We start from the raw sequence: 72089 nt of genomic DNA, 5'->3' as shown, positions 1-72089 counted from the left end.
GCAGTGTTCCAACTGCAGCCGGAAGGGCCATACTGTCCGATTTTGCAGGGCCCCTCCCAAACCTATCTCACAAGTTCCCGGTTCGGGAGTGACCCAAACTTGTTATGGCTGCGGTGAAGCTGGTCATTTCAAGAAAAACTGTCCGAAGGCTGGGAATGCTGGAGGAACTGGAAGACTACTCGCTATTGGTCACAATGAAGTAGTGGCGGATCCCACAGTAGTCACGGGTACGTTTCTTCTCAACAACTCTTATGCATGTGTCTTATTCGATAGTGGTGCATAAAGAAGCTTCATAAACCATAACTTTAAACACTTACTCAAATAATCCCCGCAACCACTAAAAGAAACATTCGTCGTAGAAATGGCTAACGGGAAGACCGAAAGCTCTAACGAATTCTACATAGGTTGCACCCTCACGTTAGACGATCACTCATTTCCAATTGACCTTATACCAGTCTCAATCAAGAATTTCGATGTCATTGTTGGTATGGACTAGTTGAGTCTTCATCGCGCCGATATCCTATGCTTTGACAAAGCCATTCACCTGAATCTCCCGAATCACAAAACTCTATTGATCTATAGAGACAAACCCGGTACGAGCCTTCGTATCATCTCCAGTATTCAGGCCCAGAAATACTTGCGTAAGGAATATCGCGCCTTTCTTACTCACGTTGTCGACACAAGCCAGAAAGCAAAAAATCCAAAAGACATCCCCGTTGTATGCGATTTCCCTGACGTCTTCCCAGAGGATCTTCCAGGTCTACCTCCCAAACGTCAGGTTGAGTTCAGAATCGACCTAGTCCCAGGAGCTACCCCAGTAGCTAAGTCACCCTATCGTTTAGCGCCCGCCGAGATGAAAGAACTATTCGGTCAACTTAACGAGCTGCTCAGCAAGGGCTTTATAAGGACGAGCTTCTCACCTTGGGGAGATCCAGTCTTATCCGTAAAGAAGAAAGACGGATCGTTCCGTATGTGCATCGATTATAGGGAACTCAACAAACTCACGGTTAAAAATCGCTACCCTCTCCCTCGTATCGACGACTTATTCGACCAACTACAAGGGGCGAGTTATTTTTCCAAGATCGATCTTAGGTCCGGGTACCACCAGTTACGGGTGCTTGAGGAGGATGTTCCGAAGACAGCTTTCCGAACCCGTTACGGGCACTTCGAGTTTGTGGTGATGCCCTTTGGACTGACTAACGCTCCCGCAGTGTTCATGGACTTGGTGAATAGGGTGTGTCGTCCATACTTGGATCAATTCGTCATCGTCTTTATTGACGATATACTCGTCTACTCTCGGAGCAAGGAAGAACACAAGGATCATCTACGACGAGTCCTTGAAACACTACGATCAGAGAAGTTATATGCGAAGTTCTCTAAGTGCGAGTTTTGGATCCGAAGAGTTGAATTCTTAGGACACGTGGTTAGTGAAGAAGGAATCTACGTGGATCCCTCCAAAATTAAATCTATTGAGAACTGTTCAGCACCGAAGACGCCTACAGAAATTCGTCAATTTCTAGGACTCGCTGGCTACTACCGCAGATTCATCCAAAACTTCTCTCGGATTGCGATACCTCTCACCATGTTAACACAGAAGGGCGTAACATTCTATTGGGAAGAGAAGCAGGAGAAGGCATTCCAGACACTGAAGCGAGCCCTATGCACCGCACCAGTATTATCTCTTCCCGATGGAACAGAAGATTTTGTTGTATACTGCGATGCATCGAATTAGGGGCTCGGTTGTGTCTTGATGCAGCGAGGCAAGGTCATCGCCTATGCCTCAAGACAGTTAAAGAAGCATAAGGTAAACTACACTACTCACAACCTCAAGTTAGGAGCAGTCATCTTCGCACTAAAAATCTGGAGACATTACTTGTACGACACGAAGAGCATAGTGTACACTGATCATAAAAGCCTCCAACACATATTGAATCAGAAAGAGCTCAACATGAGACAACGCCGGTGGGTCGAACTACTCAACGACTACGACTGTGAAATTCGTTACCACCCGGGAAAAGCCAACGTGGTAGCCGACGCCCTAAGTAGAAAAGAGTATTATGGTCGAAGAACCAAGTTGTTAACAATGACTATCCATTCACACCTATCCGCACAGATTAAGGAGGCTCAGCTTGAAGCCTTAAAGCCTGAGAATGTGACAGGAGAATCCCTGCGCGGAATGGATAAGAGTTTGGTGGTCAAGGGTGACGGAGCCTACTATCTCATGGACCGAATCTGGACTCCACGCCACAGAGGTTTCAGAGATTTGGTCATGAAGGAAGCACACAACACTCGATTCTCCGTCCACCCAGGTTCGAATAAGATGTATCTGGATCTCAAAAAGATATACTGGTGGCCTATCATGATGGCAGAGATTGCTACCTTCGTGAGTAAGTGCCTTACTTGCGCGAAGGTCAAGGTCGAATACCAGAAGCCATCAGGTCTCCTCCAACAACCGGAAATACCAGAATGGAAGTGGGAGTGGATCACAATGGACTTCATAACCAAGCTGCCCAAGACAATGGGTGGGTTGGATACCATTTGGGTCATCATCGACAGATTGACCAAGTCTGCACATTTCCTACCCGTCAAGGAAACGGACAAGATGGAGAAACTCACAAGAACATATATTAAGGAAATAGTACGGCTGCATGGCGTCCCTATATCTATTATCTCAGATAGAGATAGTAGGTTTACCTCGAGATTTTGGCAATCACTACAAAAGGAACTAGGGACGAGGCTGGATATGAGTACAGCCCACCATCCGCAGACTGACGGGCAAAGTGAGAGGACGATCCAAACCTTAGAAGATATGCTGCGAGCTTGTGTGATCGACTTCGGTAAATCGTGGGATACACATTTACCTCTTGTGGAGTTTTCCTACAACAATAGTTATCATATGAGCATTAAGGAAACTCTATTCGAAGCCCTCTACGGCCAGAAGTGCAGATCCCCTCTATGCTGGGCTGAGGTGGGTGACACTCAGTTAGCTAAAGGACGAGTTCCTGATAGCGCTCTCACTAGTCCGGAGATCATTCGAGAAACGACCGAGAAGATTGTTCAGATTCGGGAACGATTAAAAGCCACTAGGGATCGACAGAAAAGCTACGCAGACAAACGAAGAAGACCCTTGGAATTCCAGGTGGGAGATCGAGTCCTTTTGAAGGTCTCTCCCTGGAAGGGCACGGTACGCTTCGGAAAGCGTTGAAAGCTGAACCCAAGGTACATAGGGCCTTTTGAGATTCTCGCTAGAATCAGCCCTGTAGCCTACAAACTCAACCTGCCCCACGAGCTAAGTAACATTTATCGTACCTTCCACGTCTCAAACTTGAAGAAATTCCTGTCCGATGAGACCCTAGTAATTCCACTTGACGAGATCGAGGTCAACGAGAGCCTCAACTTCGTGGAAGAGCCTCCGGAGATTATGGATGGAGAAGTAAAATGAACGAAGCAAAGCCGCATCCCAATTATGAAGGTTCGGTGGAACGCCAGGCGGGGACCGGAATTCACTTGGGAACGCGAGGATCAAATGAAACTCAAATATCCCCATCTCTTCGCTTAGTAGTTCTGTAATAACTTATCTGATTGAACTCTAAATTTCGGGACGAAATTCCCCTAACGGGGGGACGATGTGACAACCCAACGTTAAATCCGTCATAAAATTTCATTTCCGCTAACGGAATATGTCATTTATAAAAATTCCGTAATTTGGAGTCGTAAAATAAATGAATATTTAGTTATTTATTTATATTTCACGTGATTATCAATTTAGTAAAAATAAATATAACTCGTTAATGTTAGTTCCATTTAACGAAATAAAGTTATATTATTTTTCAACCACTTAACCCGGATAAAAAGTTTAAACCCCGTTAAACTTTAGCATCGGGTAGTCGTGTACCGGGTTCGATACCCGAGGCATATATAAGGAAGGTGAACACCTCTTTGAACTCTTTTACCACTCAAACACACTCTCTCTCTCACTACTTTCTCTCTCTAGACTCGTTTTCGGCTCCAAAACCGCAATTTCCGGCTCCTAAACGTAAGATCTTCAACCCTAACTTGTTCTAAACATTCATTATTGTTGTTATAGCTTAAAAATATCATGAAAAGGACATGGAAAAGGAGTTTACGGCCTAAGAACCTCCTTAGGCCGTAAACACCCAAAAAGTGGCCTAAAGTCCCAAATTTCATTCTTTTAAGCTTGGATACTAGTTACGGATTTTACCTAGGAGTGTTTGAGCATCAAAACCATAACTTTTAGGGCATTAAAGAGGGTTTACGGCCCAAGCACATGCTTAGGCCGTACACACCCTTTTTCCATGCAAAAAGGCCCCAAACACACTTCCAAATCATTTTAGGCTTAAGATATGATTTAAGGAAATTCCAATCCGAGTTTTGGACATTAAAACAACATGAATTGAGGGGTAGTTTAGAGTTTACGGCCCAAGCATAAGCTAGGACCGTAAACTCCCCCAAACCTCACCAAATGAGGGTTTAAACCCCCTAATTAGCCCTAGACCTTCACTAGAAAATTTATGGGATTGATTTAAGGACTTTAACATCAAAATTGGGGAGTGAACAAGAGTTCACGGCCAAGCCATGAGGCTTACGACCATAAACTACCAATGAGTGGCCTTTGGGCCATAAACTCCAAGGGAGTAAGCTCTTGAACCCCCCTTAGTACCCCTTTTGGTCTTGTACAATCCCTAGAACCACTGCTAATCCCTAAGACCTCGAATCAATTTAGAATATTTAGAAGTCTTTAAATAAAAGTATAAGTGGCTAATTTCTTGTAAAACATATATATCATATGTTAATAGGGACTTAAAAGGTGTACAAGCCCTAAATTGACACCAAACGCGCAACCGACACTTTTACCCGATTTACTCGATTTCAGGTGAGTTAATACCCCTTAATGAACGTTTCTAATGTTTTCATATGTTTAGGGGGGGGGGGGATACAAGTCAAATATACATTTTTATGGAAATCAGTCACATGTGATTTACTATCCGTAGTTCAAATCGCATGTGATTTATCACTATGCTTTATAAAAGAACTTTACGCTTTCAAAACTACTTTGGAAAAATAAACTATTTTCTAAATGCTTTCTTTGGTCAGGATTTTTATTAAATTACTTTTCTTATAAAATGTATCTGCACTAATATATTTATATAAGTAAGACTTGAAGGACTTAGGACCGATAGCTCGCCTTATTTCCTGTTCTTGTTTGATGTGGGCTTAGGGTATTTGTTATCCGTCCGACTGTCGTTGATTTCTTAGTTATATATCATGTATATCGGTGTTACATACGAGCATTTTCATCTCATTCGATGCCTATGTTACTTAATTGCCAAGAACCATACACACTAAGTTAACTATAATAGGTATAGTTAAGGCCACTACTACTCGTTACTGCTACTACTAAACATACTATAATTCATACTATTATAAAACGATACACGAATAAGAGAACACACTATGAACTACATAAAAGACTACTACACTAAATTACAAGAGAAAGCACTAATCCGGAAGATAAAACACTAACCCTCTACAAGATACTCTGCGCGCTACATACTGTGACCAGAGCTTTCCGGATGGAAGGCGACGCTACATGTATAGATCTATACGGGGCAGACACTATTATATGCCGACTGTTAACTTCAGTCCGAGCTGAGCAGGCCCAGGGATGGCACTACTTCACTACACTATGTATGACCGGGAAGGTCATGGGATCCTCTATTATTCACACTATTGGTCATATAAAAGGAATACACTATATCCACACTAAAATGCTAAGACTAACGTCTAAGTTAATATCCCGAAGTAAATAAGTATCTATTACTAATGGGAGTTTGCACCACTATTACTGACAGCAGGCATAACTTTTCTTATTTACACCACGTACTGGAGATTTACTAATACACTTTTACAACAAACAGTTTTCAATGATGAAACTTACATGCAACTTAAAGGTTTTCACTTACGATGTACTTTCTGGAAAATATAGGATTTTCTAGGATTTTTCTACTACTTATAATGTAAAATGCAGCTTTTCACACTATATGTTCTAATACATTTTATACAAAATCCGCACTAAACTTTTATGAACTCACCAGCATTATGCTGATACTTGTTTTCAAAATAACTTGTATTCTCAGGTCAAAGATAGACAGGTACAGGTGTAGCATCTTGGAGAAGATGGAGCATACAAGATCCATCTCTTATTTTTGTATTACTTTTGGTGTCTATTGAAACTTTACAGAACACACTTGTAATTAAACTCACTATGTAATGAAATGGTTGTATGTTTCTTGTTTTTACTATTATGCAATTGTGATGATACTATACATGACGTCCTCCACCTCGAAACGTATTCCGCCATTATCGGTTTTGGGGTGTGACAGTTACGGTATGCTTGCAGCATCGTGTTGCTTCGGGGTAGACCAGTGAACAGTTCTGGTGCAGGTGAGGGATTAGGCTCGGGTTCAGGAGCCGAGCAACTCGGCGAGCAGATGCGAGAGTTATTTCAACTGAAATTACACGCAATATATTGGACCAGACTCCTTTGATCTTCGATACAGTCAAGGAGGGGATATTGGAGCTTTTGGATAGCCGCCTTGAGGCCTTCTGGGCCGAGATCGTTACGGGGTAGTTACGGGCTCCTCTGGGGCCCAATGTTTATGGATCACTAGGATCCCTCGGAAGGTAGGTTACCATTATTAGATCTAGTTATCAGGGATCGGCAGTGGGTCACGCACCTTGCCTCCAAGAGAGTCCACTATGGGATTGGATCGTTGTGGAGATTTCGCGAGCCGTACTTAAGGAGTTACCCGACATTATTGAGCGTGTTACTGCTACGTTAACCGCTAGGTTTCAAGGTCAGACAGCGACTATGCATACCGTTGATGGGGTAGTCAGAGTAACTCGAGAGCAAGAGATTGGGTTAGATGTGAAGCTAGGAAAGAGGAAGCAGGAACATGGCGGTTCCACAAAGGACGAAGGTGTACAAAAATATGTTCGTAGTAGGTCTAAGTGCGGTAGGTACGGGTGGAAGGGTCACAAGCATCAAGAATGCTCGTTGGAGGAAGAGTTGTGCCATCGTTGTCATCAGTCTAGACACATCAAAGCGAATTGCGCCCCATATAGGGGTTAAGTCAGCTCCGGTTTCATTGCAGATACTCCAGCAGGGAGGGGTAGTTTGGGCTCCAGCGCCCATGGTTCCGCAGGAAGTCAAGATCAAGCCACAATAGATCGCTGGTATGTATTTCAAATTCAGCTTTTGTTCTTGAATTTATTGTTATGGTACTGCATCGATATTGGTAAGGTTATTTCAGAATTTTGTGGCCAGCTTGTGATTGAGTTATATGCCATCTGCATACTATGGATGTTAGTGTAGTAGTTCAAAGATGTTCCCTTTAGAGCAGGTTCTCAAGATGCAGTCACTGTAGCAAGTGTGTGACTAGGGCTCGAGCGGTGTTCTGCTAGTCTTTCAGAGTGGTTCAAATTCGGTATTGGTTAGTTTTGGAGCACTAGCAATAGTAAGTATTGGTTGACATCCGAACGATTGTTGGATGATAGGAAGGATTGGGAATACTTTCCTCAAGCTGTGAGCTGTAATAAATTAGCGGGATCAAAGTGGGGGAGAACTACTCGAGTGGTCAGAAGTAGAAGTAAGTGCGTGATTGGTTTAGGTTTTGCATCATTGTTGAGAAGGAAAACAGCCCAAGTAGTTGTTTGGATGGAGGAGCACTTGAGCGGGGAGTTGGGGAAAACTTCCCGAAGTTGAGTTCGTGTATGCACAATTAGCTGATGACTGGTTGGGAAACCAGGCTAGAGATATTTCCATCAAAACGGGAGATAGTCAAGTAGTCGTCTTGATTGAGGATTGGATGAGATGGGAGTTCAAAAAACATTCTAACATTTGGTTTACGCTTTTCCTTGGCTTTGGGAAGCAGGTTTCAGGAACCAAGTTAGATCCCCAGTTAAGACTCAAGTGCAATTGAGTGTTAGGTCGAGTCTGTGTTCGACATAGTTTGGAAGTGTTGTAAGTCTGCAGGTGTAGCCATAGCATTCACTAGCAGCCAAAAAGTGTTAAAGTGTTGTAAGTCTGCGGGTGTAGCCGTAGCGTTCACTAGCAGGCAGACAGTGTTAGAGTGTTGTAAGTCTGCGGGTATAGCTGTAGCATTCACTAGCAGCCAGATAGTGTGGAAGTGTTGTAAGTATGCGGGTGTAGCCGTAGCATTCACTAGCAGCCAGATAGTGTTGAAGTGTTGTAAGTCTGCGGGTGTAGCCGTAGCATTCACAAGCAGCCAGATAGTGTTAGAGTGTTGTAAGTCTACGGATGTAGCTGTAGCATTCACCAAGTTTTCAGATAGCATTAGAGTGTTGTAAACCTGCGATGGTTGGCATGGATTTCACTAGGTTGAGAGGTAGTATGGTAGTTATGGCATATCATGAGGAGAATAGTAGTACCCACCAGTTCGGGTGCAGCAGTGAGAGTGTGGCAAATCCACAGATTGGTTAAAGATTTCTCCAGAGGAATTAGACTTGTTTGAGCCAGTGATGAGACCGTGGGATCACCACTACAGTTATGAGATCAAGGAAGCAATGGTTCGTTTGAGATATAAGGCTACCATTGGTCACGTAGCAGTCACTTTTAGCTTTTGAATTTGTTAATGTCAGGACTCGATGTATGGAATCGATCAGTAGATCACCAAGTCATTAGAGCCACGGTGGCAAGAGACCTTGTGGCAATTGTTGATAAAAAGGATTATGTTTGGAAGTCGTGTGGGGCGACTGTGAGATTACTCTTGACTCAACAACCGGACGGGGCGTCCGCATTCCAGATAGTCTGGAACCAGGAGGTCCTGGTGGACCTTAGGGAAGCAGCCATGTAGCAATGTGTTGTTCAGGCAGTTTAGTGTTTCAGACAATTTAGTGTTTCAAGTAATTCTGTGTTGCGGGTAGTTTCAGAGTATCAGACAATATTGGTGTCTTTGGATTTCTGGTACAGGCGAAGCAACTAAATGATTTAGAAGTGACTTGTTGCTTATAATGGGATTAAATTATCTCAGAGTAGTTGATTTGAACCTGTTGCATAGCTCTCATATGAGTCTAACCGTTACGGGGATAAATCTTCTACTCGAAGGATTATCTGAGTCTTCTGTCAAGTACAAGTACTCTGCAGCTATTTATGGAAATGGATTTTGTTTCTAATGATAGCATTGAGATAATCAACAATGGGGAATGTGCATTGGTCAGTTACTTGATGAGGTTTTGGTAAGGTAGTTAGGGCATATGCGGTCCGTAAGGAAGATAGACCATTATGGAACTCAGACCTTGGGAAGGATATGGTATTATCGGGTTTGTGGATGTATAATTCAGGATGTCTGGTATATCGGGGATAGTAACGAATGATTTCGAGGACGAAATCTAACTTAAGTGGGGGAGAGTTATAATGCCCTGTTCTGATTTGACTCCTAGTCTGAGGTTGTGGCCCGAAAGCCGGTCATCATAAGTATTATGGCTTTTGAAAAGGGTAAGATCTAGGCCATTTTGCGTGCGAGTGATGTATTAGAAGCGATCCGGATGTTCGGTTTGTGCTTTACAGCCTAGGGGTATTTCGGTAAAGTGTTAGTTTGGGATTTTGTGGAAAATGGGCATTTTTTAAAGGTCTTGAGGAAGATATGAGTTGATAGAAGTGTAGGTCTTCTCGTTACCTTTTCATGGATATAAGGATCATCGAAAACGGATTTATAACGAAGAAGTTATGGCCTTCGGAAGTTTAGTAGTTTCAGGCTTAGCCGAGTACGTTGGGCGTACACAAAGAGTATGTTGGGCGTACTTTGGAGTACGTTGGGCGTACTGACCAGGATAGTAGCGAATGTTCCTCAGAGTATGCTGGGCGTACCATATGTACGTTGGGCATACGCCAATCATTCCTAAACCCTATTTTAGGGTATTGGACCCTATTTAAGGTCCTTATCTTATAACCTAACCCTAATATCTTCAGTCTCCACCCTCTAAGCCCTAGAAATCGACCCTTAACCCTTATTTGAGTGATTTTTGGAGCTTGGATGTCCATTAGAGGAGTATTTTGGTGTTTTTGAAGAAGAAGGTGTTTAGAGAAGAAGCAAGCACTACTAGAAAAACAGTCTTTTACGACGCTAATTGCACATCGTAAAAGGCTCAGACGACGCGCAAATGCACGTCAACGAAGGCCCTGTCATTAAGAGAGACGACACGCATTTACGACGCTCATTTACGACGCGCAATTACGACGTGTGTTTACGGCACACAATGCGTATCAAGGAAGACCCTGTCATAATGGAAGACGACACGAATTTGCGTGTCATAACCTTATGACGCGCGTGTTAATGACACGCAATGCGTATCAAGAAAGCCCATGTCAAGAAAGGCCATGTCATAAATGAAGATGACACACATTTTTGCGTATCATAATTTTAAATGTTTAAAAAAATATTATTTATAGATTTACTAATTTTCAAATTAAATAATACATTAAAAATCTCATAATACAAAATAAAATACCATAAATAACAAAGATAATTAATTTCACTAATATGTCAAATACAAATAATTATTCCAAAAGTGAGTAAATGTTATAAAAAAATGAACTCATTTATATACAATTGCATCATCTAGCTTACTATGTGCCAACAACTCTCTGTGTGTTTACTTTTGCTTGAGTCTCGTTTCCTCTAAAGCTTATAGCAATGCCAAAATATGATATCTTGAGTTTCGTTTCAAGAACCAAAATCACCTTCAATCACCCAATTAAACTCTAATGTTGGTAGACTGAGAGTTCCAGAATCAAGTTTACATCCATCACCTTCAATCGCCCAATTAAACTCTAGATCTTCTGTTGTTTGAAAGAAATTGGTATTTGTAATCTATGAAAAAAAACACAAAGACCAAGGTTAACATTTGCTATATAGAAAGCACAACTGGAAACATTTTTATTGGAAATAACTAAACAAAAACCTAAATATTAAGCAAAAAAATTATAGTAATCACCATTTAGAGCAGGATGAGGAGTCCGATCAGGCCATATGAGACCATTTAAGAAGAAATTTAAGTCATTTGGTGTATCTCCAAAGTCACCTCCATATGCCTAGTATTTGCTAGCATTTGCATTTTCCTTGAGTAACCCCTGAAACCAGATGCAAATATTTAGAACTACCCTTGCACCGCATTTTGTCGATTGATGACGCTGGAATAGGTGATTGCCAATGAAAAAAAATGTCTTCTTTATTGCTTATTCATCCAACACCAAATGAAGATTATTAAACTCAGTAAAGAAAGGAGATGAAATCAATTTTAGGTGTCAAGCCCAAAATGGAAGGCTAAAGATGAAGCCAAAAAATGAGGTTTTAACCTGGAAAAATGCGATGAAATCAATTTTCTTTTCATCCAAACCAATTTCTAAAGTTTTGAAGATGGATTGAGGCTTCAACCAAGAACTCTAAAAAGGAATGAAATTGAATAGCAAATCAAATAACAATATCCATCTTTTCCTTCTCTCCGTTAACATATGACCTGCATCCACTCTAGAACAACTCTATGCACGCTAAAAAATAATGAGAAACCAGCATATAAACCCAATGAAAAATTTAAAAATAATTTTAGAATTCAATGTAAACCTAAAAATAAAACACAAACTATTCATTTCCTTAACATAAACAAAATAATTCCCCAGCTTCCAAAACCATCCTGTTTATGCACCCTTCAAAAAACCTACATCTTATTTATTTATTTTTTTTCCATATTTTGGCAGAAACCAAAACCCGTTGTGTGGTTTCATCATCAGAAAACATAGCATTATATAAAATAATATGCATTACAACAATATACTTCCCTCTGTTAACTGGGAAAAATAATGATCTATTGGCCCACTCAGCAAGAAAACCTAGTGGTTGCTGCTCGAGCTTCTACAGTCTCCATAAGAGCTTGAGCTTCTTGTCGTTTAACAATGGCTGCCATTTATGACCTCCTTACATCTTCTTGCTTTTCATGCACTTTCATATACGCCTTTGCAGCCTCTTCCAGTGTTTTTTGTTCATTCATCATCAGCATCGTTGTTCAAATATCAAAATCAAGCATTGAACAATTTGTACAAAGGCATCTGTTGGATTATAAATGAATGCTTCTTTTATACTTAAAGGATGTCTGAAGAAGATACTCACCTTTCAAGAAACCAACATGTTTTCCTGCATGAAGTTTGCTCTTCCGTCTTCTAAGTGACCTTTTTTGCGAAGAACAATATTTGTAGCATGTTTTCTAACTCTTTTACGCGGGTAACACTGCCATCAAAGTCGCCATGTTAAAAAATTCCTAAAATTTATATTTTATACATACACATGTTTTTTCAAAATGGTTAATTGCATAAAAGACACATTTTTTACCATTTTTCGGATAAGTCCTAAGAGAAAGTTTTACAATCTAAAAACCAAAAGACTAACCTAACTTTTCGTTTTTGCCTTTTTATCCGATTTACAAGTTTACATCCAGTAAAAAGAAAGATATTAGGTTTTTCTTCCGAAAAAAATGGTCAAATATTGTCTATTATGCAAACCACAAAAACACAACAATTTGATCACTTTTTAGAGGATGGAAATTAGTAAACCAGGTAAAAAGGCAAAACTGAAAAGTTAGGGACACTTTGATTCATCCAAACATAACAATAGAAACACAGAAAACAAAATTACAGGTAAATTTACTAAAATAAATGAGTGTATAGAGAATTATTACATCAAGAAAGCATAGCAAGGAGCCCGCTAATGAGCCTGCAACAGCAAGAAGTGCACAAAACCGGAAGTCAAATATCACCTGTTCAGTAGAAAACACGGAAACAAATGGATGTATTACAAGACTGCAAGAGAATCCATGGTCATTCATGTTCGAAATCTTTTTACGTTTAATATCAATAATCATAAATCTTCTCATCATAAAAACAATCAAAACAAATACTATCAAGAATATTAAATAAACATGTATCTCTCTCACTATTGGATCATTCCCACAAACATCGCTAGTGAAAACTCCTCCTGTGTACTGATGAAACCCATTAATCACCTGAAACGCCACACTCATTGGATGAACAACACCCACTGCATGCTTTAATTCATCCTCAGCACCCTATATACAAACAATCATTTAGTAATCTACACATTCATAAATTCATAACTAATTGTTGTTATCATTATTGGTATTAATATTACCATGGTGATGTTGACTGAATCAATAACTTTAACTGCAACATTTTCTGATTTGTATTTACAGACACCATCTTTTCCGGTGTAAGTATAAGATTCCTCAGTGTCATGTCCACCATTGTATTTGATGTATTCATAAGCTTGTGAAGGCAACCCACCATTGCAACCAAAGTTGTTAAAATCACGAGCACAGTCTACAAGTTGTTGTTTAGAGAGAGAAACTGATTTCCCAAAAGCTTGGGCATATGCAGCTTCAAGACCTCCAGTAGTACTGCATGCATCATCAAATCATAAACCAAGAAACCATTTCGGGTTTTTTTTTTATCTTATGGAGATTTTTTGATGATGATGATGATAATTACCTGAATGTCCAACAAGATCCACAGGATCCTTGGTTCTTGACTGGGCTGACAATTCCTGTTTTCCTCCAATCTTGCTGCAATATATATATATATATATATATATATATATATATATATATATATATATATATATATATATATATATGATAATGAAAATGAATCTTGTTTGTGAAATGAAACATGAAAGATTAGGTAAGATCATATTGTGAGAGGAAGGACAACATCAGTGAGTTTGTGGTTACCCTTTTGGGTAGCAAAACAATTTTGTGTAGCTCCGAGTTTCTGTTTGCTGAATTCTTCAAATGTCATATCAGAAAACTCTGTTTCAAACAACACAAAGTATCAGCTGATAAGATAAGCATTGACACTGGGGCTTTTATAAATTACCTGGAGAGGAAGTGCAGGCCGGGTCAACCCAGGTTTTAGAAAATTGAAAAAAGGCACTTAAAATTAACAAATCAAAGTATATAAATTACCTGGAGAGGAAGTGTAGGCATACGAGTAAGGAGTAGCAGGAGATGCACATTCTGAATAACCATTGACACTGGGGCTTTTATCAGTTAAACTAGAAGGACTAGTAAGCAAAGGTTCAGAGCCAGTGACACCATCAACCATACCATTTCTGGCTGCAGCCTCTTTATCAAGAATATCTTCAGGGTCAACCTTCGTTTTCTCATACTTGGCAAGGCCTTCCCCCCATCCAAGGCGCTGCGTCTTGGGTGGAAGAAATAAGCTGTAATGGATAAAAGAAACAAAAAAAATGAACTGCTAACAGCTTACAGAATCTCATGATAAAATTTCAACGTTAGTGCACATATAGAATAGAAACGGACACACATAGCAACATCAACCAAATATACCTACTTTTGGATTGCTTGCAAGATCTCTCCTCATCACACAGTTATAGAATGGACTTCTCTTTTACACGCTGACATTATATGAATTCGTTATAAAATGGGCAATAGGCGTTACACTAACGGGCATATGGCTTCAAAGTCTGTTTTGATAAAATACAAAGATGATGACCGCGATTTGTTGACTATAACATGTACCTATGAGCTCAGATTAGCTGAATCGATTGCAGATGGCCTTGTGCTTCCAGATAAAGAACCCTATACCTAAAAATTCTACTTATTTGGGGTTTTTAAATTGCATATTGTCGAGGTTACCCATGAGCAGGAACCACCATTGTTAGAAGAAGTATAAGAAGACGAAGTGGAAGAAGAAAAGCCAGTTGAGATCAAGAGTGTTGAAGTAGAAAAGAACGGGTCCCATTCCAATTTTGAAAGTGAACAAAACCTGAAAAGGAATTTTAAAACATACCCGATGATACAGTGTTGAAAGAAGTTAAAATGGAAGATTGATTGTTTGAATTCGCTCAGTTATTCTGAACCCTCGCACGTACTGGGTTGAGAGAAAACGAGAGAAGTGGAAGCTTGAAAGAAAATAAAACCCTAGCATGTGCTAGAGAGAAGGGAGGTTGCGATTGCTTAGGGTTTACAGAGAGAAGGGAGGTAGAGAATGAAGGGAGATCTAGAGGAGAGAGTATCAGAGAGGGGGAGAGTGGATTGCAAGGATGAAAGATAGATAGAAGATAGAAAAAACGAGGCGGGTTTTCAAAATTTTGGGATTTCGTTTACCCCCTTGTCTACTAAAAGCGCGTTTCATTAAAATTATAAAGCGACAGGCACAGACGACGCGTGTTTAACATAATGTGCCCTCCGTGTTTTTTTTCTTGAGACACTAAATCAAGGGCACGCAATAATGCGTGACGTAAATCCTTAAATTTTTTGGAGAGATAACACTATTTTAAGGGCACGTCCTTTTGTGTATCATTAATCAGTGCGTGTCGTAAAAAGCGCGTCATTAAAGGTCTGTTTCCTAGTACTGAAGATATTGAAGAGAGCTTGTAGATCCAGATGTTTTACATAATTTCCAGCCTATTGAAGGTATAAAGTTTTCATCTTGGTGCTTCTACATCATAGATCTAGGTTCTCATGGATTTTGTTCATTTTTGGTTTCAAGAATGGATTTTTATGGTGCAAATCCGTTTCTAGACTTATGGTTGCCACCCATGAAGTTATTTGAGTCCCTTGAGAAGAAAAGTTGCAATCTTTAAGGCCATTTTGCACCCATGCAAGAGATCCATTTCCACGAAGATAATTGCTATTTTTCCAAGTTTGATCTCATTTGGTGGGGTGCAAGCCACCAAGTGATCAACTTTATGGGTTAAGAAAGATTATTGGACTCAGATCTGTAGTTTGGACGTAGTGTCTTAAGGGATTAAGCAGTTTTGAAGAAAGTGACTTAATAGGAGAGTACGTTGGGCGTACAATCCCGTACGCGTAGCGTACAAGCCATTTCAGCAGAACACGCAGCGTTAAGAAGGGTACGCTAAGACAGTGGACCTTATGTTATTGGGCCTCGGGTTGGGCCTAGCCTTGGTCATAGCAGCAGTTAGGCCATGATGGGCCTTTAGGAGTTTGTTTAGGGCCTAAGGACTAGTTGGGCTAGAGAGGAAAGCCCATTTGAGGAGTTGGGCCTACTTTAGAAAATTGGGCCACTTGGGGATTTAATGGGCTTTAATTAGTTTGAAAGGACTAGAAAAGATTGGGTCTTGGCCATGGCCCAAATTAGATCAAAAAGGGTAAAACAATCATTTTTCCGTTAGCAGGATTCTTAGTTTTTGACTAAGTGTTTATGTGGTCATAATAGTCGGGGAGTAGTTGGAGCAACGGTCAGAGTTACCTTACACAAGTTTTCAGCAACCAGATTGAGAGGTGAGTCCTCTTCCAGTAGGAACGGGTCTAAGGCATCAAGGCCGGCCCGTTTAAGTAGTTGTAGTATGTCGGGGTAAGCCCAATGCAGTTTATATGTTTCCGGACTTCGGTCTGATTTTGGGGTAGGTCCCGAGAAGCAGTTAAGTATGCATGATGTCTTTGTGATTCATGCAGGTTATATGATATGTGCTATGTGTTACGGACTTCGGTCCGATGTCGGGGCAAGCCCGATGTGTGTTAGTTTACATGTTATGTGTTATGTGTTCCGAGGTAAGCCCGATGTATGTTAGCTATTATGCCATGTATTATGTGTCCCGGGGAAGCCCGATGTACACCAGTTTATATGTTATATGTTATATGTTCCGGACTTCGGTCCGATGCCGGGGCAAGCTCGATGCAGATTATATGATTATGTTACGTGTTTATGATATATGCTATGTTGTGTATGTGTCAAGGTAAGCCCAATGTCGGGGTGAGCCCGATGCCCGATGCCCGATGCCCAATGCGGTCAGATGCCGAGGTGTGCCCGATGTCGGCCAGGAGTCCGATTTCGGGTAAGCCTATGTCGGGATTCGTCCCGATGTAGTTGGGAGTAGTCCTAGAGATATATTATTTGTGACATTCTATGTGTATGGTATGTGGTAGATTGGGGGAGACTCACTAAGCATCGTGCTTACAATTTTCAGTTTTGGTTTTAGGTACTCAATTTTCAAAAGAGGAGCTCGAGAAGAAATCAGTGCACTCACAATTTGTTTAGCCTGGGATGTTTATACTCTGACATGCATTGTTAGTTGTCTATCACATTTTCATGGTTTTATGTGATGAATATAAATTATGGTTTTATGAACAATTAAAAATGAAATTTTTGTACTGTATTTTTGGGATGTTTCATGATGGGTTCCTATTGGAACCAAAAATCACTCGGGTACCTCGGTACACCATCACAGCGTCTCACGCAAACTTGCCTTTACCACTGATCTTTCACTTACACGACTCGAAATCTCGAAATACTCCTATCTCCCAAATTGAAACATGGAGGAATCGTCAACGACTGAACACACGTTGATGAAAATCCGAAGCTCTACCATCTACTGATCAACACCCAAAGGAACTACTCATACCGACTCTAAAATTGGTCGACAAACAAAATGCTGCCCTCTTCTGGAGTATAGATTACAATCTATACCTATACCTGCAAATCTCAGCTATTGCACCCTAAACTCAGTGACCCCTCCGCCACAAACTCAACATTTGCAAACCCAAAAATTTATAGCCATAATAAATCCTTTGACCAACGGCCACCTGCCGTGGATTCACTTATCCTCCCTTAGGCACATACTTATACATCATCCAGTGTCGTACCTTACTGCATCTACCAATTTCCCAGGTTTCATGTGTCCGCACCGTCGTCCTCCAAACTAGCTCTCTAGCCGCACTAAAACGAATTGATGATCTTTATCAATTAAATACCTAGTTCTCCCCACTCAGGGTTCGAACCATCACCAGTCGGCATACCAACAACTTACTCCATCGACTGTTTCACCAGGTACATCACACTTGACTCTTGGAACGTACCACGAAAATACTCAATGATCTTCCTGAAGGAAACCAAGCAACTCCAAATATCCCGTAACTCAGACAAAATCTTAAAATCCTCCCAGCACGACTGCCTCTAGTCATCTCGAAATCTCAGACCGATACACCACCGGATACCTCAACTGGTCTGAATTAGATCTGACTCTCAATCTCAAAAAAATACATTATCGAACATCTCGTCTCTGATTCCTCGACCAATCTACCCTCATGGGAATCCTCAAAAAGCAAGATAGCTCACTCTCACAGTCGATACACAACGTGGAAAAAAAAGGGCCACCACCCCGATATACTCCTCGTAACCACCTGAAACTGCTGCTAAAGTGTACCTCCCTCAATAAGGCACCTCTGTAACATCCGGGATTCTAGGTATTGTAATTTAAATATTTGTTTGAGATGAGAAGAGGGACTCGACGAGTTGACGCCTAAACTCATCGAGTGGGATCGCGACTGATGACTCAGATTAATGAATGGACTTGACGAGTCAGAGGGTCGACTCGACGAGTCCGCGATGTGGACAGAAACCCTAAATCTTTGGGCCAGTGCCCTATTTAAAGGACCTTATGGCCTTCATTTGCGGCCACACACCCACTTGAAAAACCCTAACGACCCAAAAGCATAGAGAGTGAGGGAAGGAGCTAATTACTTCACTTTTAGTGCAATCTTGCAAGAAGGAAGGAGGAGATTCAATCTAGGTTGATTGAGGAGCTCAGATCTGCTATCACTTCATCAAAAGTTGTTGTTTGAGGTATGAATCCATGCCTATTTTCGTGTATATAATAGATCTCATGAATCTAGGGTTTCTTTACCCCTTCTTTAGTTGGAATATAGGGCATATGGAGTCCCATTGAAGAATAGACTTTATATCTAGACCTTGAGAGGTCCAGAGATTCCCAACCATCCAGCTTTATGCAGTCCCATAAGTTTTTTGAATCTAGGGTTCCATTTTAAGAGTTAATTCATCACATAGATCCGTATGTGCGATGCATGAACATAAAGATGGGACCTTTACGTGACTTTTGAGTGTTAGAAGGCCAGATCTATAAGTTAGAGAAATAGATTTGACCTCAGAGGGTCGTTTGAGCATTGTCATGGAGGAAACTCGTCGAGTCCATGAATGGACTCGATGAGTCGGATCGTGTTGTTCCGCGATTCGTGATCAGTGGTAACCCGTCGAGTGAAAGGTTAACTCAACACGTCGAGTGAGGCCTTAGAAGGATTCAGAGGACACGCATGGACTCGCCGAGTCACCCGAGTGCACTCAACGAGTCTGGTCAAAGTTGGACCATTGATTGGAGTTTAATTTCGTTGACTTTTAGGGTTTGGTCAACATTTGGACATTTGGACCATTGGAGGGGTAAAATGGTATTTTCCCCTTATGAGTGATTATAGGAAAGGATTAGTCTAGCCTATGAGAATCGTTGTTAATTAGAGATAAATTACATTATGTGATTAGGCAGATGCTAGATTAGTATTTCGAGTTCGAGACTTTCCGTGATTACTCGAGGTGAGTCTTCTCACTATACATTACCTAGAGTGGCATCTATGTATAGACCGGAGGGTCTTATGTGTATGTTTATGTTTGAGAATTATGTGCTTTGTTTTATATGTATGCTATGTGTTATATACACCGGACCAGAGGGTCCAAAGACTTATGAGTCCAGAGGGTCCTTGATTAGACCGGACCGGGGGGTCCAACGAGCTACGGGACTGGAGGGTCCCACTGAGACGCATTGACCAGAGGGTCATAATGAGTTGTAGCGTCGGGTGGCTTATGTGTTGTATATGGTATTTGGGGAACTCACTAAGCATTTATGCTTACTGTGTTATGTGATTTGTGTTTCAGGTACTAGCAAGGATCGCAGGAAGGCGCCGACATGATTTGTACACACTAGCAGCGGATTTGTAATTAAGATTCTCGGATATGTTTTACTGTGATAACATTTGATATCCCTGAGTTTTGAGATGATTTATATGTGACATGTTATGTGCGATAAATGAAAAAATGTTTTAAATTTTCACGTCGTTACAACCTCCTTGCTCTCTAGCATCTTAGTCCCACTAATGACCCTCTCATGGTATAGGAAATAACTCGCAGCAAACATACTGCCCAAATACTCTGAGGAAAAGGTTGCAACCCTATGCTACCCGACGGGGTTTACCTCGAAGTCTAAAACTGGAAGCTCGTTATCTCTTTTGCTTCTCCCAGGAAACTGGGATAGCACAATTCTTGTCACAGAAGGTGACATCTCATCTATCGTTTGATTGCTCAACTCAAACCGCGATCCCTCAATAAGCATCATCTCTACTCGTCCTTGAGTCTTGCGACTCCAACTGGCATCTCACCAAAAATCTCTCGGAAACTAACTCGATTTCCCTTTTAAGGTATGTTCCATTGAAACTCATTCAACATGTCCCTTTGGCCCCACACTCTATCATATCTGCTCTCAGACTAATCAATCACAACGGGATAACTGGTAAAATCTGAGGCACTAACTGCCACGAATCATGGTACTCGAATCACGTGATCACCTCCCAATCTGCCACAAATCATGCTACTCGAACCGTGTTATCACCTCTCAGTCTGCTACTTATCATGGTACCCGAACCATGTTATCACCTCTCAATCTGCTACTTATCATCGTACCCGAACCATGTTATCACCTTTCAACCGGCTACTTGTCATGGTACCCGAACCATGTTGTCACCTCTCAATCTGCTACTTAGAAACTATGGAATTCTCCCTGTTTCGAGTACGGTTCTTCTGCTTTAAGTAGTACGGGCTCATACTGCATGCCACATCTACCCATACCTTCCACACAGATTGTCACAGATTTTATAAGTAACTGCTCAACCTTCTCGACCACCAATCCTGTTAAACCTGGTCGCTCCCCAGCGAATACTCTTCTATATCAGCGCATTCGGCTGACTAAGGTCACTCCCTAGGCTCTTCCTAGGTTCTCTCACTTCTCTGCCATCAGCTGCTAAAGAACTCTTTATGACGCCAGCCATCTACCTCCTGAATATCGTCATATTCACTTAGTCGCTGACTCCCATCATCCAAAGTTCCACAAAGCACGAAGAAAGCAACATTCGGGCATCGAAAAAAATATCTTCCAACACGTAAAACCACTCTAGGTTACTACTCCACTTGCTCTACTGACACTAAAAAGGTATCACTGAACTCGAGCAACTCTACCCCACACGGGTATCCGACTATTCTCTCAGTAGGCTCCTCCAATGCTCATCTAGGTATCTCTCCTAGATTACTCCTCTACTAAAAGCTCTCTCTCTAAAAGATTCATGCTCGATACTCTTACTCCGCATGTACTCACAAGCAAATCACAGATAGCAGCAACTCCTAGGATAAGGCATCACAAATCAGGCCACTCTAGTCCTAAAATATGAAATACCTAGCCTACTCTCTAGCATGCATAATATCTCATAACACAAACGTAGGATATTTTGGGAAATCACTGTTCGGGCTCTGGCTAATTGTACACACTGCTCCAACTCTTTTTCTCTTAAACTCTTTCTCATTATAGAAAAATTATCTCTTTTGAAAAATGTTCTCAATTCCCCAGTTTGAGTCCAGACACACCCGGAGGTGCATCTGAATCCCTCAAACCAAGGCTCTGATACCAACTTGTAACACCGTAAATTTCCAAACAATTTTTTTGCATTTTAAAATCATATAAATCTAATAACGCAATTCACAAAATCTCATTTATTTAGTTTACAAAACACATCTCAATAATTATTTGATTAATAATCCAGGATCCTCAAAACATAACTCTTTCTCTGGTGTGTACAATCGAGTTGGTGCCTTCCCGCAATCCTGAGAGAAACCTAAAACACATAACACATAACACGGTAAGTAAGAAGCTTAGTGAGTTCCCCAAAATACCACACATATCCCAGTAGCCTCTCATAGCTATACATAGATAAGACCCCCGGTCAATGTGTCTCAGCGGGACCCTCCGGTCCCAAAACTCGGGTGGACCCTCCGGCCCCAACTTAATAAGCTCATAATAATAATAATACTCAGCATAAATCACAAATACATAATGCAGAATATCACAATACACAGATAAGCACATCAGACATCTTAGTCACACAAAGATACCACTCATGGTAGGTATAGTGAGAAGACTCACCTCGGATGAAGAACAACCCCTAAACACACTGTTGCTACGCCCGACCACTAACTCTGTGCCAAACCCACAATTAACCTAATTAGGAACTAGGTCCAAACTCTCACTCATTAGGTCTACAGATAGTCCACTAACTAGCTCATTAACAACCTAGAACTCATTGGGCCCATCAATGGCCAATAATGAATGGGCTCTCCCGAGGCCCAACTCCCAAATCCAAGTGACAAGCCCAACTCAAGGGCCCAAGGCCTAATATATCATTTCTCCGCTCAAAGTCTCAAATACACATGCCCAAAGATCCAGGCCAAACCCTTAAGGCCCATTATAAAATTCAGCCCAAAAAGCACACAGAGAGGTTACGTGGGGCGTACCTCCCTTGGTACGCTCAGTGTAAACTAGCATGCACGAATCTAATCGGGGACACCAACCAAGTACGCGGGGCGTACTGGAATTACGTTGGGCGTACGCCCAGCCTTGCTTAGCCCATTATCTTGGTCTTAACCCATTAAGACCTTAGCTCATTTCTCATATCTAGACTCCCTAACATATCTTACTCCATAAAGTCAGTGACTTTAAGCCTTTGCATGCCTGATAAGGCCACAAACACACAAAACACCCACACTGTTATCTAAAAAATCTCATAACTCATGCATGGCTTGATTCCAACGCCCAAGATTGGATTTTTATGACACTACGACACCAAATACACTCAAAGGGGGGTTGATCATAGTCTCTGGAGCTCAATATCACATAAAGTCTCCAACTTTTGGGACAAAACCCTAAATTACTCCACTATGATGCACAAAACAAAAGAGTGATAAAGTTTTGAGCTTTATACCTCAAAATACAGCTCCACACTCAGATAAGCTCAAATCTAAAGCCTGGAATCCCATTCCTTCTTCTTCAAGACTCCTTCACTCCAAGAACACACCAAAACCACTCAAGGCTCTCAAATTCACTCACATGCTCCACGAACGAAAGATTAGGGTTTTAGAGGGTTTATAGACTAAGGATGGTGGCCAGGAATGAGACCATCTCATTCTTTATATAGGTACACATCCAAAGTTAGGGTCTCCACTCTGTGCCTAGTATGCCCAACGTACCCTCTGGTACGCCTAGCGTACTAGGTGACTTTGCTTGAAACTCACGCACACGAGTACGCTAAGCGTACACCTATGTACACCAAGCGTACTCAGCTGCCACTTTTCTCAAATAAGGGACTTATCTTACCACACTCATCTAAATTCCATTGCTTCCTTGATATAACCTCGATTCCCATAAACCTCAAACCAACGGAAAGGTGAGGAGATGCCCTAAGCTTCTAGCAACTCGTCGCAACCCCGAGACCTCCTCACGCCCAGTTTGCAGTCCACGAACCCTGATCACAGACGATCCAAAACATGATGTTACACAAGAGAAGAGAAGTTTGATAAACTACATAAGGAGGAGCACCAGAGGGTTGAGAAATCTTATTTTTGATGGGGTTTCAGCATAACAACAATTCCTATGTGCATATGCAACTGTAATGCTTTAGATCTAGGTTTTCTCTAATTGAACATGAAACTTTGAACACAAAAGGAGAAACCTTAGGAGGTGACTATAATTTTCTAATTTAACGATAAACTATGGCAAAGATAAATACCTCAATTGCTATATTGTAATAACAATGATTCCCTTGTAGATCTTGAAGCTTGAGAACTTAGTGTCATAAGTGTAACACCTCTAATGGCTCACAAACACACCAAGCAATAAGGATGATTATGAGAGGAGGAGAGAGGAGGTAAATTTTGGTTTTCTTCTTGGGAAGATTGGCCGAAATATGGATGGTTAGGGACCCTTTATATAGTGCACCAAAGAGTCCATAGGTAAGCTTTATCTGATGAAAATATTAATATTTTTAAACTTGGTAATTATCCATCTCCTTGTTTATCCTTATCAGATAATTCTAGAAATCCTAGAATTCTCTCATTGAAACCGCCCACCCTTCCCCTAGAAAGGCTCTGGACCCTTTTGCTCAGATATTGAACAATTGCACTTTAGTCCCTACGCTTTCAATTAATTCATTTAATCCTAAAATTAATTCCAAATTAATTTCTGATTAAATATTAATTAATAATATGGCTTCTAATTCATATATTATTTCTATAATATATAAATAAATCATTTACTTCGATTTATTCATCAAATTAATAAATTATCCATCTTTCTTAATTAATCATCTTGTCCAGTTGCTAGTGTGAAGGCAACCTAAAAGGACTATGCTACTATTAATTTAAGTACATAGCAAATATAGTTATGGGCTTAGACACGTAATCCAACAGTCTCCCACTTGGATAAGTCTAATAACTACAGTTGCAAGTACGACTTCAAAAATTTACTAGCAAATTGTAGCTCTCAAAGCCGTTGGCGAACTCTACCTAGTCAATTACGTGTCCTAAGATAAGGGATCATATAATCCTCTATTCTGCAAGATATCATGTGGATAAACAACATGGAACAACATCAATCTCATTTTCCAACAGTTTGTTTCCCAATTTCTGATTTTTAATAACAAAGAACTTAATTGAACACATAAATTCAGTCCTGACCTGGACCAACACATATGTCAATACCAAATCATCGAGGGGCCCAATATATCGCTTTTTCCCATTAGGGCAAATGGAACAGATAAACTTTGACTTATATGCTTGTACTATTTACTCATCAAATCATGCATAACAATACATTTTATAACATCAAGTTACTGATGTGTTTACGCATTATCAATGCACAACCAACTTGAAAACAAGAACTCATATAACTTGGTTTAAAGACTATACGATATTATCGTATCAGAATCACTCACGATAAATTCCATGAAGTAATTTCCTGAACGTGGGTTAATCCGATACTTAAATCCCTATTTTAAAAGCACTCGTGAATGTTGCATCAAACCATTGCCATGTCTAAACCCTTAGACAATCTACAACCAAGTCCACGACAGTCTTAATTCACTACTTCCTTCCAAAGTATGATCAATTGTGGATGTTTTGAATAATCTAATTATTCGAGAAGTAAAACATGAAAAAGAAACTCAATGATAAACAATTGACAAAATATAGTAACAATAATCATAAATAAATCTCCATTACTTAATAATCAAATGTCAATTACATTTATTTTTTACAAGTTTCTATATATCTATCTAATTATAAAACAAATATCATCCTTCAGACCAATGCTCCTCGAATGTTGAACGTGCTTAACCCTACTCAGACCCTTTGTCAAGGGATTTGCGGGATTCTCTTCTGATGATACCCTTCTTTACGACGAGGCTTCCTTCTATTAGATTACGTGTCTAAGCCCATAACTATAATTGGTATGTACATGATTTGATAGTATCATGGTCCTTTTCGGTTACCTTTACTCTTGCAACTTGACAGGATGACCTTTGGAGAGAGAGGTTGAATTCATTATTTGGAATAATAAATTGATTTATTAATTTGTTATGAGAATAATATATTAATTAGAAATCATGTTATTTGATTAGTATTTAATCAGAAATTAATTTCAGGATTAAAGAAACTGATCAAAGGAACAAGGGTTGTTTTGCAAATCATTGATAGTTGTGAAACTGGGCTACTGGACACCTTAGATGGGAATGGATGAAAACTATAGGGAGGACCTATAGGTTTTCACCCAAGGCCTCTAGATGAGGAGTCCATGGGTTGCTTAAGTCTTAAGAAGGAAATTACGGTTTCCTCTAGCAAACCGTAGCAGCCCTCAGCTATATAAAGACCTTACCTCCTTAGGGTTTCAGTCTATGCATATTTGCTCCAAACCCTAGCCAAAATTTTGGTGTATTCCCCCCTCTCTCCTCGCATCCTCTTGCAAAGGATATTTGTAAGCCATTAGAGGTGTCACATTTGAGGTAGTTGCTTTCAAGAGTCAAGATCTTCAAGGTGTTCTTGTTATTACTACATAATAAGTAAGGTAAACATCCAAACCCTACTTATATATGATTTTCGATATATATATATATATATATATATATATATATATATATATATATATATATATATATATATATACACACACACTAGATTTTAGGGTTTTGCTTTAGTATTCAAATTTTCATGTTCCACTAGTGAAAAACCTAGATCCAAAGCAATTAGGCTTACATGATCACATAGGATGTAGTTATGCTCAAAACTCGTCAGTGGTATCATAGCCTAGGATGTTTTTAGTTGAATTTGATGCAATTGTGAATTGTCCAAAGGAGGAGGGAACAGACTCTTCAATCTGTTCATAGAACTCGACGAGTTCACTACCTGACTCGGCCAATTGACTTGTCAGATCCCTGAATTTTCGATTTTGATATCTTGGTTTGATTAAGATAATTACCTTAATTCGTTTTTATTGCTTAAAATTCAATTTTATGAAAAGGTAAATGTATATCCTTATCAAAATAAATGATTTGGTCAAATTTTTGGATAAAGACAAAATTATTTTATTAATTTAATTATTTAAAATTTAATCTAGTATTTTTCGAAAAGTTTTAAAAATGCATCCTTTGGTTTTATAATTTAAAAGTTGATTAAATAGTTTAATTTTAAAATCTTAAATTTTAGAACCCTATTATTTTAAAAGTTTAACATACACCGTTATACTATTATAAAATTAAAAGTTTAATATATATATATATATATATATATATATATATATATATATATATATATATATATATATATATAAGTTAGTCTTACCATTAGTAGGTCTCATTCACGAAGCCGGTCTATAAGAGGTGTTTAAGGAAGCGACCTATAAAATGACCGACATTGGGTATCCATTCTTACCCACCGCACTCTTGACTAGTGGAGAGTCGTTAGCCGATCAGGTTTGATAGGACATTAAACTCTCATTAATAATTATAATGATATATATAAAGTAACTAAATGTTTTTATAAAATTCTCAATCTTAGTTACTTTAGGAAAATGTGAATTTGATGCTAATCCGTGAATTTAATTCTAATCCATGAAATTGCACATTACACTTTATAAAAGTTGTTAGTGGAGCGTGTGTATTTAACCGGCACACTAACTTGGACTAACAAAGGGTGCCAATGGGTAGCTTGTAAATTATCATTGATTGATGGAGCGTGTATGGCTAATCGACATATCAATTAGGTGATAAATGACATAGAAGGTACCAATCTAATTTCCATCGTCATTCACACCTTGTTTGTGATCCTCGGTATCCCAGTCACAAATGCAAAGGGCATAATCGAGATTAAACATGTCATTGAACAGATCAATGAATCTCAAAAGATCTAGGAATTTCATCTAAAACCTAATTTATTTAAATTTCGTTTTTCCTGGTGGAACTGGTAAATCGTCATTTACCTACCTTCAAATAATTTACAACTGGATTACGACATCCCTCTCCTGAATGATGAATTATTATGTTGGTTCCTAGCCTGAATATTCCATTTGAGTGTTATATTAAGGATTTCCTATCTAACCAAGACTTTTTCTTCTTCCTTTTTAGATGTCTACCTCAAACAACGCTTCTAGCATTAAACTCCAACAATAAAAACCCGCTAACTCCTACTCTCTCTTGAACATTTGTGCGAGGGTCACATTCGATGGTTCCAATTTCAATGATCTGTAACATCAGAATGGCCTTGCAATTCGAAGACAAGGAGTACGTCCTCGATAAAGAGCTGAACGAGATAGATGAAACTAAAGTTACTCCTAAAGAAATAGCAAAGTATAGGGACCACTCCAAAGATGCTACCATAGTGTCTTGCATTATGGTGGCCAATATGACTCCAGAGCTGCAGCGGTTTTATGAGGACTATTGGCCTTATGAGATGCACAAGGACTTGATGGAGAAGTACCATCAAAGAGCACGTAAAGAGTGGAATGAGATAGTCAGGTCACTCATAACTACCAAGATGAAGGATGGAGAGTCCATCACGACCCACCTACAACGCATGCAGCGCTATGTGGATCGTTTGTTGAAACTGAATGTGAACTTTGATGAAGAGCTGGCTATTGACATAGTCTTGCACTCATTGCCTCCTTGTTATGATCAGTTCAAAATGACTTATCATTTGAGCAAAGAGGAAGTCATGTTGAGCAAACATCAAGGCTTTCTAAGAACCGATGAAGCTGGATTGAAAGGAAGAGGTGTTGAATCTACTCCTACTGCTGTTGCGCCAGTCCTAGATATTGGACTAAAGAAGGGGAAAAAGCGGAAAGCTCCCTCGATGCAAAACTAGAAGGGAAAGTCTTATGAAGGGTCTTCTAGTAGGGGATCCAAAGGAAAAACTAGTTCTGCTCCCCCTACCCCAGATCCAAAAGAAGCAACGTGCTTTTATTGCCAAGACAATAGGAACTGGAAGAGAAGTTGCCCCAAATACTTGCAGGATATTAAGGATGGTAGATCAAGCCTACCTCGGCAGGTCTTTACACTATTTTGTCTAAAAACTCACCGCATTCTAATTTTTGGGTCCTTGATACAGGATGTGGTTTTCACATTTGCTCTGACTTGCAGGGACTAAAAGAAAGTAGGGACGTGGAGCTTAGGAAGATGAACCTAATAATGGGAAATAGGAGATCGTCACATGTTACTAAGATAAGTGTTTATTCTTTAATGCTTAGTACTGGGTTATGTTTAGACTTGAATAATTGTTGCTACTCGTCAGAAATGGCGAGGAATATTATTTATTTTCATGGTTTGTAGAGACATGGTTTCATATATTCTTTTAATAATGAGAATGGATCTATTAATGCTTATTAGAATGGTGTATTTTATTTTGAATCATTTCCTTGTGATTGTGTATATAAAACTGTGATGGTTGTAGACAATTTAGGAAATAGTGTGTTGCAAATTGATTCCTCTACTGGTTTAGACGAAGAATGTTGATGACATTGGACATGTCAACAAGACGTGCATTTCCCAACTCCAAAAGGATGGAGTGTTGGAATCATTTGACCTAAGGCCAGATGATCCATTCAAATCTTGTTTTCTTGAAAAGATGACTAAATCACATCTCACTGGTACTTGTGCAAGAGGTGAAGGACTGTTAGATCTCATACACAAGGATGTGTGTGGGCCCTTCAGATCCACCACAAGGGATGCAAATCAATTCTATGTGACTTTTACTAATGATTATAGTTATGTCTATATCTACTTAATCAAGAATAATTTGGAAACCTTTGAAAAGTTCAACGACTTCAAGCAAGAAGTCGAGAATCAATTGGGCAGGAAGATAATGATAGAGGCGATGAGTATCTTAGTATTAAGTTCCACGACTACCTCAAGTAATGTGGAATTGTTTCAAAAATGACACCTCCTAGGACACCACAACTTAATGGTGTGGCTGAGAGGCGTAATCGAATGTAGTTGGACATGGTTCGTTTCATGATGAGTAGGGATTCGCTACCAATTTCATTTTGGGGGTATGCCTTAGAGACTTTCGCCCATATCCTTAATTTAGTCCCAACTAAGAAGGTTTCCAAAACACCTCATGAGATGTGGACAGGGAAGGTTCCCTCGTTGGCATATATCAAGGTTTGGTGTTGTGAATCTTTCGTTAGACGAGAGACTCTTCACAAGCTTGAACCCCGGAGTGAGTGATGTATTTTCATCGGCTTCCCACATAAGTCCTTTGGATACTTGTTCTATAGACCTAGTGATAATGTGGTCTTCATAGCATGGAGGGGAGTTTTCCGCAAGAGGGAACTCATATGCAAAGAGGACAGTGGGAGTACAATTGATCTTGAAGAAATTCAAGGGTCGAGCAATGAAGGAACCTCTAACACTAGCACTCAACCGGAGGAAGAAATTGTTGTTGAACCTATTGACAAGTCATTACCTCTTAGGCGTTCTAATCGAGTTAGAATGACACCAGAGTTTTATGGTTTCCATATAACTACAGATGGTGACACGTTTATCAGCGATATTACACTTATCAATTAGGATGAGCCTTCTAACTACAAGGAAGACATAGAGGGCACTGAGTCTCCCAAGTGGAAAGTGGCAATGGATTGTAAGATCCAGTCCATGTATGACAATAAATTTTGGAACTTGGTTGACAATGTACCAGGTCGCAAGACAGTTGGGTGCAAATGGATCTTCAAGAAGAAGACCGACATGGATGGGAAGGTACATACGTTCAAGGAACGACTGGTTGTGAAGGGCTTTACTCACACTCTATGGTTGACTATGATGAGACCTTCTCACCAATTTCTAAGATAAAATCTATTAGGGTTATGTTAGCCATAGCTACGTTTCATGATTATGAAATCTGGCAGATGGATGCCAAAACTGCTTTCCTTCATGGGAAGCTGGTTGAAGATGTTTACATGAGTCAGCTAGAGGGTTTTATGGATGCTAAACACACCAATAGAGTGTGTAAGCTGGAAAATTCAATATATGGATTGAAGCAACCTTCTCGCAGATGGAATCTTTGCTTTGATGAGAAAGTCAAAGAGTTTGGTTTCTCTAGGAGTGAAGATGAGTTATGTGTATATGTCAAAGCTAGTGGGAGTATAGGTAGCTTTCTAGAATTGTATGTTGATGACATACTACTCATATGTAACGACGTTCCATATGCTTCTACCATCGTCTCGATCATATATGCTATGACATGTACTCGTCCTGACGTGGCTTTTGCTTTGAGCATGGTTAGTCGATATCAGGGAAATCCGGGTAAGGCTCATTAGATAGCAGTCAAGAATATTCTTAAGTATCTACAAAGGACTAAGGATTGGGTCCTTGTACTTGGTGGTAGTGATGACTTGCAAATTACTGGTTATAGTGACACCATTTTTCAGAAAGATCGAGACAACTTCCGTTCTCAGTATGGTTGGGTGTTTCTCAATGGAGGAGTTTTGACTTGGAAAAGTTCCAAGAAGGATACAGTGGCTGATTCAACATGTGAATCAGAATATATAGCCTCAAGTGAAGCGTCAAAGGAGGCTATATGGTTGAAGAACTTCATTGGAGACCTTCGATTTGTACCAGCCATTAAGGAGCCCATGGAGATTTTCTGCGATAATGAAGGAGCAGTTTCCTTGAACAAAGAACCAAGATATCATAGAAAATCAAGACATATCATTAGAAAATACCACTTCATCAGACATCAGGTAGAAGAAGGACACCTCGTCGTCAAGAGGGTATCATCGGAAGAGAATCCTGCAGAACCCCTCACAAAGGGTCTGAGTAGGATTAAGCATGTTCAGCATGCGACGAGGATTGTTTTGAAAGATGATATTAGTTTTAGTGATTAGATAGACATTTAGAAGCTTGTAACAAAATAAATGTAATCGAAATTTGATGATTAAGTAATGGAGATTTATTTATGAGTAATGTTTACTATCTTGTGTTAATTGTTTATCTTGTTTTTAAACTTTGCATGTTTTACTTCCCGAATAATTGGATTATTCAAACAATCCATAGTCGATCATACTTTGGAAGTAAGTAATGAATTAAGATAGTCGTGAATTGGCTTGTAGATTGTATAAGTGTTTAGACATAGCATATGTTTGCTGCATCGTTCATGAGTACTCCTAAAATGAGGATTTGAGTATTTGATTAAACCCACACTCATAGAATTACTTCATGGAATTTATCATGAGTAATTATGAGACGATAATATCATATAATCTTTAAACGGAGATATATGAGTTTTTGTTTACGAGTGGGTTGTGCATTGATAATGCAAAAATGTAACATCCTATTCCGAATCAGCTCCTAGTCTGGGGATGTGGCCCGAATATCGATCATCATAAGGAATAGGGTTTTTTAAAAGGTAGGTTCTAGCCCCATTCGGGTGCGGGTGATGTATTGGAAGTGATCCAGGTGTTCGATTCGTGTTTTAGAGCCTAGGGGTATTGTTGCGGGAAGCCATAGTACCCACTAGACGGCAAGAGAGTGTGATGATGGAGTGTTCTCCGATAAGTGCATGATGCAGAAGAGTTTTAGGCTTGAGTAGCCCTAGTGTTGAGTTTTTGGAGCCTAGTGGTTCAACCGGGGTGAGACTAGGGTCTCCGTCTCTGTCGGGAGGGTCAGCGAGGCACGCGGGAAAATATGTGCAGCAGACGCAGAGGTTAGAGCTGAGTCGATCTTCGATTGGATTCTATTTTTTTATGAGGAAAAGGGAATTTCGTGACTTGCGTGTCATTGGGTCGTGACAGTGGTCACGGGGAGGAAGTTAGTGAGATGTTTTGGATCATGTTATGTGTGACCTTTGGGGGTTCAGCTGTGGGACCAAAAGCTGACCTGGTGCTCGGTATCGAAGATGAATACAAGAAATGAGCTAGAGTTTACCATGGTGATGTCTACGGGCACTTCAGAGCGAGCGAACGATTTGGATGATCGAGGATATCTTACGGGCATGTGTATTAGATTTCGGGGGGGAATTGTGGCCCGTATTTTCCCTTGGCAGAGTTTTCCTACAACAACAGCCATCATTAGTGCATCAGTATGCCACCCTCTGAGCTGTTGTAGGGAAGGGGATATCGGACCCCATTTGCGGGGGAGAGGTAGAGCAACGTGTGATGGGAAGTACAGAGATCGTGCTTCAGACATCAGAGCAGATACAGCAGGTCAGGCAGAAGTTGTTGACCGCTCAGAGTCGCCAGAAGAGTTATGTAGACAGGCGCCGGTCCAAGCTCGAATTTTTGGTCGGTGACTTTGTACTCCTGAAGGTCTCTCCTTGGATAGTAGTGATTTGATTCAGGAAGAGGGGCAAGTTGGGGCCCCGATATATTGGCCCATTCCGAGTGATCGCGAGGGTAGGCTGGGTAGCCTATCGTTTGGATTTGCCAGCAGAGTTGGGGCAGATTCATGACACTTTTCATGTGTCGCAACTGAGGAAATGTTTAGCCGATGAGTCGGCAGTGGTTCCATTAGAGGATATTCAGGTGGATGCGAGCCTGAATTATGCTGACAGACCAGAGGCAATCAGAGATCGGAAAATCAAGGTTCTGAGGAACAAGGAGATACCCTTGGTTTTGGTTCAGTGGCGGCATCGTAAGGGGTCCGAGATGACTTAGGAGCCGGAGCTTGAGATGCGTGAGCAGCATCCAGAGTTATTTGCAGAGCGAGACTTCGAGGGCGAAGTCTAGTTCTAGTGGGGGAGAATTGTAACAGCCCGGATTCCCAGGTATTATTTATTCTTCTTAATTTTGGTGTTTTATGAGGAGACTCAGCGAGTTGGAGCTCAAACTCGTCGAGTATGATTGCGGTTTGGGAAAGCATTCGCGTCCGGACTCGACGAGTCCATGCTGTTTAATGAAACCCTAAATTTCAGGGTATGAGACCTATTTAAAGGGGCTTATGGCCGTCATTTGCGGCCACCAACCCCAGAGAGAACCCTAAAAGAGTCCTTGAGCGTTTTGTGAGAGAAAAGAGGAAGATCCTTGATTTTTGTGGGTGATTTTGCATATAGAAGAGTATCAAGGCAAGAGGAGACCAAAGAAGGTGCTAATCCAGTGATTCCTGAGTCCAGAGACTTCATTTGAGGTAACCATTCGTTCCTTTCTCAGCCCTTGGTGTAAATCTTAGATTTAGGGCTTCTTTGTGGAATGATTCATGGAGTAATTGGCCTCTTTTTGTGTTGATGCTTTAGATCTGGACCCAAAGAGGTCCAGAGACTCTTTTCCCTCAAGCTTTATGAGTGTTAATGGAGGCCATGAGCCTAGAATAGCATTCTAGAGACCATATCATCAAATAAGGCCTTTGGACCATTGCATGAGCACCAAGATTGTAACTTTACATGATAAATGTGCTTGGAAGGACTGGATCTATGAGTTACTGCAACAGATCTGACCTCAGGAGTGAGTTTGAGTTCATGCATGGCTTAGACTCGCCGAGTCCGAAGAACAGACTCGGCGAGTAGCATGAAGATTGTCCATAACCACTCAGCGAGTGGTCTTATCGAGTTAAGGGTTGACTTAGTGATTCAGGGAGAGTCAGAGAGGGTTGACAGGTGGACTGAGTCAAGCTGGAACTCGCCGAGTAGTTCTTGAGACTCGGCGAGTTGAGTCATGGTGGCGCCGCGATTCATGCCAGGTGGAACTCGTCGAGTCAGGGAAGTACTCGACGTGTCAAGAAAGGATCCCAGGGAGTCATTGAACACGTATAGACTCGCCGAGTCGCTCTAGTGCACTCGCCGAGTCCGGTCAAAGTTGACCGTTGACCGTTGACCAAAGTTGACCAGTGTTGACTTGATAGGGGTAGTCAACCTTAGTTGTGAAAGTGTTAATTAGAGATATATTGTGTTATATGAGGATTATAGCTCGAAGGATCGAGCGCGAGTGATTTTCGGGATTTGCTAGTTATCGAGATACGCGAGGTGAGTCTTCTCACTATACTTTACCTTGAGTAGGTAACCAGAGTTATGTGACAGAGTATTTGTATGCTATGTGTTGTACTTCGTTATTTCTATGTGATTTATGTTGTGCATGTTTACAGAGTTAGAACCGGAAGGTTCACAGAGTTAGAACCAGAGGGTTCATAGAGTAGGGTCCACGGACCCACAGAGTTATAGCCTCGAGTGGCTAATATGTGTTATGTGTGGTATTTTGGGGAACTCACTAAGCTTCGTGCTTACTGTGTTTTGTGTTGTGTGTTTCAGGTTTCTCTCAGGATCACGGGACGGCACCGAATCGATTGTACACACCAGAGAAAGAGTCATGTTTTGAGGATCCTAGTTTATTATGCAAGTGAAAATGGAATTATGTTTTGTAATTCGATTATGAATGAGATTTTAAGCAAAGTGTTTTTAAGAATTAGACGATTATTTTTAAATGAAAAATTGTTTTGAAATTTTCGGTGTTACAATGGGACTCAGATCTGTGGCTTGGACTTATGGATTAAAGCATTAAGTGCTTAATTGCAAAATAGAATTAAGGGGGAAGTAAGTTGGGCGTATAAGCCATTAAGCGAGTATGCGCAGCGTACTGCTGACTACGCCCTGCGTACTCAGTCAGGTTGGACTTTGTATTTTGGGCTTCAGGTTTGGGCCATTTCTTGGGCTAGGTTGTTGTAGGCCTTCGTGGGCTATTTGGAAACAAGGTTTTGGAGTAAGGAAATTTATTGGTCTTGAGGAAAGGCCATTAGAAAGGTCCGGGCCCAATTTGGAAAATTAGGCCATAATTGGGCCTTGATGATTATGAGATATTGGGCCATTGGAATACCAAGAGTTTGGACTAGAATATATTGGATGGGCCTTAAGGTAAGACCATGTAGGGGTCTGGGCCCAATTTGAAAACTTGGGCAATATGTTGGGCTTTGGCCCATTACTTGACTTTTGGGCCTTTGGAGTGTGAGTTGGACCTTGGGCTTGGAACCCAATTATTAATTGAGTATTGTTTGATGTTGACAGTTCGGGAATCTGCCAACCAACAGATGGAGTTTTATCTGCGGGACTTCAGCAGTTCCAGGTTACTTGTCCTCACTATATCAACTGGGTCTAAGGCACCAATGTCGGCGCTTATCGGATTTGTATCCGGGTTTATTTCATGATATGCTTATTGATTTACATCCTAGTAGTTACGATGGTGATATGCTTAGTGACATGGTTAGGTCGGTATCCTGGTATATAGGATGATGCTATGTTAGTGACCTGGTTAGGTCGATATCTTGGTATATAGGATGATGCTATGTTAGTGACCGGTTAGTTCTATATCTTGGCAAATAGGATGCTGCTATGAGTAGTGATCTGTTAGATCGGTTTGACTGTTATGTATATATTTATATATATATATATATATATATATATATATATATATATATATATATATATATATGCTAGCCTATGATATTTATGTGCACATGTTTGATTGATTGGGGGTTGGCTTGAGGCGATCCTGCTTTTTTTTGAAGGCCAACATACTCGGCGAGCGGTCCCAATAGGTTGTAGGCCCTGCGAGGCGGTCCAGTCATGCCGAAGGCTCGGGAGCGGTCCAGATAGGTTGTAGGACCTGGGAGGCGGTCCAATCAGGCTAAAGGCTCATTATGCATGTTGTTATGTGTTAGTTATATGATATGTTTATGGTATTATGAGATTGGTATCTTGGGGGTAACTCACTAAGCCTTCGAACTTATAGTTTCAGTTTATTGTTTCAGGATCAACAGATAATCGCGGGAAGGCGAAGGCGTGAACGTACACTTCCTCGATTGATAATCCCAATTTCTATGAACTCTGATGTTTCAACTATTTTGAAATCAAATTGTATTAACTGAATGGTTTTAAATGATTTAAAAAGTTTTAATTTGGCTCGAATTTTATGGATGTTACAAGCTGGTATCAAAGCCTTGGTTTGAGCGAATTGGAGGAACATTCGTGTGAATCCAGTCTCAAACTAAGGAAAAATATTTTCAAAATAATTTTAAATGGTTTTCAAAATAAGTAAAATAGGATGTGAAGGGTACGATCAGCCGAAGCCAGTGAGTAGACCCCAAAATACCATACAGTTATTTGATATTGTGATATGTTAGAACAGCATGCTAGTACTAGGCTAGGGATCTTCAGGAATTGCATGATAGAATTGCCTGATTACATGTTTCCTGCTAGCCTAGGGTTTTCTTTATATGAGATTGATATCATTACTATATTTGCTTGTGTATGTATGACGACCGTACATAATTAAGATCTTATAGCCTGAGAATGTTTGATTTGGTCTTATGTTCTGTTCTTGTTGATTAGGGACTTAGGGTAGGATCAGAAATTCGAAAGTCTATTGGGTCCAACGTTATGTATGCCTAGCATACACTAGTGCTACATGGTTGGTGGAAGTTTCATGGATGGGTGGGTTTTGTGAGGCCGGGAGGCCAGTTACGAGATATTTAGCATTCCTCTAGGAGTGAGGATTAAGCACTCGCTATGATTATGTATATTTTTAGGGCGTTATGATGATACTTGAGACAAATATGGGTAGGTGTGGAAGGTAGTATTGGCCCGTACTACTGAAAGGACAGGACCTCTACGCATAGCAGGGAAGTCATAACCCCTGGGGTTGGGTTGGGAGTTGGTCCCCTGTCATTATATGGATTATCAGAGATCTTTCTGTTGTTTTACCAGAATGGTGATTACAAGACGTCTTGAGACCAGATCTAGGTTAGGATCGGGAGCTGGCAACTATGATAGGCAGCATTTTCAGAAGACCGTGTCAGTGAGATCATCTGGGAGGAGATGCTCGGGGTTGTCAGGGGATAGTTTCCGGAGACGTTTGGGTCTATTAAGACCACCATGGTGTAGTATTTCATCGAGCATTATACAACCATTACTGAGACGATTGTTGCGGTAGCTATAGCAGCTGTAACGGCAGAATGAGGAGGAGTTGGTCGAAGTTTCCAGTACCAAGACTTGTTACTGGGACATATTCTGATGAGCCGAGGGTTGCAGTTATGTGGGATCAAGGAGATGTTTTGTACTCATTATATTCTGCGGATTGAGCGGGAGAGGCTAGTACATGATTTTCTGGATGTGAGGCTTTGGGGGTTTTACTTGAGGCTGGAATGTGAGTCGCGGGGACTCCGGAAAGGAGTGATGATTATGTTCAGTTGGGGTTTTGGCAGCTGGAAGTGGAATGGTTAATTGATGGATTGGGCTTTCATTTTATAGGGAAAGGATTGTGCCCTTTCAGTTTTTCGAGCCCGAAGGAGTGAGCAGGCTTGTGACCCAGGATCAGGTTGTATTCCAGTTTGGGGTCAATTGGTTACAGGGATTGGCAACATTATTTCAGCACCGGTGAGCGTAGGTGAGTTGATGTGGCATAAGTATTTTGTGAGGTCCAGTTTGCCTTGGATCTCTTGTATTGGACGGTAAGGATTGATTGTGCGACCTATTGCACTCTTGGGGATTGTAGACTATGTCTTGGGAGTAGTTTGTAGCCCGATTTAGGGTAGAGGTTGCTTCAGCTGCTGTAGTTTAGCTGTTGACGTTTGAGCAGGTACGTGAGTCAGGGTGCGAACCCTGAAGGGAATGATTTCTACAGCCCGAGAGCCGGAAATTTGTGTGTAACACCTTTGGAAAAGGGGTATTATGTGGGAGGTTTGCAGATAGGGTCCCATAGAAGGGTTATTCAACATTGTCAGGACTCAGTGGTTTTAGCAACCATTAGTGATTGGCGGACTAAAGCGCCAAGGGAAGTAGCTCTTCGTTGAGGTATTAGTTGGAGCATCTATCTTTTGGTCTTAAGGATTGGAGTGTGAGGTCATTCAAGAATTAGTGACTGTCGGTTTCATTGGGATTCAGGAAGTGTTCATATGGTTCTTAGGATTGTGTGATCAATTGGGATTTTCTAGTAATGGATCTCTAATGGGAAAGAGTTGGTTGTCATCAGATTGATCCTTGGGAAGTGAGAAGGATTGGGAATCCTCTTTTCATGTATTATGAAGGCTTAGTCGAATCTAAGTGGGGGAGAGCTACCCCGGGAGGCAGAAGAGGGAGAGGTTTTGAAATGGGGACAAGTTTCTCAACACGACAGGGAGAATAGAGGCCCTAGTGGTTGCTTGGTTTGAGGGTTGTGTTGATTGGGGGTACGGTAAAACTATCCAGCATAAGAAACACGTCTTCTTGGTACTTGATAGCAGAAGTTTGGGAACCAGGTTGGAGTTATAGTCAGAAATTGAGTTCAGTTCGAGTATTCGGTCGAGGGTTTGCTCGACTCTGAGGGTTTTTGGATTGATAGATTGAGGGTATTGTTAGCTGCCATGGCTCGACAGTACATTCAGAACGGGTGTGCGGGTTATTAGTGTATGTGGTAGACACGCAGGTCAGGAAATAGACCACGGATTTCTGAGAGGGTGGACGATCGACATGAGGCCTAGGGTTAGGCCGAGATTATAGTCCACAAAATGGATCAGGAGTTTGGAACCCCAAGTGGGTGAGAACAGTCTGCATGGGAAAGATCACTAGGGGTGGTCCAAGGAGATTCTCAACAGTTTAGAGTGATCCAGATGACTGAAGGCCTGGTGAGGCGATCCAGTCATGTTGAAGGCTCTGTATGTGTTTGTAGATCTATGTGCGGGTATTAAGTATGTTACTATGCTATATCAATCAGTAGGTCTGTCCCCAAGTATTGAACATGTTGATGGAGTCGTCTGAAGACTCCGATGTATTTTTGGTGTGATTGGAAGTTGTTATTAGAGATCCGATGGAGTATAGAGGATCTTGGTGATCTCATCCGTTCGGAGAGTCTCATAGGATTAATCTTCTTGGATCGGGTAATACTCCAGTTGGGGACTGGGAGTAGATCTGAATGGGTATTCGTCAGTTATAGGAAAGCTTAGGATTAGAATGTTCTATCGTTCAAGTTATGGGAACCGGGTTAGACCTTTCTCATGATCGTCTATGGCATTTGGATAGGGTTGAGGCAGTCCTGCTCTATGCAGTAGGCCAAGATACTCATGTTGGGTTTTGAGCATTCTAACACTTCCTAAGTGTACATGCAACCCTAAATACCTTGGATCTATGTTTTCTCTATTATACATGCAAATAAGAACATCCAAGGTATTATCCTAATCTAGCATACAAAAACTATGAATGTAACAATATAGAATACATACCTCTTGATGTAGCTTGATGTCTTCAAGCTTTAAGAGCTTAGCCCCAATAGTGTGGAAGCCTCAAGTGGAATCACAAATCACCAAGACACTTTGGAATACTTTAGAGAATATGATTACTTGGTTCTCTCAAGTGAAATTGGCTAGCCCTTCTTTAGTGTATCCACACTAGTGCCAATTTCACCAACCAAAGACATCTTTATATAGTATGGAGGATTAGGGTTAAACCCTAATACCCATGACCTTTCATTTCCTAGGATCCATGGGTTAAACACTCCATGGACTATCCATGAAAGCTTAGCCCAACCTAAATGAACTTGGCCCATTCCATATATATAAGAGTCCATATTTAATTAGTTCCTTTTGATCACTTAATTAATTATAAATTAATTCTTGATCAATACTAATTAAATAATATGATTCCAGATTAATATATTAGAACTTATAATATATTAATATTAATCATAAACATACTATTCTCAAAAGATTATCCATATAAATTGTGTCGGTGAAGTGCAACCCAAATGGACCATGCCGGGTCGGGTCAAGTACATACCAAATATAGTTATGGACTTAGACATTAATCCAATAGTCTCCCACTTGGATAAGTCTAAAACTATTATTGCGTATGACTTCAAACCTAACTGGCAATCGTAGCTCTTAAAGCTGCTGTCGAACTCTGATCTTGTCAACGAACTTGTCCATTAGATAAGGGATCATATATTCCTCCATTCTAGATATCGTATGGACTGAGACATGGATTATAATCATTCTCTCTGTCCATTTGTTGTTTCCCGAATTTCGATTTATGACGACTGACTAATTGAACAAATCAAATCAGTCCTGGCCCGGCCGAGCACTTCCATTTTTCATCATCAAATCATCGAGGGGCCCACAGATATCGCTTTTATCCCGAAGGTAAAAGGAATGGATAAACTTCGACTCATATGGCTTGTTCTACTACTTGTTGAATCATACACAAAGGCACGTTTTATAGCACCGAGTTACCAAATGTGTTTTCGTGCAATCAATGTACAACCAACTCATAGTAACAACTCATATCTCTAGGTTTGAAGAATATAAGATATTATCGTCTCATGATCACTCGTGATAAAATCCATGAAGTGATTCCAATGAGCGCGGGTTGAATCCAATACTCAAAACTTATGAGCACTCATGAGTGTTGTAGCCCTTTGTCCAACACCTTAGACCTCTACAAGCCAACCCATGACAGTCTTAATTCATATCTACTTCCAACATATGACCGACTGTGGATGTTTGAATAGCTTAGTCATTCAGGAAGAATAACCCAGTTTATTCGGGAAGTCAAAACATGTAAAATAAAACACAATAATAATTGAATCCAATATGGTATCAACCCTTTGAACATAAATAAAACTCCTTTTATTTATCACCATATGATTACACATTATTCATTGTATACTGTTTCAACTATCAACTTTATTCTTGAATTTAAAACAATAGTTGTCCCATGCTCCAAGCATGCACACTATGTTTTCTAAACACTAGTCATGCCATACACCAAGTATGCATACTATGTTTGTCTATGATCTTTACTTTGTGAACTAGATCAATTGAACATAACTTCAATGATTCTCTTTTCACACTCCCAAATCCTTACTGCAAATGCAAGAATTCCAAATTCATGCCATTTACAGAAATCTGTTAGATTCTAAACTTATATGCATTGATCCTCTTGTAACGATTATGCACAAAGTCACAAAGACTTGGCAACAATCATTACAGAGTATTCCAAAGGAGATCAACTCCTTGGAAATATCCTTCTTGCATTAAGTTTCCTTAATCTTACACAGATTGAAAATTCTAACTTTGAAACATTTCTAGATTCCATTTTGACTATCACTTCTGAACAAGAGTTGCCTGCTTACAGATTATGTCAATATGGTCCTTCCAGAATTATCACTATACTTCCAATTGTCCTTGAGTAACCAATCTTTGGTAAACCTTAGATTGTCCTCGACAATTGTTTAATCCTTTTAGTCATATCCAGTTCTAAACCTTTTCCCTTCTTAATGCCCTAGGCATTTGGAAAATTTTAGAACGGATGAATATAGCACATGTAATCGATCCTATATCCGAAGCATATGGGACACGATTCATGATGTCTTACATAAAGACTAAACCAGTCTTTTGCTATAATATTTCCATTTCAATTTGCCAAGTTCTCATAATTCAGATTATGAAAAGGGATGTCGTAATCATAATCGAATTTTAGAACGCAAATAATGGACCCATATACAAAATTTCCTTATGTTGAGCCATTCCAACATGAAATTCGAGCCATTCCAACATGAAATTCATATATATCCTTGACTAAATGATTAAAACCTCACGATCTAAGCTTATAGATTTTGAGATGAAGCATAATTTCCTCTCCCTTAATTATAGCAAAACAACTTTTTCCCAATTGAAACTTTTGTTTTCTATAATTAACATTGCTAACTTGCAATACTTATCATAGTTATCATGCTCCCACTAACATGATGATTATTAGCATAACACTTATGCTCCCACTAGCTTTGACATGTACTCAGAAATCAGCTGGACAGTCTGAAATTTAGATTCATACACCCTTTCCGTAGATAGCTCACCTGTGTGTCTAAGCAATTTCAAGAACCATGAAAAGGGATACCGTAATCATGGTCTCAATTGCTTAGGCATTTGCCATTTCTCACAAGTCCATGTTAGTGTGCCGGTTAACCACACGCGCTCCACTAACGACTTTTGAAAATGCAAATAACACAATTGATATCTTCGTAAAATCTACTTAGTGAAAGCGTTTCCTCACCATCATTTTCATGAATCGGAGAGAAATCTTATGACACTTAGATTTATATGGTGTATGAGTTCCTACCCATATGAATTTGTCAAACCATAATCACAAGACAAAGATAATGACAAATCCAAAACCATATGGATTGAACTCAATCTTAACTTCTTGCCACCTGGCAGCTCAAGGGCCTGCCATTGCTTCCAAGTTGTTATGCAACAAACTGAGAACTTTAAGAACTCATATGCAAAGCCAACTTTAACTGGAATGGGCACAGATATGTCAACACGATAGGTTATAAACCTCAAGTCGTGTGCTAGTGAAGAACTTCAGGTTTTATTCTTGACTATTTCTTGAGACTTTCAAGACCTTTAAGACTCCCACTGTCCTCTTGACATATAAGACTCCCTTGTCAAACATCCAAGAGATAGTGTGGATTCTAATCAAGAAAAACACTTTACCCAATTGGCCTAAGTTGGTCTTTGTTTTATCCAAAACATCACAACTTACCAATTTCAAATGTACAAGAGTAGAAAACTTTTACTCTTACATTTGACAAGTGTTTTAAACCTTCTTTAAGACATGTCACTCAAATGACAATCTTGGAGTATGACTCTAAGACTTGTATTGGAACGAAGTATGACTCATCTTCTTGATTTAACCATTTCAACAATTCAAGTTCCTCTTCTTAGTCATAAGAATGCACTAAGATTTCCTTAGAGAACTAATTTTGATATGGTTTCTTAATCATTAAGATGATCACAAAACTGATACTAAAGTACTCTCCCATCTTTTCAGATATGAGAAACTTTTATCCTTCTGCCTAATTTGATTCTTCTTATTCGCCCTGCCATACATTAGAACCTTTTCCAATGTCTCAGAGTTACACTTAAGCTTGTAAGTATAATCATATTTACTGAGCTTTTGTAAATTAGGATGAATAATCTTATCGATCTTTTGTGGTGGACTTGACCAGTGCACAAGACTATGTACTCGATCCCTTAGTCCATTACTTGACTCACACATCCATGTGAATAAGTAATTAGTCTTAATTTTCCAATACTTGAAAGTTCTCATTCATCATGCTATACAACTTCCATGATTCCAAGTTCCGGTCCACTTGAAACTTGGGTGATGAGAATTTTTCCTTATTTGGTAAATTTAGACATTACCACAAATGAAAGAATCAATTTCATATCTCCACTCTTGCTATTAATGGAATCATATAAGCAACAATTTTTCCTCAAATGGCATTGTAAGGATATTTTAAAATAAATAAAATCAAAAATTTTTCTTTTATTTTAAAACTTTTCGGAAAAACTTATCCTTACAATCCATATGAAAACTTGTTGTTATCTATTCCTAGGCAATATCTCATAACTCCTAAGAAGTAGCTCAAGAATCCGATCTTCAAACTACGCGATAGAAATCCATCTACGCCATCAGATTCAACATATTCTTTCTTTAAGTTTCTTCATTTTCTTTGATTCTTAAAACATCACCATGTGACCCAGTCACATCATGTATCAGGAATCTCAGAATAGAAACTTAGCAGAGTTAGATAGTGGAATTTACCTGAAGTAGAGTCAAACTTATTGACTTCAACATCCTTAGGTAAATTTGGCAGCTTCTCAACCAATGTCCCTTCCCTTGGCAATATAAACATATGGACCCTTTGATAATGGTACACGAGACTATCACAGACTTAGCTTTTCTCTTTACCATTTGGTCAACCGAGTTGACTATGGCCGATCCCTTTCCATTGGGAAGAGAATGCTTTACTGGATATCCAATGTCATCATTGTCAATGTCCATAAAGTTTTAGAAAGTTGATCTTAGCAAATAGATAAGATCATTAAGGGTCTTGTCATAGTCTGTTTCATAGGTGTCCCAAAGGAACTCACTATGTGACTTAGAAAGTGATTGAACCACCAACTTTCTCAAGACTTTGACACCCAACTCTCCCGGCTTGTCAATATGTGACTACATCTCCAAGATGTGTTCACACCTAGACCTTGCCTTGCCAATAGGGCTTGAGTGACCTTAAACTTTTCAAGAACTTGTGGGTTGGGGAGAATAATTGGAGGAGGTGAAAGAAGTATGATTTCCAAAGGACATCATCTTCATTTAGGAAACCTTGTTTCACTAGATTTGGGAAGATCATATGTGTCTATTACAGACATCTTTTGGGAGATATTCAAGATAGTTGATTTAAAGTCCTTAATATGACACCCAATATGAAATATTAAGGCTAGGACCCAACAAACTATTTTATAACTTAGAAGAGGTATGCCGTAATCCAAGCTATAAAATATTTGAAGGTAGGTGAATGACGATTCACCAATTTCCACCAAGATAAACGAAATGAATTATTAGGTTTTAATTGGTTTTGAAACTCCTAGATCTTTGAGATTCATTGAACTTTTCAAAGGCATGTTTTAATCTCGAGTGTGCCCTTCAGGTTTTGTGACTGGGATGCCGAGGATCACAAAACAAGGTGTGAAGTAACCATGCAAATCACTTGGTACCCTTAATAAATTACCCCTCAATCGATGTGTCGGTTAACCACACACGCTCCATCGATACTATGATAAATATTAAGTCACCCTTTACCTACCTTGTTAAGTCCAAGTTAGTGTGCCGGTTAACCACACACGCTCCACTAACGACTTAGACAAAGTGTAAAGTGTAATTTCATGGGTTAGCACCTTATTCACATTTTTCCTAAGTAACTAAGATTTGGTATTATTAAGAGTTTAGTTACTTAGTATTATCATTAATACTTTTAATGAAGGGAGAATTCTAGTCCTGTCAAACCCGTTCGGCTAACGACCCTCCACCAGTCAAGCAAGCGGTGGGTGAGAGTGGACACCCATTAAGCTGCCATTTTATAGGCAACAACCTTATACCCACCTTATAGACCGGCTTCGTGAATGAGGCGTACTAGCGGTAAGACTGACTTTACTCTTATACATATATATATTATTAACTTATAATATTATATGTAACGCCCGTAGATCCGGGCTAGTCAAATTAGAGGCAATAGGGGTCAAAAACGACTTTTCGACAAAAGATTATTTAGGATAAATAATCTTAATCAAGTTGTAGAGTATGTCACAAGGTTTCCATACATATAAGGAACGCCGAAATCCGAGTTATAACGAAGAAGTTATGGCCCGTCGAAGTTTTACGGCAAAACCGGCACGACACCGGGAAGCGTAAATAGTGAATTTACGATAGAGCGAGATTTAGCCTTAGCGATCTAAACGAAAGCCGTAAAATATGTTAAACTAAGAACATCGATAAAAAGAACGCCCAAATCTGACTTCGTATGAAGAAGTTATGATTTTTTGAAGTCTCGGACTAGTAGTGTACAGCCCGAAATTCGAATATTAGATCGAGCGGTTTTTAGCTGACACGACCTAAACGAGAATCGAAGATCTCGTTGAGAGTAGCGTAACGAGAAAAAGATGGGCGAAAACGGATGTCGGATGAAGAAGTTATGAGGATTTAACGGACCAATCGTGTCTCGGCCCGTTAATAATATAAAATTTAAAATCGAGCCAAAATTAGCCGACGAAGTCTAAACGAAAGTTGTAGAGTACGTTCCCACCTTCGCGTGGATATAAAGAACGTCGAAAACGGAGGTCGTAAGCGAAAGTTATGAATTTTTAAAGATGAGCATGCAATTTGCGAAATCTGATGCGAGACTGGTGACGTGGCGCGTTGTGGGCCGTCGGATGATGATTCAGATCTCGCTTCGGATCATGCCACGAAGCCTCGCCTTACGCCCCGCGTCCGAGTTCGGTACGCCCAGCGTACCCTTCGGTCTTATCCCCTTCCGAGTGCGAGACAGCTAGAATCGATGTGGCAGCCCCATCCGAAGTTACGCCCCGCATAGCCAAGGATTACGCTCAGCGTAGTCCGAGGCCTCGCAGGGTATAAAAAGGGGCGAGGGCCTTCACATTTTTCACACAATTTCCACTTCTCTCTCTAGTTTCTTTCTCTCTCTAGAGTTCCAAACCTCCCCTAAGCCCTAGTTAAACCCCTAGCACCCTAGGGAAGCCCCGAGGCTCCCGGAGTCCCGAGAAAAAGGAGTTTTTCGGTTTCGAAACGCTGCTCCAATTAAGTTCCGGTTTTCGATAAAATTCGTTGTAAGTATGCTACGCTTACGCAATTTTTAATATAGCTTTCAAATAATTATAGGAATGTTATTAGGTCCTTAAAATAATTATTTGGGCTATTATTATGAGTTATATTGAGCGTTATTAACGCTTAATAATAGTCAGACTAATTAATTCGTCGCGGTTATCGTTAAACTAAACCCTAGTGGTATCGGTACTAGGTTTTATCGAAGGAATATCGTTTTGAGAGTATCGAAGCGCTGTCCGAGTGCTGAGTCACCACCTACTCAGGTGAGCGCATGGTCCCTTTCATCTTACACATAGATATGAAGTATTTTAATATAAATTACGTGCTATGTGTGCATATTGTTCGAATACTTGTTATCTATGCTGGATGAATGATTTATACATGTTTTAAATGATTTAAACTGTATATTTATTTTATATCTACGAATATGTTGGGATAAAACATGGGTAGATGAAATAGTTGGTGAGTGATGAAATAAAATAATGAGAGATAGGTGATGATAGGAAGATGATGATAATTAGGTGAGGATAGATAGGCGATTATGAATCGGTGATGTAGGATACTACAACCTTGTCCGACAATTTGGAGATGTAGTCATCTACTAGACTATAGATGGCGACCACGGACTATTATAGACAACCCCGTGGAAAGACCAGCAGGCTAGTAACCTGTAGGTGATGAATTACGAGTTCAGGCGATGTTGAAACTATGTATTCATGCGATGATAGTCTAACCCTTATTATGAAGTACGAGTCCAGGCGATGTTGTGGCTACGTATTCATGCGATGATAGTCTAACCCTTATTATGAAGTACGAGTCCAGGCGATGTTGTGGCTACGAATTCATGCGATGATAGTCTAACCCTTATTATGAAGTACGAGTCCAGGCGATGTTGTGGCTACGTATTCATGCGATGATAGTCTAACCCTTATTATGAAGTACGAGTCCAGGCGATGTTGTGGCTACGTATTCATGCGATGATAGACTAACCCTTATCATGATTTACAAGTCCAGGCGATGTTGTGGCTGCATAATCATGCGATGATACCCTAACTCTTGCTAGACACATATTGAGGGAGTAATCCCCGGATTAGTATTGTCTATGCAATGTAGGCGATGATCCTTAGGTAAAGTTCGTAAGAACAATCATATAAGGAAATACGATGTAAGGAGATGAAAAGTAAATGTGATATAGGAGATGACCCTTGAGATAATATCTTTTAGGAAGACTAAAAGAAGATAACGGGGATGGGTAATTGGGTTGATTGTTTGATTGTTTAAACATAATAACTATATTATTGTGGGTTGAAAACCCTATGTACTCACCAGGTTTCCCAACCTGACCCACTCAGTTTATTTACATCACAGGTGACGATATGAAGTGACGTTACACTGAGAGATTTAAAGAGATGTAGATCACTAGTGTAAATAATTGTAAGTTCTGTTTATGCTTATGTTTCTGTATTAACAATGACATCCCAAACGTTTTAAAATGAAATAAATACGTTTCTTCGAAAATGTTTTAATAACGTATTTATCGTGTTTTTCTGGGAACAAATTCCGCAACATTTTTATGAAAAGAAGTACTCTGAATTTTATAAAGCATAAACAAAATCGGTCTTTTCTGGCCGTGAAAATGGGGATGTCACATTATAAAGTATAAGGGTTGAATTTTAACTTTTAAAATTCTAAGGGCTAACTTGGAATTAAAGTATTCATAAGTGAAAACTTTTACAAATTCCAAAACTTGAGGGCAAGTTTTGAAACTATTCAAAACTAATTAATTCCCTGACTTATGTGTTTAAAGTAGTTTTAATCCAAAAACTCTTCAAGTTCCATAACTTGAGGACAAGTTATGGAAGACTTTAAACTAATAAAAGAATTAACTTTTCTTTATTTTATAACTTATGGAATTAATTAAGGTTACACCTTTTTTTATTTTATTAAATGAAGAGACTCTTGGTCCTCCATAACTTGAGGACAAGTTATGGAGTCATAAAACCATTTAATTAGAACTAGACTCTTCATTTTTGTAACCTTTGCCAATTTTTATGAGTTTTATGATTCTTAAATGTGACTTTTCATATAACTTGAGGACAAGTTACAAAAACACATTTTAGAATCAATTCTTAGATTAATTTGGATTAAAACCAACTATCACATAATTTTATTCATTAATCTAAATTCACTCATAAAACAAGGTAACACAAAAAACTTTTGGTGATCCATAACTTATTCTTAAGTTATGGAATCCTTTAAAACATTAACACCAAATTTTGTAACTCCAAAAAAACTTTGAATCAATTTTTTTTTTTTAAAACCTTTTCATATCCATAACTTATGGAGGTTTCAAAAAATAAAACTCTTTAGATCAAACTTTTAAAACTAATAAAATAATCATATTATTTTATCTTTTATTAAATTTGACCTAATTCAACTCATAAAGCAAATTATTCAAATTTTACAAATAATTAGTTTTTCACAAGAACAAGTAATTATCTTAAAATTTGACAAACTTCATGTTTTTTTTTCAACTTTGAAAATAAAATATTTGCATCAATATAACAGAAAACAACCCGTGGCTCTGATACCACTGTTGGGTTTTGAGCATTCTAACACTTCCTAAGTGTACATGCAACCCTAAATACCTTGGATCTATGTTTTCTCTATTATACATGCAAATAAGAACATCCAAGGTATTATCCTAATCTAGCATACAAAAAATATGAATGTAACAATATAGAATACATACCTCTTGATGTAGCTTGATGTCTTCAAGCTTTAAGAGCTTAGCCCCAATAGTGTGGAAGCCTCAAGTGGAATCACAAATCACCAAGACACCTTGGAATACTTTAGAGAATATGATTACTTGGTTCTCTCTAGTGAAATTGGCTAGCCCTTCTTTAGTGTATCCACACTAGTGCCAATTTCACCAACCAAAGACATCTTTATATAGTATGGAGGATTAGGGTTAAACCCTAATACCCATGACCTTTTATTTCCTAGGATCCATGGGTTAAACACTCCATGGACTATCCATGAAAGCTTAGCCCAACCTAAATGAACTTGGCCCATTCCATATATATAAGAGTCCATATTTAATTAGTTCCTTTTGATCACTTAATTAATTATAAATTAATTCTTGATCAATACTAATTAAATAATATGATTCCATATTAATATATTAGAACTTATAATATATTAATATTAATCATAAACATACTATTCTCAAAAGATTATCCATATAAATTGTGTCGGTGAAGTGCAACCCAAATGGACCATGCCGGGTCGGGTCAAGTACATACCAAATATAGTTATGGACTTAGACATTAATCCAATAACTCAGTGCGGGCCGACTGTAAGTCGTAGGCACGGAGGCTCAAGGGGAGTGGTAGGGTTGAGGCAGTAGGCCAACAAACCTTGATAATTTCAACTCGACAGTTGAATTGATTCGACATGGTGGTAATCGCTTACGGGACTGTATTATAATGATGTGGTGTGAGATACAGGTCGAGATTCATGGATGTTGGGTCATGTGTGGGTATCGAATCGGTTTACGTAAGATCTCAAGTCGGGTATCGCGCATGTTTAGTGCATGATTTTTCGTTCCAGCAAGAATATGGATTGAGATATTTGTAAGCTGAGGACACAATCATCAGGTCTAAAGGTAATGGATGGGTTTAGTTGATAGTGGTTGAGTTGTTGTGATGTGTCTTGGGTTGGTTTCATCTGTGAAAGAGCCATAGCATGTCTGAAGTGAGGAGAAGATGGGTCGCTGGAGACCAAGTAAGAAGTGAGGCTGCAGTGGGTCATGTAGCGTTTAGTTTGATGGCAGGGCATGGAAGCAAGTCCAGCTAGTTGGTTTTCTTTTCGGGAGACGCGTGGGGACTGCTGTTTGTGTCTCTTTTGGTTCAACAATCGATGAGGTGTCCGGTGTTTCGGGTAGTGGGCAGACAAGTTGGGACCCAGGGAGGTCTCAACTTCGTCTAAGAAGCAGCATATGGTAGCAGGAAGATTTAAAGTGGGTTTATAACTTGGGATTCGTGTGTGGAGTTGCCTGGATTCGGGGTATACTCTAAGTTGTTTGTAGTTGGATTAAATAATCTCTGAGGGGCTAGATTGACCATGTTGCGCAGCTCCCGTCCGACTCTAACCGTTGCAGGGATGAGTCTCCTACTCGAAGGATTATTTGAGCCTCATGTCAAGTTGAGCAATCTGCAGTCACATTTGATCGGTAACCTTGTTCTTTTGGAAGCCTCAAGGTATTACGGGTGGAAGATATTCTATTTAGGCTAGTTTTCTTATGAAATAAGTTTGATGATGGTTTAACATGGGCAGTTGTTGAGAAGCCAGGTCAATTTGAAATTTCGAGTTTGAAAGAATAAAGAGGTTTTTATGCAGGAAGGTTTAAGGTTTGTTCCTTTTCAAGTGGGTAAGTTCTTTTAGGATTGGTATCAGGACACCTTGGGAAGGCTGTATTTAGTCCAGATTGTGGAGATATGGACCAGATTGTTGGATGTGTTGGGAAGGTAAGGACGAATTTCGAGGACAAAATCTAATTCAAGTGGGGGAGAGTTGTAACACCCTGTTTCGAATCGGCTCCTCATCTGGGGCTGTGGCCTGAATATCGGTCATCATAAGGATTAGGTCTTTTGAAAAAGTAGGTTTTAGTCCTATTTGGGTGTAGTTGATGTATTGGAAGTGATCCAGGTGTTCGATTCGTGTTTTAGAGCCTAGGGGTATTTCGGTAAAGTGTCAGTTGGGATTTTGTGAAAAATGGATTTATGTTCGGAAGGTTGTAAGAAAGGCATGAGTTGATAGAAGTGTAGGGCTTCTTGTTACCTTTCCGTGGATATAAGGATCGTCGGAAACGGGTTTATAACGAAGAAGTTATGGCCTTCGGAAGTTTCGTGGTTTTCAGGCTTAGCCGAGTACGCAGGGCGTACTAGTGAAGAAGGTAGTACATTGGCGTACCTTGGAGTACATTGGACGTACTGACCAGGATGGTCGCGAAGATTCCCAGGAGTATGTTGGGCGTGCTCCATTCAAATCAGATCCCTATTTTAGGGTCTTGGGCCCTATTTAAGCTCCTTATCTCATATCCTAACCCTAATATCTTCAGCCTCCATCCCTCTAAACCCTAGAAATCATCCTCAATCACTCATGGTGGCATTTTGAGCCTATGGAATCCATTTTGGAGTGTTTGGTCCATTTTCAAGAAGGTGGAGCTTGGTGCAAAGATGGGGATCAAGGGGAAACTTATGGATCTAGCTTTTGGGACTCATTTTCAGCTTGATGAAGGTATAAAGCTTTGATCTTGATCATTGAAATCTTAGATCTCTTACTAGTGAGCTTTAGTTCATTTTGGTCCCAAAGATGAGATCTAGTGGTCTTGATTTAATTCTAGGAGCTTTGAGTTGTTCCTCTTAGTGTTTCTCAGGTTCAAGGTCCATAAAGTTGGTACCTTTAGAGTTTAAGACCATCCATGTTAAAGTTTGAGTCATTTCCATTGAAGTAGAATGTTATACTTTGAGATTTGGTCTTTTTGGGGCACGCAAAGTCACCAAGTTATTGACTTTATGGGTTTAGACGTCGTTTGGGACTTAGATCTGCGGCTTGGACTTATGGCTTAAAGCATTAAGTGCTTAATGGCAAAAAAGAATTAAGAGGGAAGTAAGCTGAGCGTACAAGCCAGTACGCATAGTGTACTATCCATTAAGAGAGTACGCGCAACGTACTGCTGAGTATGCCATACGTACTCAGTCAGGTTGGACTTCGTATTTTGGGCTTCGAGTTTGGGCCATTTCTTGGGCTAGGTTGCTGTAGGCCTTCGTGGGTCATTTGGAAACAAGGTTTAGGACTAAAGAAATTTATTGGTCTTGAGGGAAGCCCATTAGAAAGGTCCGAGCCCAATTTGGAAAATTGGGTCTTGATGATTATGAGATATTGGGCCATTGGAATACCAAGAGTTTTGACTAGAATAGATGGATGGGCCTTAAGGTAAGACCATGTTGGGGTCAGGGCCCAATTTGAAAAGTTGGACCATATGTTGGGCTTTGGCCCATTATTTGACTTTTGGGCCTTTGGAGTGTGAGTTGGACCTGGGCTTGGAACCCAATTATTAATTGAGTATTGTTTGATGTTGACAGTTCGGGAATCTGCCAACCAACAGCTGGAGTTTTATCTTGTCACAATTAGGAATTTTTGTGCCTTGTAACCAACACTTAAACCAACTTATGAATCAAAATCATAAGAGCATGAATGATGCATACTCTATGTCAGCAAAATTTCAATCAAACACCCATGCAAGCAATTCAAATAGTCATTAAGCAATTGGAAACCCTAGAAGTTCTTGTTTAAGTCCATTTTGGACTAGGACTTCCTTATTGGGCCCAATGGACCAATAAGCTTCCAATTTGGCTATCTTGGGCTTAGAACTCTTAAATGCGCTCTAATTGGACCCACTTCCATTTAATTCAATATTTTGGGCCATATTGGGCCTAGAATGAGATAGATTAATTATATGAACCATTTTGGACCATAATTAACCTAATCTAACCTAATGGGTCATAAAAATCATATTTATATTTTTTTAGGCCAAAAATCATCCAACCTAGCTATAACATGGGCTCAAGGGCAAAAAGCCCAAAAACCTCCTCTCACCCTCCCCATTCTCGGCCCAAGCCCAAAAGAAGAGGAGAGTTGACTTTGTGAGTGACACCTCACAATAGTTCAAGGGACATCCATGCATGAAGACTCAAACATCCATGCACTCACATACTTCCAAGTCTAGCTACTCTTTTTCTCCCTCTCTCTCTTGCTCTCGGCCGAGTTCAAGCACACACACACACATTTCACTCACTTTTCACTCAAGGAAACACTCTCATAACTCATCCATATTTCGAGATCTAAGAAGGAATCAAGGGGATTTTTACACAAAAATCATCATCTAAGCACCTAAGAAGCATCCAAGTTCGAAATCTTCCAAGGAAGGTTGCTAAGACCGAATTTCTTCTCATTTTCTTCCAAAAACCGAAACCACACCCAAAGGTGAGCTTCATACCCCCTCTTTGGCGTACCATTCAAATGGACGGAAAAACAAGAAGTTGCATTCCGAACCCTGAAGCAGATGCTCTGCAGCGCCCCGGTACTATCTCTACCAGAGGGAACGGAAAATTTTGTGGTCTACTGTGACGCGTCAAATCAGGGTTTAGGTTGCGTTCTCATGCAACGTGGAAGAGTGATAGCTTACGCATCCCGCCAAGTAAAAACGCACGAAGTGAATTACACGACCCATGACATAGAATTGGGAGCCATGGTGTTTGCTCAGAAGATTTGGAGGCATTACCTTTATGGTACAAAGTGCACCATCTTCACAGACCACAAGAGTCTTCTGCACATCTTGAATCAGAAGGAGTTGAATATGAGGCAACGAAGATGGGTGGAGTTATTAAATGATTACGAGTGTGAAATCAAGTATCACCCAGGCAAGGCCAATGTAGTAGCTGATGCATTGAGCTGTAAAGCGTACTCTAATCGTCGTGCAAAAACTCTCTCAATAACCATCCAATCTCACCTAACCACTCAGATCAGGGTAGCCCAGTCAGATGCCATGAAGACGGAAAACAGAGCAAGCGAAGCATTACGCGGAATGGAAAAGAACCTAGAGGTGAGAGAGGACGGAGTATACCATTTCATGAACCGTATTTGGGTCCATAAACTCGGAGGATTTAGGGAGGTAGTCATGAAGGAAGCCCACAAGACGCGATACTCCATCCATCCCGGCTCGGACAAGATGTATTTGGATATTAAACAACACTATTGGTGGCCTAACATGAAGGCAGAAATTTCCACGTATTTCGGTAAGTGCCTTACTTGTTCCAAGGTAAAGGTGGAGTACCAGAAGCCCTCGGCATTATTACAGCAACTGGTGATTCCCGAGTGGAAGTGGTAAGGGATTTCTGTGGATTTTGTGACCAAGCTACCCAAGACGTCGGACGGATTAGACAGTATATGGGTAATAGTTGACCGACTGACGAAATCCGCCCATTTCCTGCCAATAAAAGAATCATACAAGATGGAGAGACTGACGCATTTATACATTCGAGAAATCGTGAGACTTCATGGAATACCAATATCTATCATCTCAGATAGAGACAGTAGATTCACTTCACGTTTTTGGCAATCACTTCAGAAAGCACTCGGAACCCATCTCGACATGAGCACCGCTTATCACCCACAAACGGACGGTCAAAGCGAATGAACCATTCAGATGCTCGAAGACATGCTTCGCACATGTGTGATAGACTTTGGGAAGTCTTGGGACATCCACTTACCCTTAGTTGAATTCTCTTATAACAACAGTTACCATTCAAGCATCAAAGTCGCTCCTTTCGAAGCACTATATGGACGTAAGTGTAGATCACCATTGTGTTGGGCTGAGGTGGGTGACACCCAGCTAGCAAAGACACTAGCATCTGACAAGGCGCTAACGGGGCCGGAGATCATTCGTGAAACCACAGAAAAGATAGTTCAAATCAGAGCTCGATTACAAGCATCGCGCGACCGACAGAATTGCTACGCTGATAAACGGCGAAAGCCCTTAGAGTTTCAGGTCAGGGATCGAGTGCTGTTAAAAGTATCACCTTTGAAAGGAGTCATTCGTTTCGGAAAACGGGGAAAACTGAACCCACGATACATTGGACCTTTCGAGATCGTTGCCCGAATAGGTCTAGTGGCGTACAAACTGCAGCTACCCGCAGAGCTAAACAGTGTACACCCCGTGTTCCATGTCTCCAATCTAAAGAAGTGCCTATCAGATGAAACGCTCGTCATTCCCCTTGACGAGATTGAAATCAACGAGAATCTCCTGTTCATTGAAGAATCGGTTGAAATCATGGACAGGGAGGTGAAGCGTACTAAGCAAAGTCGCATCCCGATCGTGAAAGTACGGTGGAACGCGAAGCGTGGGCCAGAATTCATGTGAGAACGCGAAGACCAAATGAAGCAAAAGTACCCTCACCTATTCTAGCATTCTTAAAACTAGCTTTCAAAAGAATTTCGGGACGAAATTCCCTCTAACGGGGGGATGATATCACAATTAGGAATTTTTGTGCCTTGTAACCAACACTTAAACCAATTTATGAATCAAAAACATAAGAGCATGAATGATGCATACTCTATGTCAGCAAAATTTCAATCAAACACCCATGCAAGCAATTCAAATAGTCATCAAGCAATTGGAAACCCTAGAAGTTCGTGTTTAAGTCCATTTTGGACTAGGACTTCCTTATTGGGCCCAATGGACCAATAAGCTTCAATTTGGCTATCTTGGGCTTAGAACTCTTAAATGGGCTCTAATTGGACCCACTTCCATTTAATTCAATATATTGGGCAATATTGGGCCTAGAATGAGATAGATTAATTATATGAACCATTTTGGACCATAATTAACCTAATCTAACCTAATGGGTCATAAAAATCATATTTATATTTTTCTTTAGGCCAAAAATCATCCAACCTAGCTATAACATGGGCTTAAGGTCAAAAAGCCCAAAAACCTCCTCTCACCCTCCCCATTCTCGGCCCAAGCCCAAAAGAAGAGGAGAGTTGACTTTGTGAGTGACACCTCACAATTTTTCAAAGGACATCCATGCATGAAGACTCAAACATCCATGCACTCACACACTTCCAAGTCTAGCTACTCTTTTTCTCCCTCTCTCTCTTGCTCTCGGCCGAGTTCAAGCACACACACACACATTTCACTCACTTTTCTCTCAAGGAAACACTCTCATAACTCATCCATATTTCGAGATCTAAGAAGGAATCAAAGGGATTTTTACAAAAAAATCATCATCTAAGCACCTAAGAAGCATCCAAGTTCGAAATCTTCCAAGGAAGGTTGCTAAGACCGAATTTCTTCTCATTTTCTTCTAAAAACGGAAACCACACCCTAAGGTGAGCTTCATATGCCCTCTATTTCGGTTTTTATAAGTTTTGTTGGGGAGAATACAAGCAAATGTGTAGATCTATGAGTATATGTATGACTTGTGTGATTTTTATGCTTATATGTATGGTCTTATGTGATTGTGATGTTTATACTAGCAAAAAGAACCTAAAAACCGAGATCTACAATATGATGAATGAAATAAGTATAACTTATACCATTTCACACTAATCAAGTGTAGAAAAATAACCAAGTTGGTTAATATGAACATTTTTGGACTTAAAACCCATTTTTGGGCTCAAAATGCTAAAATACAAAACTAAGGGGCCTAAAACGACAAAATATAGATTTTGAAGGTTGAGATGAGACTAACCAGTTTCTAATATGTATTTTCTGAATATTAACACTTTTGAAGGGTTAAAAATGTTAAATTTAAACATAATGGGCCAAAATGGGCTTTTCGGCCCAATAAAGCCCCAAATTGTGAAATTTTTGAGTTGGAGGGGCTGAAACTGCACATTTCTGTAAAACAAGGGATTACTAGTGTACCAAATCTATTTCAAGGTTCAAAAATGCTTTTCCAATTAAAAAGGGACCAAAGATGCAAAAATTTTCCATTTTGGGTCAAAATTGTAAAAGTTGCGAAAATGGAGGTTTCAGCCGAAAAAATTTCATTTTTGAAGGACTTAAGCTGTTTATCAAGTAAATTTGTGCTAAAAATGTCTTTCCAATAAGTTTTGGTACTAAAGTGTCAAGAAAAATAGTTTAAGGACTAAACTGGAAATTCTTTTATACTCAAAGGGTTAAAAGTGTAAATTTTATCCGAGGAAGGGCTTAAGAAGATAAACTCACATTCTTAAAACAATGGATCCCTTAAAATAAAAATACGAGTACTACGTCTACCGGCAAAACGTAATAATAAATACACCTTCAACACCAATATCGTTACCAAACGAATTGATTCGGTCTCGAATCAATAACGAATCAAAAATCAATAAACAATGACACTTCAATACACACGTGGAAGTTTACGAGAAGTCAATACACCATATTTGGGATCGAAAGTTTTGAATCGTGTTTGTTGGGCTTAGCTAGCCCAATGACATGATCTTTAGGCCCGAAGGGAACGCGCTTACATGTTATTGGGCCTTATATGACCTAATTTCGTGTAAAAGGACTTTCAATAGCTTTATTGTGCTGTTGGGCCCCAAGGGTCCTTTGGTACTGCTAGCAAAGTAGAGAAGTCAAATGCGAGTCGGGCCAAGTGCCTTTTGCATTCACGATAGCCTTGAACGACTTATGGAAATAACGGGGGCGTCGCACCCTCTTTTCTCCTCGGTTGTGGGGCTATGAGAAGTCAGGGTGGTTGGATTAAGTGAGTAGTACGGACGACGCCTAAGGGATCGTTTGTATAGTTGTAAACTAGTCATTTCATTAATGCGTGATTATAACGACTCACAACCCATAATTAATCCAATATCACCTGGAATTATAGAAAACAACGTCGTATCGGAATAATACTAACTAAGCCACGTAATTTGATGTATTGGGAAAACATCGGGTTTTCCCTGGGAAATTCGACACCCTTAATTATGTGACATATATACAAATTCTAACAATTATTCACGTTTATAATAATCAACAAGCATAATTACGGATCTTCACACCTTTTCTCATATACAACATTTTTTTTTAGAAAATATCGGATTTTCTGAGGTTTTCAAAACTATACAAATCATTTCTTTTCAAACCTTACTTATGAACTCACCAACATTTCATATGTTGACGTTTTCCAAAATACTGGTATTCTCAGGTAACAGGTAAATCGAAGAAAAATTTGTCCAATTATGTCATGATGTTTGTTTAAATAATATCGAACGGTTTATGTTTTGGAATTGTAAAGTTATGAAACAATGTATTGAATGTAAACAATACCGGTTGTAATATTTCAATGCATGGTGATGAATGATGTTATGATTCATGTATATTCATTGTGATGGTATTCAATTGAGTCACAATAGCCCTCGGACGTTTCCGCCGTCTGGTTCGGGGGTGTGACAGGTTGGTATCAGAGCTCTGTTTATAGTGAACTAGCATATCTAGCCACACATTGATATGTATAAACCAAAAGAGGGACTAACACAACTCTGAACAAAACAAGTAAAACATAACAATAAAACACCCTTGCTTGTATTAGGAATGAGAACCTAACACTGAATCAAACAAGATAATGCTAGCATCTCGGTTAATCCAGGATTGTTCTTCGTTGTATCAAGGAACGGATGTATCCTGATCAACTACATTCCAACCAAGGTATCACTACTACACGTCCCGAGGTGATCGTGATAGCTAGGGAACCTAAAGACATACCCCTTTATCACCAAAAAGAGAACATATGTTTAGTCTATACCATAGTTGTAGAGTCATGGGAATAATGATAGTTTATACCTTCCCCCAGTCTTCATGGAGGGAGAGCAGCAGGGTATCCAGTTTCATCAAGTCCTAGTGGCTAACGGAATGCTTGAAGATGAACCAGAAGGGAATCAAGAGGGAGCACACGAAATCGGACCTGACGAATACATAGACACCGACTACGAGTTCGAGGAGAACGATGATGACATAGAGGAAGGACAAGACCCGAGCAAAGATCACGCCATGTTGTTTGTTAGCAAGGCGCAGCAGGACCACCCCGCCCCACCAGTGAACCCCCCAAGGGAGAACCGCTCTCCCTAATCTGAGATCGCCGCCCTGCGGCAACAGTTGTATGCCATGGAAGCACGTGCAGTGCAAGCTTAGCATGAGAGGGATGAGGTTATTGGAGACATGACTAAGATGGCTCAGTTGCTGGCTCAACACTTCGGCATATGACCCCGCCACTATATAGGATGCACCATGGAGTGTTAGGGATAGGCTTATCAAACTAGGCCATTAGGATCTATGCTATGTACCCCGACTTTATGTTTAAGTGACTACACTACTCTTAGAGCTGTTATGCTGTCGAACTAATATCACTTATGTATGCTCTTTCGAGCAAAATTTTCATGTATCAAACGCAGATAATATTAGTAAACTTTCACGTGTTTTATTATGACATTACAAATTGCTATGTGTTGCGAATCCACGATTGTATGCTAATTTTTAGAAGTACTTAAGTTCGTACCAAGTACCTAGTCAGTAGGATCACAACCTCACAGAAACCACATGCACTCAACATCTTTCTGTTTCATGACAGAAAGATGCCTCGCCGACCTACTCGAGGAAACCCTGGACCAACCCCACCCGAAGTTGACTCCACTGCATTCCAGGCAGCCGTATCTGCTGCGGTCACCGCAGCTATGGCACAAATTCACCAAGGGAAAAATGGAGGAGGCAACGGGCTAGGGGCCGGGAGTTCGAACGATGGAATGAATCAAGGACCCACCAAAACCTGTACCTACAAGGACTTCACAAACGCCAAACCACGAACCTTTAACGGCACCGGAGGAGTGATCACCCTGAAACGATGGATCGAGAAGGTGGAATCCGTGTTCGAGATATGTGATTACCCTGAAGAGATGAAAGTAAAGTTTGTTGCATGCACTTTTGTCGACCAAGCGCTCACTTGGTGGAACGGGCATGTGGAAGCCATCACACTCCCCGTAGCCAATTCCATGCCATGGAAAGAAATGAAGGAAATGCTGATGGCCGAATACTGCCCTCGTGATGAGATTCAGAAAATGGAGCAAGAGCTGTGGAACCTCACTGTACGGAATGCTGATATCGATGCCTACATATCAAGATTTAGTGAACTATCTCTGTTATGTCCGGGCATGATCACCTCGGAAGGAAAGAAGATCGAGCGATTCATCTGGGGACTAACCTCTCCGATCCAAGGAAACGTGATTGCTGCAAATCCTGAAACTTTCGACAGTGCTAAGAGATTAGCGAAGATGCTATATGACCACAACAACAAGAAGGGTGAGAAGCCAGCAGAGGCTGAAGGCAAGAAGGAAGGTGATGGCAAGAAGGGGAAGAACAACAAGAGGAAGGGGCGTCAAGGCCCCGAGACTTCTAAGAAGCAGCAGACAGTGGCAGTTAATTCTGCCACCGCACAAGTTCCAGCCACACCACATGCTCCAGCCTCAGCAGCTTCGAATGCTCCAAGACCTTATTCTGGTAATCTTCCCAAGTGCAGCAAGTGCGGTTTCCATCACAATGGAGAGTGCAAGGAGCTGCAGTGCACCAGTTGCAATCGGAAGGGGCACACGGCAAGGTATTGCAGGACTTACCCTCCTCAGAATCAACAACAGGGAAACAGGAACAACAACAACAACAACAACCGCAACAACAACAACAACATCAACACCGGTGGCAACAATGTTGGGCCTAGCCACACCTGCTATGGGTGTGGGAGGACTGGGCATTTCCGCCGAGATTTCCCTAACAACAACAATCCCGTAAATGGAGGAACAAGAAGGGTGCTGACCATGGGTCAGGGGGAGGCGATTCAGGATCTCGCTGTTGTTACTGGTACGTTTCCCCTAAAGCACACTTATGCATGCATCCTATTTGACACCGGAGCCGAGCGAAGTTTTGTGAGCAATAAGTTTAAACATTTATTAAAACAACAACCCCAGAAGCTCAATGAAACCTTTACGGTGGAAATGGCCAATGGGAAAACCGAATCCACTGGGGAAATCTACATCGGATGTACCCTAACCTTAAATCAACATGTCTTTCGAATAGACTTAATGCATGTTTCCATTAGGAGTTTTGATGTGATTATTGGCATAGACTGGTTAGGCCCCCACCATGCTGAAATTATGTGTCACGAGAAGTTCGTTCGCCTTCACCTTCCCAATCATGAAACCCTAGTTATTTACGGAGACAAACCTAGCACGAACCTTCACCTCATCTCGTGCATCCAGGCACATAAGCATCTATGAAAGAACGATTTGACGTTTCTGGCTCACATAGTGGATAAAACCAACGAAGAGGCTAACATTCAAGACATTCCCGTAGCACGTTAATTCCCAGACGTATTTCCTGAAGATCTTCCTGGAATACCCCCAGAGAGACAAGTTGTGTTCCGAATTGACCACGTTCCAGGAGCAACTCCTCTCACTAAATCGCCCTACCGGCTAGCTCCTGCTGAAATGCAGGAATTATCCAGCCAACTCAGTGAACTCCTGGGCAAGGGATTCATCCGACCTAGTTACTCGCCATGGGGAGCTCCAGTCCTCTTTGTCAAAAAGAAGGACGGATCTTTTAGAATGTGCATCGATTACAGGGAGTTAAATAAACTCACTGTCAAAAATCACTATCTACTCCCACGAATCGACGATCTATTTGACCAGCTCCAACGAGCTAGTTACTTCTCTAAGATAGATCTACGATCCGGATACCATCAACTCAAAGTCCCGGAAGAGGATATTCCTAAAACCGCTTTCTGAACTGGTTACGGACATTATGAATTTGTCGTAATGCCCTTCGGTCTAACGAATGCTCCTGCCGCATTTATTGATCTGATGAACTGAATCTGTCGACCATTCCTCGACAACTTTTTCATCGTCTTCATTGACGACATTCTCATTTATTCCCGAAGCGAGGAAGAGCATGGCCAACATCTCTGACAAATCCTAGAAACTCTGCGATCGGAAAAGCTATACGCAAAACTCTCCAAATGTGAGTTCTGGCTCCGTAGCGTGAACTTACTAGGTCATGTTGTTAGCCAAGATGGAATTCATGTGGATCCCTCTAAGGTCAAAGCCGTTGAAGGATGGGCCGTTCCGACAACACCCATAGAAATTCGTCAATTCTTAGGCCTAGCGGGCTACTATAGGAGGTTCATTCAAAACTTCTCTAAGATCGCCAAGCCACTTACCTCACTTATACAAAAGGACGTACCATTCAAATGGACGGACAAACAAGAAGTTGCATTCCGAACCCTGAAGCAGATGCTCTGCAGCGCCCCGGTACTATCTCTACCAGAGGGAACGGAAGATTTCATGGTCTACTGTGACGCGTCAAATCAGGGTTTAGGTTGCGTTCTCATGCAGCATGGAAGAGTGATAGCTTACGCATCCCGCCAACTAAAAACGCACGAAGTGAATTATACGATCCATGACCTAGAATTGGGAGTCGTGGTCTTTGCTCTGAAGATTTGGAGGCATTACCTTTATGGTACAAAGTGCACCATCTTCACAGACCACAAGAGTCTTCTGCACATCTTGAATCAGAAGGAGCTGAATATGAGGCAACGAAGATGGGTGGAGTTATTAAATGATTACGAGTGAGAAATAAGTATCAGCCAGGCAAGGCCAATGTAGTAGCTGATGCATTGAGCCGGAAAGAGTACTCTAATCGTCGTGCAAAAACTCTCTCGATAACCATCCAATCTCACCTAACCACTCAGATCAGGGTAGCCCAGTCAGATGCCATGAAGACGGAAAATAGAGCAAGCGAAGCATTACGCGGAATGGAAAAGAACCTAGAGGTGAGAGAGGACGGAGTATACCATTTCATGAACCGTATTTGGGTCCCTAAACTCGGAGGATTTAGGGAGGTAGTCATGAAGGAAGCCCACAAGACGCGATACTCCATCCATCCCGGCTCGGACAAGATGTATTTGGATATTAAACAACACTATTGGTGGCCTAACATGAAGGCAGAAATTTCCACCTATGTCGGTAAGTGCCTTACTTGTGCCAAGGTAAAGGTGGAGTACCAGAATCCCTCGGGATTATTACAGCAACCGGTGATTCCCGAGTGGAAGTGGGAAGGGATTTCTATGGATTTTGTGACCAAGCTACCCAAGACGTCGGACGGATTAGACACTATATGGGTAATAGATGACCGACTGACGAAATCCGCCAATTTCCTGCCAATAAAAGAATCATACAAGATGGAGAGATTGACGCTTTATACATTCGAGAAATCGTGAGACTTCATGGAATACCAGTGTCTATCATCTCAGATAGAGACAGTAGATTCACTTCATGTTTTTGGCAATCACTTCAGAAAGCACTCGGAACCCATATCGACATGAGCACCGCTTATCACCCACAAACAGACGGTCAAAGTGAACGAACCATTCAGATGCTCGAAGACATGCTTCGCGCATGTGTGATAGACTTTGGGAAGTCTTGGGACATCCACTTACCCTTAGTTGAATTCTCTTATAACAACAGTTACCATTCGAGCATCAAATTCGCTCCTTTTGAAGCACTATATGGACGTAAGTGTAGATCACCGTTGTGTTGGGCTGAGGTGGGTGACACCCAGCTATCAAAGACACTAGCATCTGACAAGGCGCTAACGGGACCGGAGATCATTCATGAAACCACGGAAAAGATAGTTCAAATCAGAGCTCGATTACAAGAATCGCGCGACCGACAAAAGAGCTACGCTGATAAACGGAAAAAGCCCTTAGAGTTTCAGGTTGGGATCGACTGCTGTTAAAAGTATCACCTTGGAAAGGAGTCATTCGTTTCGGAAAACGGGGAAAATTGAACCCACGATACATTGGACCTTTCGAGATCGTTGCCCGAATAGGTCCAGTGGCGTACAAACTGCAGCTACCTACGGAGCTAAACAGTGTACACCCCGTGTTCCATGTCTCCAATCTAAAGAAGTGCCTATCATATGAAAAGCTCGTCATTCCCCTTGACGAGATTGAAATCAACGAGAATCTCCTGTTCGTTGAAGAACCGGTTGAAATCATGGACAGGGAGGTGAAGCGTACTAAGCAAAGCTACATCCCGATCGTGAAAGTACGGTGGAACGTGACGCGTGGGCCAGAACTCACGTGAGAACGCGAAGACCAAATGAAGCAAAAGTACCCTCACCTATTCTAGCATTCTTATGTCTAGCTTTCAAAAGAATTTCGGGACGAAATTCCCTCTAACGTGGGGATGATGTCACAATTAGGAATTTTTGTGCCTTGTAACCAACACTTAAACCAATTTATGAATCAAAAACATAAGAGCATGAATGATGCATACTCTATGTCAGCAAAATTTTAATCAAACACCCATGCAAGCAATTTAAATAGTCATTAAGCAATTGGAAACCCTAGAAGTTCTTGTTTAAGTCCATTTTGGACTAGGACTTCCTTATTGGGCCCAACGAACCAATAAGCTTCCAATTTGGCTATCTTGGGCTTAGAACTCTTAAATGCGCTCTAATTGGACCCACTTCCATTTAATTCAATATTTTGGGCCATATTGGGCCTAGAATGAGATAGATTAATTATATGAACCATTTTGGACCATAATTAACCTAATCTAACCTAATGGGTCATAAAAATCATATTTATATTTTTTTAGGCCAAAAATCATCCAACCTAGCTATAACATGGGCTCAAGGGCAAAAAGCCCAAAAACCTCCTCTCACCCTCCCCATTCTCGGCCCAAGCCCAAAAGAAGAGGAGAGTTGACTTTGTGAGTGACACCTCACAATAGTTCAAGGGACATCCATGCATGAAGACTCAAACATCGATGCACTCACATACTTCCAAGTCTAGCTACTCTTTTTCTCCCTCTCTCTCTTGCTCTCGGCCGAGTTCAAGCACACACACACACACATTTCACTCACTTTTCTCTCAAGGAAATACTCTCATAACTCATCCATATATTGACATCTAAGAAGGAATCAATGGGATTTTTACACAAAAATCATCATCTAAGCACCTAAGAAGCATCCAAGTTCGAAATCTTCCAAGGAAGGTTGCTAAGACCGAATTTCTTCTCATTTTCTTCCAAAAACGGAAACCACACCCAAAGGTGAGCTTCATACGCCCTCTTTTTCGGTTTTTAGAAGTTTTGTGGGGGAGAATACAAGTAAATGTGTAGATCTATAAGTATATGTATGCCTTGTGTGATTTTTATGCTTATATGTACGGTCTTATGTGATTGTGATGTTTATACTAGCCAAAAGAACCTAAAAACCGAGATCTACAATATGATGAATGAAATAAGTATAACTTATACCATTTCACACTAATCAAGTGTAGAAAAATAACCAAGTTGGTTAATATGAACATTTTTGGACTTAAAACCCATTTTTGGGCTCAAAATGCTAAAATACAAAACTAAGGGGCCCAAAACGACAAAATATAGATTCTAAAGGTTGAGATGAGACTAAACAGTTTCTAATATGCATTTTCTGAATATTAACACTTTTGAAGGGTTAAAAATGTGAAATTTAAACATAATGGGCCAAAATGGGCTTTTCGGCCCAATAAAGCCCCAAATTGCGAAATTTTTGAGTTGGAGGGGCTGAAACTGCACATTTCTGTAAAAAAGGGGATTACTAGTGTACCAAATCTATTTCAAGTTTCAAAAATGCTTTTCCAATTAAAAAGGGACCAAAGATGCAAAAATTTTCCATTTTGGGTGAAAATTGTAAAAGTTGCGAAAATGGAGGTTTCAACCGAAAAAATTTCATTTTTGAAGGACTTAAGTTGTTTATCAAGTAAATTTGTGCTAAAAATGTCTTTCTAATAAGTTTTGATACTAAAGTGCAAAGAAAAATAGTTTAAGGACTAAAGCGGAAATTCTTTTATACTCAATGGGTTAAAAGTGTAAATTTTATCCGAGGAAGGGCTTAAGAAGATAAACTCACATTCTTAAAACAATGGATCCCTTAAAATAAAAATACGAGTACTACGTCTACCAGCGAAACGTAATAATAAATACACCTTCAACACCAAAATAGTTACCAAACGAATTGATTCGGTCTCGAATCAATAACGAATCAAAAATCAATAAACAATGACACTTCAATACACACGTGGAAGTTTACGAGAAGTCAATACACCATCTTTGGGCTCGAAAGTTTCAAATCGTATTTGTTGGGCCTAGCTAGCCCAATGACATGATCTTTAGGCCCGAAGGGAACGCGCTTACATGTTATTGGGCCTTATATGACCTAATTCCATGTAAAAGGACTTTCAATAGCTTTATTGTGTTGTTGGGCCCCAAGGGTCCTTTGCTACTGCTAGCAAAGTCGAGAAGTTAAATGCGAGTCGGGCCAAGTGTCTTTCGCATTCACGATAGCCTTGAACGACTTATGGAAATAACGGGGGCTTCGCACCCTCTTTTCTCCTCGGTTGTGGGGCTATGAGAAGTCAGGGTGGTTGGATTAAGTGAGTAGTACGGACGACGCCTAAGGGATCGTTTTCCAAAATACTTGTATTCTCAGGTAACAGGTAAATCGAAGAAAAATGTGTCCAGTTATGTCATGATGTTTGTTTAAATAATATCGAACGGTTTACATTTTGGAATTGTAATGTTTTGAAACAATGTACTGAATGTAAACAATACCAGTTGTAATATTTCAATGCATGGTGATGAATGATGTTATGATTCATGTATATTCATTGTGATGGTATTCAATTGAGTCACAATAGCCCTCGGACGTTTCCGCCGTCTGGTTCAGGGGTGTGACATATCTGCAGGACTTCAGCAGTGTTAGGTGAGTTATCCTCACTATATCAACTAGGTCTAAGGCACCAATGCCGGCCCTTATCGGATTTGTATCAAGGTTTATTGCATGACATGCATATTGATTTACATCCTGGGAGTTAGGATGGTGATATGCTTAGTGAGCTGGTTAGGTCGGTATCCTGGTATATAGGATGATGCTATGTTAGTGATCATGTTAGGTCGGTGTCCTGGTATATAGGATGATGCTATGTTAGTGACTGGTTAGGTTTGTATCCTGGTAATAGGATGTTGCTATTAGTAGTGATCAGTTGGATCAGTTTGAATGTTATATATATGCTAGCATATGATATTTATGTGCACATGTTTGATTTATTGGGGGTTGTTTGAGGCGGTCCTGCTTTGTGTTGAAGGCCAACATACCCGGCGAGCAGTCCGGATAGGCTGTAGGTCCTGTGAGGCGGTCTAGTTATGTCGAAGGCTTGGGAGTGGTCTAGATAGGTTGTAGACCCTGCGAGGCGGTCCAGTCAGGCTGAAAGCTCATTATGCATGTTGTTATGTGTTGGTTATATGATATGTTTATGGTTGTATGAGGTTGGTATCTTGGGGGTAACTCACTAAGCCTTCGAGCTTACAGTTTCAGTTTATTGTTTCAGGTTCAGCGGATGATCGCGGGAAGGCAAAGGCGTGAACATACACTTCCTCAATTGATAATCTTGATTTCTGGGAACTCTGATGCTTAATATATTTGAAATCAAATTGTATTAACTAAATGGTTTTAAATGATTTAAAAAGTTTTAATTTGGCTCGAATTTTATGGATGTTACAGTACACGCATCAGTAACTTGATGTTATAAAACATATTGTTGTGTACGATTTGATGAGTAAATAGTACAAGCATATAAGTCAAAGTTTATATGTTCCTTTTTCCCTAAGGGGAAAATGCGATATCTTGGGCCTCTCGATGTTTTTATGTTGACTTATGTACCGAGCCTGGTCAAGATTGAATGATGTGTTCAATTAAGTTCATTGTTATACAAATCAGAAATCGGGAAACAAACTGTTGAAAAATGAGAATGATTTTGTTCCATGTCATTTTTCCACATGATATCTTGCAGAACGGAGGATTAGATGATCCCTTATCTTAGGACTTGTAACTGACTAGGTCAGAGTTCGACAACAACTTTTGAGAGGTATGATTGCTAGTCAAATTTTGAGGTCATACTTGAAATCATAGTTATTAGACTTATCCAAGTGGGAGACTATTGGATTAGGTGTCTAAGCCCATAACTATAGTTGGTATGTACTTGATTTGATAGTAGCATGGTCCTTTTGGGTTGCCTTTAGTCTTGCAACTTGACACAATGACTTTTGGAGAGAGAGGTTGAATTTATTATTTGGAATAATAAATTGATTTAGTAGTTTGTTGTGAGAGTAATATATTAACAAGAAATCATGTTATTTTATTAGTATTTATTCAAAAATGAATTTGGAATTAATTTTGGGGTTAAAGGAACTGATTAAAGGAACATGGGTTGTTTTGCAAATCATTGATAGTTGTGAAAGTAGGCTACTGGACTCCTTAGATGGGAGTGGACGAAAACTATAAGGAGTCCCTATAGATTTTCATCCAAGGCCTCTAGACGAGGAGTCCATGGGCTACTTAATTCTTAAGCAGGAAATTAGGGTTTCCTCCAGCAAACCCTAGCAGCCCTCAGCTATATATAGACCCTACCTCCTTAGGGTTTTGGTCTATGCATACTTGCTCCAAACCCTAGCCAAAATTATGGTGTATTCCCTCCTCTCTCATCTCATCCTCTTGTAAAGGGTATTTTAATCCATTAGAGGTGTCACATTTGAGGCACTTACTTGCAAGAGTCAAGATCTTCAAGGTGTTCTTGTTATTACTGCATAACAAGTAAGGTAAACATCCAAACCCTACTTATATATGATTTTCGAAATATATATACTAGCTTTTATGGTTCCTTCATTGCTCAACTCTTGAATTTCTTCAAGATCAATTTTACTCCCACTTTCCTCTTTACATATGAGATCTCTCTCTCTCTCTCTCAATCTATCTATCTATCTTGAAAGACTCCCATTCATGATACGAAGACCACGTTTTCACTAGGTCTATAGAATAAGTATCCAAAGGACTTTTGTGGGTAGCTGATTAAAATACATTGCTCACTTTGAGGTACAAGCTTCTCGTGAATCTCTCGTCTGACAAAAGCTTCACAACCCAAAACCTTGATATGTGCCAACAAGGGAACCTTCCCAGTCCACATCTCATGAGGTGTTTTGGCAACCTTCTTTGTTGGGACTAGACTAAAAATGTGGGCGGCAGTTGTGTCAACCCAAAATTCTATTATGTACAAACAATATCACTTCAATAGAATTCAGTACAGTTGCAGTAAGTTTTTAGACTTTTTAGTATAAGTTTGAGTAATTTAGGATTTACACTTAAAGAGATATCAGGAGAGAGGATGCACTAGGGTTTTGTGCAACTCTGTTATTTCAGAACTCTATGATATTAGAGTTCATTTCTTGAATAAAAATATTTTCTGCCAAAAATCCCAGGACTATATATATGATTCTTAACCAAATTATTTCATTAGTTACATTTCCAACTAAAGAAAAGCCATTTTCTCTTTCACGGATCTTCGGGTTTTCATCCCAAATCGTGAGTACCTCTCTCTAGTTGTATATTATAGCTAGTAATATGCTTAATAAAGTCAATTTCGTAGCAAAACAACTAGATTCGGGAGTTTACTGCCCAAGAACACCTTAGGGAGTAAACTCTTAAAATGATGTCTAGTCTCTTCCCCTTTATATGTAACCACCTTAGGCTTGTATGTAGGTGTATTTAAGACTAGAAATCATCCATGAACACCAAGATTTAGGTGTTCACGGCCCAAGAAGTTCCTGGACCGTGAACTCCAAACTCAAGGGCAAAAGAGTGCCTTAATCACTCCTAAAGCCTTGGACAATAGCCTCGATTTATTCCTAGTTAATTTAGGGACTTTAAATCATCAAAAACCCTCCCAAAGAGAGATTACAGCCCTAATCTCTAATGGTTATGGTTCTTGGGCCGTGAACATCAAAAGGGGGTACCAAAGTGTGCCTAAGGCCTTCATTAGCCTTAGATAATTGTCTAAAACCTATCCTAGATGAGTATGGGACTTGAAAATGCAAAAACACCCCTTTCCATATGAGTTTACGGCAGTAAACTCAAAAGTAAATGGCCTTGGGGCCGTAAACTCCTCGAAGGAGTGTATTAGTGCCATAAACCCTTCCATGAATTAATCCACCAAGTAGGAATGCTTTTAGGGATCATTTAGAACTTCAAAACACCAAATGACATTAAGTTTAGGAGTTCACGGCCGTAAACTCAAGGGTTTACGACCGTAAACTCCTTGTGTGAAGTTTATTTGAGAGTAAACTCATATATGGGGTCCTTCGGAACCCTAAACTCACTAGTCGGGTCCTACAACAATTTAGATGAAGTACTTAAGGCTAATAACACTTATGTAAAGTGTTTAGCATGTTCTAGTAGGTCTAAACAATTTCAATTAGTAGTTTAAATCTAATTGGGTACACATATGTGTGATTATATGTTAACTAGGATCATAGCGTGTGTTCAAGACTTCATTTGACACCTAGCAATCCTACATCTTCAATACATCCGTACCACTCACTACAGGTGAGTTCATACCCCTTAATTAATGGTTTAAATGTTTTTAAATGCTTTTATGGGGGGGGGAACAAGTCAAATACTTATAGTTATTACATCAATCACATGTGATTAATAACTACGAAAGAAGTGATTTCCTTATTGTTCAAATTGTTTATCAAACTGTTTTGCTTCAAACTGTTTTACTAGTTCTTATACTTATCAGATACATTTACTTAAACTCTGTTTTACTTATTATCAATTGCATGTCTAGGTATGTATAGTTATATAAGCAATGTCTAAAAAGCTTAGGAAGGCCTGCCCGCCCTATTTCCTTTTCGCGCTTGAGATGTGGTCTGGTGGGATATCGGGTACTCGTCCGAAGGTTGTTTAAATATTAGTTATATATCATGTGTACATATATAGTCATAAAGGTCCTTCCAGTTCATTCGGTACCTTTGGGTAGCAAGGGTATACTTCCATGTTCATACATACCAATTACATCACTAGTAAGTTACCATAGGGGTAGCACAGGAAGATACTATTATTATTACTAGAACAATGAAACATACAATGAGTCAGTTCATTCATGAGTCAGTACGAGTAATACTTACAGTACATTACTATACATGCTAGATAGAGAGAGCATACATTACAGCTAGCACACGCAGAACATTTCATTACATATAGGCTAGACAGAGAAAGATTACACTTTCAATTAGCACATTCATTACATATACATTCATGCAGTTATGTGAACCGTTGAGCGGGTCATGGCACTTCCTGCCATGACCGCTCTTGTATCCCGAATCTCCTTAATTGGGGAGCGTATGAGTTTGCGTATAGATCTATACTGGATTGATTATCCTACACCTTGTTGCTCGCTACAGTGGGACTTGCAAGTCTACGGGTGCCAAATGTAATTTCTTACGACGTCTTACATCGTCGTTTTACTAGAGTCGGTAGCAGGATACAGGTCGATCACATGTTACTTGGAACACCTTTTGTTTTAAGGTAGTTAGTACCATGGTAGTCACTTATTACAAATACTACGGTACGATAATATTTTCCCCTTTACGTTCACTTCGTGAATATACACACGATGCACGGTAATGTAGAAACTATATTTTTGTTAATGATAGTCAGAATTGGGAAAACACGCACTCTAACAAGAGACATACACACAGACACTAGATGCCTTGGTAGAAGGCTACAGTTAGTAGGAAACATAGGGTTTTCTAGGAGAGTTCAAACATTATACAAAACATTGTACAAAACATCTTACAGAAACATTTTACAAACGTTTTCATACAAAGTCAGACATTAATATACTTATGAACTCACCAGCTTTAAGCTGATACTCGCTTTCAAAATAACTTGTATTCTCAGGTCACC

At 40.1% G+C, this 72089-nt stretch overlaps 1 protein-coding gene across 1 annotated transcript; it reads right to left on the bottom strand.

Annotated features, from left to right (window-relative positions):
- Positions 1-12209: 12209 nt before the first annotated feature.
- LOC145066859 (vanillin synthase, chloroplastic-like) lies at positions 12210-20273 on the bottom strand. The gene is made up of 8 exons (XM_079014113.1): positions 20133-20273; positions 17490-17538; positions 13801-13917; positions 13598-13670; positions 13242-13506; positions 13027-13158; positions 12772-12849; positions 12210-12323 (listed from the first exon to the last, which is right to left on the bottom strand). Exons 1-8 carry the CDS (start codon positions 20271-20273, stop codon positions 12210-12212), a joined length of 969 nt encoding a protein of 322 aa, XP_078870239.1.
- Between the last annotated feature and the right edge of the window lie 51816 nt (positions 20274-72089).

The sequence above is a fragment of the Lactuca serriola genome, chromosome 1 (genome assembly GCF_051521515.1).
Source record: "Lactuca serriola cultivar US96UC23 chromosome 1, Lser_US96UC23_V15, whole genome shotgun sequence".
Taxonomy (NCBI): domain Eukaryota; kingdom Viridiplantae; phylum Streptophyta; class Magnoliopsida; order Asterales; family Asteraceae; genus Lactuca; species Lactuca serriola.
This window is presented reverse-complemented; position numbering and strand designations above follow the sequence as displayed.

What these genes read in the sequence shown, in the direction of transcription:
- LOC145066859 (XM_079014113.1), bottom strand. Translation starts at nt 20,273, where the DNA reads ATGATGCTTATTGAGGGATCGCGGTTTGAGTTGAGCAATCAAACGATA. An exon ending in TTCCAGTTTTAGACTTCGAG is followed by an intron (nt 17,539 to 20,132) that starts GTAAACCCCGTC and finishes TCTATACTCCAG; the next exon opens with AAGAGGGCAGCATTTTGTTT. An exon ending in TTTGTGGGAATGATCCAATA is followed by an intron (nt 12,850 to 13,026) that starts GTGAGAGAGATA and finishes TCTACTGAACAG; the next exon opens with GTGATATTTGACTTCCGGTT.